The 70,553-nt window shown below is 43.4% G+C and overlaps 8 protein-coding genes across 8 annotated transcripts; 5 read left to right on the top strand and 3 right to left on the bottom strand.

Moving 5' to 3' along the window:
• The first annotated feature begins 26,179 nt into the window (after window positions 1–26,179).
• LOC126567787 (toll-like receptor Tollo) lies at window positions 26,180–30,615 on the top strand. The gene has a single exon (XM_050224086.1). It carries the CDS (start codon window positions 26,453–26,455, stop codon window positions 30,473–30,475), a length of 4,023 nt encoding a protein of 1,340 aa, XP_050080043.1. The 5' UTR covers window positions 26,180–26,452; the 3' UTR covers window positions 30,476–30,615.
• Window positions 30,616–40,284: 9,669 nt separating this feature from the next.
• Window positions 40,285–40,954, top strand: LOC126567703 (uncharacterized). Its single transcript, XM_050223918.1, has 2 exons — window positions 40,285–40,710; window positions 40,775–40,954. The coding sequence occupies exons 1-2, from the start codon at window positions 40,285–40,287 to the stop codon at window positions 40,952–40,954; spliced, it is 606 nt and encodes a 201-aa protein (XP_050079875.1).
• A 218-nt stretch (window positions 40,955–41,172) lies between these two features.
• On the bottom strand, window positions 41,173–42,450 carry LOC126567702 (uncharacterized). Its single transcript, XM_050223917.1, has 2 exons — window positions 42,434–42,450; window positions 41,173–42,373 (listed from the first exon to the last, which is right to left on the bottom strand). The coding sequence occupies exons 1-2, from the start codon at window positions 42,448–42,450 to the stop codon at window positions 41,173–41,175; spliced, it is 1,218 nt and encodes a 405-aa protein (XP_050079874.1).
• A 706-nt stretch (window positions 42,451–43,156) lies between these two features.
• LOC126567701 (uncharacterized) lies at window positions 43,157–48,167 on the top strand. The gene is made up of 7 exons (XM_050223916.1): window positions 43,157–43,599; window positions 43,661–43,895; window positions 44,060–44,954; window positions 45,033–45,382; window positions 46,386–46,552; window positions 46,622–47,745; window positions 47,820–48,167. The coding sequence occupies exons 1-7, from the start codon at window positions 43,448–43,450 to the stop codon at window positions 48,164–48,166; spliced, it is 3,270 nt and encodes a 1,089-aa protein (XP_050079873.1). The 5' UTR covers window positions 43,157–43,447; the 3' UTR covers window position 48,167.
• A 65-nt stretch (window positions 48,168–48,232) lies between these two features.
• Window positions 48,233–49,904, bottom strand: LOC126568170 (major facilitator superfamily domain-containing protein 8-like). Its single transcript, XM_050224605.1, has 3 exons — window positions 49,681–49,904; window positions 48,955–49,604; window positions 48,233–48,878 (listed from the first exon to the last, which is right to left on the bottom strand). Exons 1-3 carry the CDS (start codon window positions 49,861–49,863, stop codon window positions 48,233–48,235), a joined length of 1,479 nt encoding a protein of 492 aa, XP_050080562.1. The 5' UTR covers window positions 49,864–49,904.
• A 715-nt stretch (window positions 49,905–50,619) lies between these two features.
• LOC126568058 (major facilitator superfamily domain-containing protein 8-like) lies at window positions 50,620–53,138 on the bottom strand. Its single transcript, XM_050224466.1, has 5 exons — window positions 53,128–53,138; window positions 52,455–52,665; window positions 51,721–52,379; window positions 50,934–51,650; window positions 50,620–50,854 (listed from the first exon to the last, which is right to left on the bottom strand). Exons 2-5 carry the CDS (start codon window positions 52,635–52,637, stop codon window positions 50,689–50,691), a joined length of 1,725 nt encoding a protein of 574 aa, XP_050080423.1. The 5' UTR covers window positions 52,638–52,665; window positions 53,128–53,138; the 3' UTR covers window positions 50,620–50,688.
• A 694-nt stretch (window positions 53,139–53,832) lies between these two features.
• Window positions 53,833–54,455, top strand: LOC126568574 (small nuclear ribonucleoprotein Sm D3). Its single transcript, XM_050225072.1, has one exon. The coding sequence runs from the start codon at window positions 53,930–53,932 to the stop codon at window positions 54,359–54,361; it is 432 nt and encodes a 143-aa protein (XP_050081029.1). The 5' UTR covers window positions 53,833–53,929; the 3' UTR covers window positions 54,362–54,455.
• Window positions 54,456–55,048: 593 nt separating this feature from the next.
• On the top strand, window positions 55,049–56,729 carry LOC126568704 (nitrilase and fragile histidine triad fusion protein NitFhit). The gene is made up of 4 exons (XM_050225222.1): window positions 55,049–55,308; window positions 55,365–55,739; window positions 55,803–56,310; window positions 56,380–56,729. Exons 1-4 carry the CDS (start codon window positions 55,117–55,119, stop codon window positions 56,727–56,729), a joined length of 1,425 nt encoding a protein of 474 aa, XP_050081179.1. The 5' UTR covers window positions 55,049–55,116.
• Window positions 56,730–70,553: the final 13,824 nt, after the last annotated feature.

The raw sequence follows: 70,553 nt of genomic DNA, 5'->3' as shown, positions 1-70,553 counted from the left end.
GGAAAGCTTTGGAAAAGCCATTGCGCGTTGGGAAGACTCTTCCGCCACGAATAACGGTTGCATGCAATCAGCTCTCGATTCTGGTGGAACACACAGTCGCACATAGTATATCCCACACGTAGACCCTTTCTCCGCGTTTGGCAAGGAAATGGAACACCCACACGCCGACCCGTGACAGACTCAGCCCTATCTGTTTCCGTTTCTTTCACATGCAAATAGTTCGATTAACGGAACAATAGCCGGGGCCAATCGTTGTCGCTCGCTTCTCCTTTTCGGTAGTTCATTTCGGAGGGATATATCGCAATCATTCTTTGCCTTTTGGTGCGGTTCTGTTCAATCCTTCCCCTATCATTTCAATAGTGACACTGTGATACACACCGTGAGGTAAGAACGCGGGAATATATTTAGACTTTTATAAGCTCGAATTGCGGTAAGAAATTTATGAGACTGTTAGGGAAGAAACATTGAGGTTTGATTTAAAAATTGCCCCATAAAAGTTTAGTAAATACATTTTTTACAATTTATTACTGTACATACATGCTTTTGATATGAAATTTGAAACTAAACTTCCAATGAAAGTTGCATGGAAAACCCTAAAATGTGATAATTCATGAAACCTCCACTGTCACAATCATAAAACACTTGCTGGAACGACATTCATGTAAGCGCCTGCAGAGTATGCAATCTGCATGGCACCTTCGTTTATTCGTTTAGACGCGCCTGGAGAGCGGATGCCTATCTTTCGTTCCCCTTAGCTTATGCAAGTGTGCGGAGTCGTTTGTCGGGAGTTATGCAATGCGCGATACATTCACTTCGTTCACATAATTAATTTCTATTTACTTCTTTGTTAAGCTGTGAAATTGTAGATTTGTTTGTGAATATGTATCGTTTTTGACGATAGACACATTGCAGGATTTGATAGCTTTGCAATAAATAATACACAAGGAATGCCAATCAGATATTAGCAGGATTTTCAATCGATCCAAACGCATTCAATATAAATTTAGTCAATAGACCATTGCTCAACACCCAGTTACCTTCATGTGCATGTGCATGTGCATCTATGTATGGTTATCCGCACTCCAACGTGCCAACATTCACAGTTTCCGAGCTAATTTACATCACGTACCGGATGTACACTCGTGGATTAGCAGGTCATGCAAAATAGAATGACTTCCAATGCATTGCGCAAACAATAACCAGGTCCCCGATTTATAGTTATCTGATGCTGATAAACATGATGATGTTGATGATGATGGTGGTGGCGGTGCGAGTGCAATTACTAGAAAATTGAATCGATTCCACATTGAGCAACCTCCAATGCTGTTTCCTCCAATTTTCCAATACAAAGCCCAATTTCTGATTTTATGACAGGATCTTGCTGCTCAATCCTGGCTGAAACTGTAATTCATGGTCTGATTGCAGATTACCTCCAATCGTGTGGAATTTGATAAATATCCGAAATGTGTCAACTTGAGCTGAAATTAAATCGAAAAGTGTCTAGAACAGCACAGCCCAACCAATAGCTTCAAATAAAACTAAATTGGATACGTTTTTCGTATTTTCTCATACGAAACCCCTTGCGATGATGTATCCACAAACCAACATGGGGCTTAACCAACCAAACGCTGATAATTTTACCTTTGTATTAATAATGAGCACGAGAATAAGGGTATATGGTGAACAAATTAGGTGCCCCATTCAGGCACGACAACAAAATAGAAGAAACTACGAATCAAGCACGCAAGTTAGCAGCAAGAGCCTGCGAGTAATTGCCAAATAATTAAAAGCAATTAAATTATGATAAACTCCTCACCATTCGGTCCTAACCTAAGCAAATCAGCTTTCCTCAGCATCGAAACACTCGTCACGGTGGCACCCTTTGTTTACTGTACGCGCTGCTTATCACTCAGAATACTTTAGCATTTCCTTCTATTTTGCCCGTTCATTAGTATTCAATGTTGCGCCTTCAAAAGACATGTCTTCCAGTACTGCCACTACTAGGGTAAGAGGATGCGATTATTCCCTGCATGGACAGAAGCAGCAGCGAAACGAAGAAAGTGTCTATAAACAAACGAGATTACGTTGGATTCGTCCTTCTTTCTCCAAATCATCGCATTCTCCGCCGTAGACACGTGCTTAATCAACAGCCATCTTTATCTTTGAATGGGAGAAAGTGGTAGCTGCAAACCAGCAGCAAGGAGAGGTGATAATAATCTCCGTAAATGAGTATATGTAAACAGGCAGTAGCGAGGGAAGCAATCGTTGGCGGAAGAAGGATTGCGAATGAATTGGAGATTTATGTTTAGCTTTAGGTAAATAGAAACAACATTGAAATTTCGGTGACAAACATGGTGCCGTTTTGTGAACGGATGTCCAATGAGCTGAAATTTACCACAAGTACAAGTACAAATTTACCAAACATCAACTGTGATGGTGAAGTTATGATGTGTGATGTTCTAAATGGGCATATCCTCTTCGTCGTCAACCTTCCATGAATAGTGAGAATAGCCAAAAAATTTCATAATTCGTCTACCATCTTGTTCACGCAACTTTTTGAAGAAAACTTTGTCCAAAAACAGTAAAAGTAAATCTGTTCCGTACCATATTCTATTCCATTAGTTACATTCCGCTCCTAAGGCTAGTCACCAGGCCTGTTTGTCGAGCCTTTAAATTATGTTTATGTGAGGCATGTTTTGCACGACGGCTGTCGGCAGGACATTGTTCCCAGAACGTGTCCATTCCGTCAGATTGCTCCGAGCGACCGGGACAACTTTTGTTTCCGTAACCCAAGCTGCCAAGTCGATCCATAAATACCAGCCTTGCCGTACTGTCCCGAGATCCGTTTTGCAATCCGGGACGTCAGAAATGACCTTACAATGGAGCCTAAACTTTATGGTGTAATCATTCAGCAGCCTCCAACCCTGGCTGTACGTTGCACGCGTTGTACACGAAACCTTTTTTGAGTTTCGGTTTGTGGCAGTTTACAGTTTTGTAAAGATGATGAATAATAAAGCTCGTGGTAGGGAACGTTTACTTTCGCTACAAAAGCCGCAGCGCAACTAACCGAAATGAAATACTGCATAATTGATAACGTTCGTCTTCCGTAATAAGTTGGTTGGCTCACAAATGTTTTTTTTGTGGAAATTGGTCGTGTGGTTTTTATGTCTGGGACAGTAAATATCTTGCAAATGTAAGAACCACAGGACATTGGGCATTCAATTGTTGGTTGTAGTCAAAAACTCAAACAAGGCTTGCTCAGAGCGATCGAACTCTTTAACTGCACGTTGTCTGATAGACAAGACCGTGACCGTTACTCGATAGATACAAGTTTATCCTGTACAGAACGTTTTCCTTAAACACTCATTGCTGCGATGCTCCTTCCGCGTGACACATGCGTCGTATGCTCATCGTGTGATAGCACGGTGGCAACGGTTCGCAACAATCACTGAACAATTCGAACTCGGGAAGATGACTTCTCTAAGCGAGTGAATCGACCTGGGGCGGCTCGGCGGGAACTGTCCGTTGGACGACAAAAAGTGCCGCCAAGTTGTCAACGTAGCAGAAAAGTCGATCAGCCGATTGCCGAAGACTTCTCTACCATAAATCGACTTCCGCTGTTTCATACTGCAGTCCAGCCACCAGACTTTCCGATCCCGACCCTATTCCCGTGTCTTCCATCGCTGGCTTTGGACTGATGTACGTGCGGGCTACATTTTTGTGCCCGGTAGGGTACATACATGGCGATTTTTTCGCTTCTGTCCCATAAAAGATACCATTACTCGCCAATGCCGTCGGTCACTCGGATTCATATTGTCGGGAGAGTCACCGACGGCGGCTCACCGTTGCTCTGTTTCCCCTGCCTCTCCACCGGAATGACTGTAATCAATCTGTCATTTCGCGAATTACCTTCATAAGTTTTGCTGCTCCCTGCCGGGGGGTATCCGTAGCGAGGGGATGACAAAAGTGTCACTGTGTGCTCTCAAAGGCCTCCACCGAACACCTGCTGCCAATGTTGCAGCGACGAGGACGCTACGCACTGCTCCGAGGAATCAAGAGGAACAGTTAAACATAGCACCATACAGATAAGTTCAAGAGCAAACTCAGAGGGATGTTTCACAACGGCGTGGAAATATTTTTTAAGATCTGTGGCTACATCGGCAGCACCAAGTCAACTGCTGCACTTGAACGTCGGAATGTTAGTTCGGAAATGTTTCCTGCTAGAAGCTAAATGCGCGAAACGGCCGTAGTTGCGCTCAGACTGACGCTTCTTAGCTAACAGCAAATAATAGTAATGTGCTGCTGTTATGTTTACAGCTGTCGCCGGAACCATAAGCTTTTTGTTCGTTTGTCTTGCATCGTCTAGGATCTGATAAGTTTTAATACGCTAGCGATGCTTCACTGCAAAGAATGAGCAAGGTGAAAAAACGTACCCGCAGAACAAGTAATTGCTCTCGTATTACAAACATATTTTATAAAATACTCGTTTCTTTCGTCTGTCACAATGCCCGTAGTTCGTAGACAACTATCCTGCTCAAGAAAAAAGACAAAACATATCCAACTGAAAGAACTAGAACGGAGAATTTTATGTTTACTTATTGCAAGCAGCAAAGGTACCGATTTTTTGTGCTTGTCACTTTGTTTATTTGTTAACGTATCAGCGAAGATTTTTTCGTTGTAAATTCGCTCTATCCAAACACTTGGAAATCGTCATCAAAGAAACATACAAATAAGGAAATGTACTATTTTGATTACAAGATAGACGCCAAGTTTCTGCTACTGCTTTTTCTTATTATTTTGACTTGCGGTAAGTTTTGCTTGTTTATGAAAAACACCGTAAACATAAATAGTAAAACCGAACGAAAATATTGATCAATAAATAAAGTCAGCACAGCAACTGCACAGTAGGTAGCTCTAGAATTTTATCGATCATTCGACCCTACCGTAGATGGAGCCGTGTATGATATAGACGACGGCCTACCTACATCTTGGCTTAGCTGCTCAACTCATCCAGGTCTCCTCTTACGTGACGCACCGGATTTCCATCATCGGTTTATGTGTTTATTCGTCTGATTTTATCTTTCCCATTCCCATATCGCCCGTTCCGTCGAATACTTTTACTCGAACGATGCGAGGTGTAGGATGCATTGCCAGGTCTCGGTCACTACTTGGTCAATCACCATCATCATCATCCTCATCGTTTCTATCGGCCATCACAGCCATCATAAAGCGCAACAGTGCAAACTTGCTGCTGCTGCTGCTTCTACTCCAACATCTGGCGGCATTGCTCTGGGCAAACAAAACATCAACAATGTCATGGAATGGTACAATATCGACCGAACAGAAGCCAGTAAAAATCTGTTCGATAAAATATTACTTCCAGAACTTTGTCCTACAGCTAAAAGGATGAGGGTAAAGGGAACGGGGGCAAAAGGGGTTTCGCTAACTCAGTGAGACACACGTCCGCTAATACTTTCCGTACCAAAACAACCGATTCGTGGGGCAATCACTTAGAATCTTTGGACAAAGTCTGCTTCTTATCTTTGTGCGAATATGGTGTTGATAATGAGGAAAGTTTTCTAGCCGATCCATGTTGCACAACACGGATAGGGTAACACATGTACGAGCCAATCCAATAGCTTGTGAAAGATAAAACTCTGTCTCAACCGTTGAGCAAAACATAGCCAAGCTAAGCGGACGTTGGAAACCGATCCTTCAACGGGTTTTTCGTCACGCTTAGCTCGCGAAGAAAATTGATACTTTAAAAAGTTTGTATAAGCTTTAAAACTTAAGAAAGCTAGTAACCATTAGCTACATGAAAAATCGTTTTCCTCATGCATAAAAGACAAAAGAAAACCCTCCAAAATGTTTGTACAAATGCGCCCTTGGCTCTGCACCTCACGATTGCCTTTGTTTCTCAACGACAACGTTTCTCGTAAACGACAGAAGTAAAAACAAAAAAAAAAAACCACACATACACACATCCAAGAGAATATGGTCCAAACGCACCAAAGCAATCAGAAACAATTACCGTTTCGGTCGAAATTTTCGAATAATCGTTCGCTACTCGCACTGACGAAACGCTTTCCTTCGTGCGTGCGTGTGTGCTGCAACTTTGCCCGCGAACCGTAAGGTTACCGAAGAGATTTTTGGTATTTGGAGGATTTTGCCCATTTTCAGGCGCACAGCCATTTTGAATGTCAAACCGTGCCGGAAAGGCGCACAACTTTAGTTGCGTATCGTTTTCTTGCTCTTGTTGCGAGAAATCCACCGAAAGCTGCGTCGCGAGAGGTGGACGTCGTTGCATCTTGGCATGCTCGTAAGAATATGTAATTGTTTTTGACATCTACAAATTATTTTAATTGCTGAATCAACAGTGCCAAAGTTCGCCCCGCAAGCGTTTATGTAAAGTGGAGATAAATCGAACGCATCGCATTTCAACAGCTGATCAACGACGGTTCGCTGCAACCAGTTAATCAGCCAGCAATGTGTTTTACGGCGAATGGGAATGTGTGTGCCATGCTATAGCTGTTGTTAACCTACACGTTTTTCATTCGCGTCCAATTGCATAGGAAATAAAAATCGAAAAAAGCTCGGACAAATGAGAGGAATATTAGTAAATCGTCAAATGGAGCGGATTGGTTAAGGAGCAATCGGAATTTAGCATGATTTATTCGCCCTTTTTTGTAAACAATCTCCTCGGTGGAATATAATAAGAAAAAATCCATTCTAGAGCGCAATCAACTTTGTCTCCGGCATGGCCTTTATCCCTTGGAAAAGGCTCAGCGTTGACGAGATTGCAATTGTGACACAAATTAGCGTACTTCTGCTTCAAGGGCTTGGCGGATAATTGGATGGTTCATGCAAAACTCGAATCCAGTACTTCATGCCCTAATCCCCACAATCGTGATTCACCACCAACCGTCAACGAACAGCATTGGACAGTTTCAATCAAGAATGCTCAGACAGGCGTAAACCCGAAATTGCCAAAACTGTGACGCCAGCCTAAGATGAGGATGACGATGCGACGACCATCAGCGTACTTCACGACCTTACACGAAGCAAAACTAAAGGGACAATTCCGTCTACCCACGTGCATCTTTATTCGATGTGACTTTAGCTTTTTTTTTTTTTTTGTTCTCTCGCTCGCTGTACTTTCTTTGCAGCACTCATCGTCGTCGAGCTTGTGGCCGCGCTAAAGCTTCTCGGCGTAACGCAACATGATACGTTAAGTGACCGGATGGTAACGGCGAGCCTGCGACTGCATGCAAGGAGCAAAGTTCTGTCTTGGGCTGACCATATTGGCAAAGGCGTTGCGCTTGCACGGCGGTATCTGTGAGGTATGCGAACGATAGCGCAATGAAAACGGATTGCTCACTTCTGTTTACGTCTTGTCGATTTAGATAAAAGTAGGTCACTGTGAAATTCTATACACGAGATTTCTCCCGAGGTCTTTTGGGGGAGACTTTTTTTGACGGCCCTCAGTGCCTGTCCGCTGTTACTCTTTACGCAACGCAACCTTGCACTCGCAACCGTCGCGACCTGGGCGCGATCCGAGCGAGAGTAGCTAGAGCGAACGGACATGCTTCGCTTTAACTGGGTGTACAAGACGAGTGCATAAAATATTCGTCCGGACATGGCCGCTACCGGCAGTTTTTGAAGCTATTCACCTCCATTCAGCCACATACACAAACAGACGAGCACGCTGTGGGCTTCTTCCATTGCATCTTCTTTTGACTGCAGTTGAGGTTTCTCTTCCTTCAGCTTCGCTTGATCTCTTGTCCACGGATCCACGGACTCCTGCCCCAAGTCTGCCTTGGGAGAGAAATTTGAACGAGCTCCAAAACGATCCGATCGGCTTTGTTATGTCAAGACCCCGAGGTACATGTACCACGCCGGGCACGTTTCAGCGTAAACACACAGGAGAAACTTCCGCCACCGCGAACTTCTTGCAGCAATGGGCCCTCACACACCCTTCGAACGGTACCAGTGTCTGGCCAAGTAAGGCGATCAACCCAGGAGCACACAGTGTGCCATCGGTGAAAGGCGGGGCCATTGGTGGGTTGAAGTACGGAAATGCGAAACACGCTTCTGACAGAGTCATTTGTCATCCCTTCCCCTGCCAGCGGGGGCGAGGGCCGATCTTCTTCTGGTAGTCAGTCACTCGGCAACTCTCGCCCGGGCACTGGCACTGGCAGGCACAAGATGAACCGTCACGGTATCTCGTGACTTAAATTCCTTGCCTCAATCATAACTGTCAGCCGCTGAGAAATTCGAATACATTCATGTCAAATGGCTCCGGATCGACGGTTGCACGCACTTTGTCCATCGATCCATCCGATCCATCCAAAGGGTGCTATCTGCAAGTCCGAATGTATTGGGAATTACTAACGAATTAATTCTCTTCATCATCATCCGACGCTCTGACAATCTCGTTCGCCGTAGCGCCATTTTAAGTGTGCAGATATCATGATTCATCGTGCATCTGTTGCCGGGCTACCGGGTCGTTCCGTAGGCTTGCCCCCCTCCGACTGGATGGATTCATTATTTTCAGGTTGATGTTAATGTGAGCAATTCGCTTGCCTATCGGCGTCGTCGGCAGGAGCGTTACGGTGGAATTAATTTTATCGCTAATTACCGCATAAATGATGAAAGATAGCGTACATAATCGTCGATCGTTGACTTATCTATTTCCGTCCGATAACCCTCCGTTCGATCATGGTTCGCGTGAAGTGAGTACTTTAACACCTTCATTTAAACAAAATGTATCATACTACTGCCCGCTTGCCGTTGATTGAGGATTATCGTCCAGAGACACAAAGGGATTAACCGAGGAAACAAGATAAGAATAGTTTAAGTCAGCGCATTAAATAATATTTATCTACCTTGTCCATAATCCAATACTTGGTAGGAAAACATGGAGACACAATGAGTATTACAAATCAAGCAGGAAAGGTTTTTGTGTCCACCGATTTCGTCCGGACAATTTAACAAGCGAAAGACAAAAAACCCAGCATGCAACTACCTGCATTTGAATAAAACTGTCATTTGTTTAATTAAACTTTCAACATTATGCAAATGCACCTGTGTGCTGATAAAGCCCAGCTGAGAAAAGACGAAATTATTGATTGAAATGCGAGACGGTTCACACATGCGGCCGTATACTTGGCGCGGTCAATCAGTCTTTCGAATGAGGTTCTAATTATTCGAAATGATCCAGCCACAGAGCGAGTGCCCGGGTTGGTTGGTCACATCCGAGGCGTAATAACACCATAGAAGGCGTCAGACAAGAAACTGATCGCTCACATTATATTGCCAATTAACTGCGGCCGTTTTGCAGCAAAACCAACCCCATTCGCTCACCATGGACGGAAGCGTAGAAGACACGAATCCATGAGCGGGAACGAAGCACATACAAAAAAAAAAAGCAAATCAAACAGAGCCCGCATTCCCGCAAGATGTCGCAGCAGCAAGAGCAGCAGCACCGCCGGCATTACTACGATCCGTTGTGATTGTATTTATGGTACTCGGGTAATATAGAACCGCTCGGGCACGGTATGCAACAGCAACCGAACCGTTGATGTCCCGGGTTTTGATGCAACATTTTACGGCAGCTGCAGCTTATTTTGCGAAAAGAGAAAATAAACTTACGAAATTTACGCGAAAATCATTCACTCAGACTCAATTCGCTGGCCGCTGTTGCCTGGCTGCAAGATTGCTGGTTGGTTGGTTTGCCCGGATGGTTTCGAGTGCCTCTCGACTTGTTTGCCATGTCAAAAGATCGATTGTAATATTTCAAATGAATTGCTGCAATCCACACTCGGTCGCAAGATGTCTGCCGATGTGATGGGGATTTAAAGAACTTATTTTATTGTTACGATCAGATTTAATTAAATTTTATATCGAATATCAAGCGTTTAGAATAATTTATGTTTTTTTTTTGTTTTCCGAAACTGCCCGATAGCTTCTCCAATAAAATGAAGTACAGAGCAGTTTTGAAAGACTTGTAGACAACTTTAACAATGTTACCCTGCGAACTGACGAACGAAGGAACGTGGGTTTTCTATAGTTGTTTACAAGGCAATGTTCTAGAAGCAACTCTTTTGCTTAATATCTTTGTTACTTACCGTGTCCACTTGATTACATGTACTCACACCTTAAGAATACCTTCAAGCAAGCTTCAGGCAGCTAGGAAAAAAACATCTAGAAATTGAGCTTTTGTGCATTGCAATCACGACAGATAAAAAGTCGTCTGCCAAAGTCTTCTAGTGGAGAAAAGAAAACTTTGCCCTGATTTTGTTCGCTAGTAGTTTTGTGTTGCTTTTAAGCACACATTTTGATTCCATTAGCGATAATTGATGTTCTGTTTCAAAAGGAAAATATTTATTGAAATTGTTAGCCCTTTACACACCAGGCACGTATATACGTACAATGGATGGCCACTATGCATCCCGCAAAATCGAGCGAAAACCGAAAGCAAAGAATCGATACGGTACCAAGCGTAATAATAGTACCTAATGACATAGACCAATACGAAACTAATGAGCAACTCATGTTTTTCATTTTTTATATCAAATTCTCACACGATTTACTCCGGTTGGCATAATTTTACAGTCGTGCCGAGAGCACCAATTCTGTCGCCTGTTAGCCGAACCCGTAGGTCACGCTTTTTGGAGGTAGGGAAAATAGGGCTGCACTGTGAGAAGCATGCAGTCTTTGGCATGCATTCTTTAATGGGTGAGCTTGCATTCAATGAAATGAGAGCGCGTCCCTCAGTGCAAAAATGGAGCTTATTGACTCGACGACAGTGCATAGCGTGGCTCGATCGCTTAAAGCTATGTAATGAGATAGAATGTCATCCACTTAAACCCGGGCACACTAGCACACATCAAAATGGTGCAGAACTGTGTGGCTGTGTGGCTAAGTGGAAATTGATATCGCTGTAACATAGGAAAAGAATGCCACCAGAAGGTAAATAACGAAAGCCACCCAAACACAGCTTCACCGGCGATGCGGTTGTGTGAAAAGAGCGTTCCTTAACTAAACGAAATTTGTAACAAATAGCTGGCAACACAGCTGCTGCATGCATTGTTTCGCGCTTTCAATAAAACTTATCTTCATCTTACACCCGATCGCGATCTGTTTGCTGAACAAATAGTGAGGAAAAACGGGTGAATAATTTACTGAAATCGGCAACACTTTAATTATGTCGAAAAACACACACCGCACCGAGGACAGGTTCGCGTACGCATTGCGAATTTTTCCTTTATCGCATCAATTACACTCACACACACACACACACACACACACACACACACACACACACACACACACACACACACACACACACACACACACACACACACACACACACACACACACACACACACACACACACACACACACACACACACACACACACACACACACACACACACACACACACACACACACACACACACACACACACACACACACACACACATGCATTCTCGTCTGGCCAGGAAAGTAAAACTTTGTTTTCGTTAATTGTATTAATGATGTGCCGAAATTTGATTAGCGGCACGTTTGAACGAAACCAAACAAATTCTTTCTCGAGCCCGAGCGCGACCAGACCGCGGTTGTTCGTGTTAGGCCAGCCACATTTGCATGCAGCTGGTGCTTGTGTGTGCAGCGCAAAGTGGTTGGGAAGATTCTTTTTAATGGGTTGCAGTTAATTATGAAATAAAGAATGCTTCCACAGTCCGCATCCGACTTTCGCACACACACACGCACGTACGCATGCGGACTTGTTTGAATATCCCGGGCCGGGCTTTCGCTACTCGCGTTTAATTGCTACCATTAATCCTGAGATGCAACCAATCGCTGAAGGAGCGGAGTTCGATGTCGGTAGCACTGCGAAAGGTGCGAATCGCGTCTGGTCTCCACATCGATTACGAAGGAATTTTCTGTTCAATTTGAAGAAAACCTTTTTCCCCGACGATCTTTCTGGTGATGGGTTCTGGTTGTACATAATCGTTAGGTATATTTATCATTGTTGTTATCAAGCGTAACACTAGATTTTAATGACAGGGTTTAGACATATTAAATAATTGATTTTTTTTTGTTGCACTGTCGGAATTGAAACCGTTAAATTAGAGCCTGTACAGCAATTGGGTTGATGTCCAAGATCGCATTTTCCGCACAAAGCTTGGCATATGTACAATTGCTGGATTTGCTAAGCTGTAATCTTGTGGCACATTACAATTATCAGCTCAGCACACTATAACAAGACTTACAAACCCATCCTGAATCAACTCTAATTTTCATGTCAAATTTTTCGCCGCGCACTATGTAGGGCGATCGGAGCGGCGTGGATTCGCCGAGAAGCCAAGTGTCTGTAATGCGAAATTGATCGTTAGATCTTGATCAAGCGAACCGGAACCGCGCTGTAAACATTTTTCCTGTGTGAAAAAAGAATAACCACATCGCATCGCGTACGGTTGCCACACCGAGCAGCCACTCACCAGGTTGCTCTTCCGTCCTACAGGCCACCAGAAGCTTCATTAACAATTCTTTCCACCAATTTTCGAGCAACATCTTTGTACGATCATTATCTGTGGCTATTTTCAAATAGTTTCAGTCTCTTTCTCTTTTCGTCTGCTGGTTGTGGTTGCTTTTTTTCCACGCGCCCCTTTCATCAACACTGTTGCCTAGTAGCGCTAGAGCTGAGGAGCTGCATTGATGCTATAGATAATCTTTCCCATAACTAATTTAAAATTGTTTCGCTAGAAAGGAGGTTAGAAATTGGGAATGCTTCTGTTCTTTTATTGCTGTAAAAAACAACAAGACTAATCCTGCAGCAGCATGTGTGTTAACCTAATTACACATGCAGTGTTGAAACCATCCATCAAGCTGCGACTGACAGAACCCAAAATGGTGAAACCGCATTGCTCCTGCGCGTCCATCTTGAAAGCTGTTTCTCCATTCTTATTACATGCGTGTTACATTAGATGTAAGGGTTACTTACAATCAATTTAACATATTTTGGAGCTCTGGTGTACAAAATTGGGAATTTTCTTCTTCGACGTTTCGGTTGTTTTTTGACAACTTTAGAGCATAACCAAAGAATCACGCTAATTAACCAACGCATTTAGCACACTTTCGTTCAGGATGCTATCCTTGCATGCGGTGTTTGATAATAATTTTAATTCGAGCAAATTTACCTTTCTTCATGTACATCTGGCATGGGTAGAGAGTGAGCTCTGTTAGGCCAAAACGACCACGAAAAAAAAACACGATGTGCTCTCCTTTTCAGGCGCATTTTCTCAGCGAATACCAGATCGCAGGGATTCGTGCGAAAACAATCCGTTCAAATGTATTTTTCTTGTAATATGTTAAACACCTTTCAGCTTGGAATTGCAAATCATTAAAAGGTATATTCCTTTTTTTTATTTCACTGGTGTTGTTGTGCCACAAGGCTCCCTAAATACCAACTGTCAGGACACGCAGAATGGTACAGTTTCTATAAAAGAGACGGTGTGTTGCAATAAACGCAATAAAGGAAACGCACACACAACACTTCATGAATAATGTAATTAACGATTAAGACTGGCTAAATAGTGGATATTTGTGGCATCGAGAAACGCTGGCTGGCTGCTGGATGGATGCATCGCTTTGCACACACCTTCGTCCTATTTGGGCGTATTGGGCGTGTTGATGATGTGCAGCAACGTTTTACTTCTGATGCCTTTTACAGGCGATTTTCACTCTCTTTCGAAACTGACCGTAGAGTTGACAGAACGCAATAGGTTGGAAATAATTTGCATTTACTTCACACGCACATTTTGTCAACTGTCTTTTTAGCTCGTTGAAGCAAACTTTACAATCAGTAGTCTAACTTAAAGGATTTCTATGATATTCTTTGCAAAATCTCCATGAGTTCAAATTATCTGCATTGGCACGTAAGGCGTACTTCACACTCATTCACCAGCAGCTCCAAAACGTTGTTCACAAACTACATGACCTAACTGTTTCTTTCATTAACATGATTTAGCAGCTGAAGCTCGAAACTGATATTTCAACTGTTGGTAATTTTCAACACATCTCAATTCATAGTTCCTAGCATAACTAGGCGAGCTTTAATGACATGGCACAACAGCATATGCCCTCCCCTGAGTGCCTCTTGTGTATCATGTGTAAAAATTATTCTTTGAAAGCAGCACAAGTTCGCACACACACACACACCCACACACACATCAGTCGTACCTCCTCCTATGTTCTCTCTCACCGTACAAACCTATCTATTCCACGTTTCAACGTCATAGTATTTCACGGCGGATCCCTCCGATCTTGGTACTGCTCGCGGCATCTCGCCTTCTTACTGGCTGTGTCTTTCACCTTGTCAGGATGTGTAATTTGGCCATTCTTGGCGGCGGTTTTGATTTAAATCCTTGTGCGTTTCGTTCTTTCAGCCCGAGCCTTCCGCACAAATAATTGAATGATAATGATACGCTGTCAGGTTGTTGATTTTACCTTCGCTAACGATTGCTTTGCCGACCGTTTCGTTGTTCTAATCATTCTTCTTCTTCAGCGATTCTGGTTTCGGTCTTTTACGCAGCATAGCGGTGAATGAGAGTTCGTGAGTCAGAACTAGAAAGAGGGAGAGAGAGAGAGAGAGAGGGAGAGAGATAGAGAGAGAGAGAGAGAGAGAAAGACAAAGAGAACACGAGACATAATTGCAGAAGGCGTAAGTGGCCGGCTCAGTGCCAATTCAAACATCACGATCCGGCCAAGGGCTGAATACGCGGTTAATTATCCACAACTACAGCTGAGTGAGATTCAATGTTAAATTTTAATTGTACGTACGAGAAACTTTACATACATTTAGCTACGGTTTTTATAACTATAAAAACCGTCCAGCACATTTGTATCAGTAACAAAGCATACGACAGCTTAGAATGATAGTAATTGTTTCAAGAATCCGCGATACACGGCTGAAGACAAAGCTTTCCACAACGTTCTTGAATGTCAACCTGTACCAACGATCTCAGCATGTCGTAACCTTTTTTACCATAAAATGCTTAGCAAACATTCCGTTCCCTTCGATCAGTACTTCTCATTACTTTCGGGCAAAGAAGCATTTTTGTGACGTCTGGTGTCACGTGATGTTTCTTTGATCGCGTTCCAACTACTACTGCTAATACTGCTACTACTGCTACGGCTGCCATATCTGCTGCTGCTGCTAGCACCAAGCTCGTCCGAATCGGTTCGTTTGTTGCATTTCTATCATGTTATCAACTTCTGATCAAAATGCCTCCGTATAATTATGCTGCTGAAAGAATCAGGGAAACCGGCCGGCCAGGATCATATTCAACCGGTAGTGGTGGGCTGACCAGAACCAGACCATACCGAGATGAATAACAACAGCAAGTAAATGCGCGTAAGCATTCCATTGAAATATTATTTGTTTTATGATTCCATTCTCGATCGTTAACAGACCCGCCGAGCGAACGATACGTGGCCTGACTGTTACATCGCCTTCTTAACTGGCTTGCCCTTACCACTTGTCTGTACGCGCGCGCGTGTGTGTATGTGTATGCTCGGGGTTTTTTTTTCCTTTACGCCGATGGCACACCAAGGGCTCTGCTCAATTATTCAATTCCTTTTGCGATCACGGCAGCACCCGGCCCGGCTTACCAGAGCCTGCCAGTGCGTGGATTCTGATCATACTGCCATTATCACAAGTTATATTTTTTGCAGGTTTATGGATGCATCGTAAAACTTGTTAACGGCTCGTATTTACATTCATCGTGTCTTCGGTACATGATACGTACAGATAGTTTTAAATTATTTCACCATTATTTTGCGAAAGTTTTCATACACACAACTGTATATCAATCATGCTTTTCCATAAGATTGCCATGTATTTTGTTAACTATTGCTTGCTTTACTTTTACCCGAACGTCGATAAACTGGTCGCGAAAGCCATATGCGTCATCTCCATCATCTTAATCATGATGGTGTGCCAATTCTGACAGGCTGCTCGTAATCTGTGTCAAAATTCCTGATAGGATCATGATTTGGCATGATTGGTTATGTGTAGTGAGAGATAATCAGTTTTTCCAACTCGACCACCGCCGCCACCATCGGCGAACGCATTGTCAAGAGCATAGTTCACCTCACTGGTGTTATACCTGCCGTGGGTCCGTGCACTCACAATCATAGAGCTGGACGCGCAGACTCCATTTTCAATAATCACGTTCGGTGTCTTCGAACAACGATCAACTGTCTACCGTTAAATGCTCTTCTCAAATCGCTACAAGAAACGAACGACCACGGCGCACTTCTGGAAGTGGAAGATATGGAAACACTCGTACGGAGGCTAGACAAGCTCACAGAAGTATAGAGAGAATTCTAAGTCATGCATGTCAATCTTCTGATCCATATCGGAGACATCGGAGATTTGGATGATTGAACACCCTAGCTATACAGTTGATACAGTGGTATGTATCATATTCTGATCCCGGTCTAATCGCGTTGACAGTTGAATGCTTTTGCAAAACTATACGATTGGCTCTTGGAAACCGAACTACCGACTACAATAAAATATGTAGATTTGAACACCACCAGCAATTCTTGATGCGAACCAAACAAAAAAAAACGTCTAGAGTTGTAATTGGTCGTTGCTCCAAAAAGTACGCACTGTTTACTCTATGCTAACACCTGAATCCAATCAACCAATCCAATATTCCTCCTCAGGCGTAACATCAAGCAACTGTCAAACGATGAAGCTGCTAATGGTAAAATTGTAGCTTCTTAATTGGCACATAAATTGCTATCGGTTGCGATTGATCAATTTCACAGTATAATTTACAAGTATGAATCATGTTGCCTGACTTTATTTCTGGCGTGTAGACGCGGCTAGTAGTTGGTAGTAGTAGTAGCTTACCTGCACACCCCTCATGTGCTAATCGTCCAGCTCACCGGCCAACAGGCTGCTGACAAAGGGTACATGTTGGGAGATATAATAAATAAATTATGTTCTACCGATACCGCCTTTCACGCGATAAACCGGTTCGGGTCAACTGACGCGACGTGATCACCTTACGATCATCAGCTCGGAGACCAACAAGTTCCGATCGAGCTCCGCCTCCGTCATTTTTCGTCGTTGTCGCAGTGGCATGCGTCGAAACAAGCTCAAGTTAATCATATTTTCGATTGGAAAAGCTGCCGAACGGACATCTAACTGTTCGTGTCTGATCCGCTGAACCTATACGCTCACAATTCCAACCGTAACGAATCCGATGATCCATAACGATGCGCGATCGAACCCCGTACAAGGCTGGACGCACTGCAGACTTTCGAGATGGCAATGTGTTTGTAGTTTAACAATTGGAAATAAAGCCATCTTTTAATATGGTCGATATCTCAATAACCATGCGCATGTCGCCACCGATACGGGTTTATGGCGTAGTAAATCAATCGCTAGTAATAAAATTCATTCGTCACTGCCAGTAAATCAATCAAATCCAGAGCATTGTAAAAACAAATATATTCGATCTTCTAAGCTTTTATTGCAATATTAAGTTAGACTTGTTTTCAATAAAAGCAAACAAAAATTAACAGGAGCCCTCTGCCAACAAGCAAACAACGTTTTGTGCTCGGTTCCGATAAGCTTCATCCGGTGCTGTTTCCAGTCGCGGCAAACATATCATTGTGACCCTTCTGTCGGCTTTAAATTCACCTTTTCCGCAAGTTTAATTTACCTGTACAAATTAAAGACACGAACAGAAACCGCATCGACCATTTCGCATACCATCTATGGACAACGTCGTCAGCAAACCGTCGGCAGCTCCGGGAGCCACCTAATGATTGTGACTTAAGAAAAAGCCCCGTCAAGAATCCACTTGTATCTGTCAACAGAAACAAAATTACACCTCTTTACTTGAAAGATGAGCAAAATAAACAACAGACCTGCAACAAACCATTGGGAGGCCCTTCTTCATGCTTTTTTGTTGCGCCTTTCTGTCGTTCTTGTTTCTTTTCCCTACGAAGTACAACTTATGGGGCAATCCTTTCGTCTGGCGTCTAGCATCCGCTCGTACCGCTCAAGTATTTATCTACACTTTTATCAATTTTCACCTTTGAACAAGACTACTACACCTTCAACGCATAGCACCCCGTCGTCGAGATCAATTTTCTCTGCTGCATGCCGTAATGGCGACGATATTTTGCAAATTGTCTCCCGTTTGGGAAGAGCTTTGTCGATACACCAAATGTACTGTGTATTGTGAGAAAATATATCTATTACTAGGCTTAGGCGTAGGAATTCTCTAGAACGTTTTATGCTGTCGCTGACTGAATCTATATAAAACGCCCGCCCGTTCAGCATTTGCAGTATTGACGGGATCATATTTCAAGAAAAGAGGACAATCAGGAAATCTCTGCTTTACCTCGAAGGCTAGCAACCGTGGTTTCAATGCGTACAGCGAGCACTCATTGAGCTGCGGCAGCCTCGGCCGTATTGGATCGTATCGATGCCGGCTTGCTTTGGCCCGCGCCGTGCAAAACCTACTAAATCGTTGACCCATGTTCACACTTGATACCTCGTTTGCTACTATTGCTTCCTCAAGGTTACCGTTCAAATCGAACAAGCAAGCATAATGCGTATCGGAATCTACACCACGGCAGACGATCTCGCAAAGCAAAAGAGCACGACGATCGCTTCTCCTTGTCACTTTGGCTAGAGGTCTAGACATGGTCGGGGATTGAAATCAAATCTTTTCGCAAATGGCCAGATAAAATTTCCTTTTGAATTAATTTTATTGATACTCGTGGTACAACTTCTCACTTACAATCATTGCTTAAACCCACGGCAGTGGAGCGGCAAGCTTAAATGCACAATAAAAGGCAAACATTTTGTGTTTTAGTTTCGCAACTAACGTCTTTGCTAGACAATCGGTCTTGTTGCTGATCGTTAAATACAGTTTGCATCTTTTTGTTTTGATTTGGAACATATTTCATTTGGAATCCTCTCATGCATGCCTTACAGGAATGGGTAATGGCTTATCCCAAACACCATTACCCTTGACTTTCACTTTGTCATACAATGCATTGCTACCAGGGTAAGTATCCGATCATAAACGAGAAACAACCCAGCACCTAGACAAAATAAAGCCTCCCGGTAAGGGAGGTGAAACATTTCTTGGAGCTGTCAATTCTTGGCACGTCATCGGTACAAGCTCCCGCAAAAGAGAGCGAGAGAATAGGGGACGACTACCAGCGACCATGTGACGATAATGACAATCGATAGTCACTTCTCTAGTTAATAATCAATTATGCGAAGCTTGTTACTGAGATACATCAGCTGTCAGTTTGCGGTACATGTTTCACGCGGTCAATCAGCGAATACCCGGCTGCCTAAGTAGTGCCGTACCACGGCAACCCCATAGGACTAGGCTTGCTCGACCATTGGGTAGAAATGATCCTTCGGAACCATCTGTCAATATAACCAAACACATGACTGCATTGTTAGATACACTTTTGATATTAATGCTCGGCTTTCTCGCGGTCTCAAACCCACGGCCACCAATTCTTGTCCGTTCGTACGATCGCACAATTTCTCAAACCATTGTTGTTCTGGGGGAGTTTTGCAGACGAAAAGATGAAATGGTTTCGCTCAGATGTGCATATACCAGACTCTACATGTTCTCGGTGTATGCACCGTTAGAAGCGAGCATAGATTTCTTTTTAGCATATTGGAATTGCATTACCATAGCTAATGCGATACAGTGAAGTGAACGATTCCCGGGGCTATGATGCTGTTGCATGTTGCTGGCATCACGTATACGACCGACCGGCTTTCAGTTGCACTTCTCGGCGAGACCCAGCCAGCCAGCACCCACAGCGTCGGTGTATCGTCGGTGGAAAATCAATAAATGAAAATGTGTGCTACTGGGACGCGCGCATTCGTGGTTGAAAAGAAATTAAAGCAGCAAAAAGCCAGAAGGATGCAGAAATCACCAAAAAGTGGGAGCAGTAATCCCGATAATGTTAAGCTTAAACCTCCACTTCATTCACGTATAGAAATCAATATGTTGCGATTTTCTTCACGATCATTATAGTTTTCTCACATAACGCTACCAGATGTACAAAAAAAAAAAATGTAGAAACGTTACGAATAAAGCTTTCAGTGGATCCAATAGTTATGCGCTAAGCTTCGAACGTATCATCAACATCAATCTGCTTAAGAAAAGAAATTGTTTACTGAGCAGCTTCTGTTTTGCACTGGGAGATTTTGGTTTTTTTTTCGCCTTATTGTTTACTCTGGCTACAGCACCGTCTATCACCGGCTAACGAATTGTGCGGCAGAGCCATCCACCGAACCATGGCGACCGTTGAACGAAAATTTACTGACGGAGACGCGATATGAAACGTCCCGAAAAGAAAACTGCCGCTAATTTTGCCTGTTAATGCGACATTTGGAATAGTAATTAAAAGAATTTACTATTTCATTCAAATTATTTAAATTCAAATCGCCTGTCGCGAAGAACCACGCTGGTTCTTTTTGGACCTCGTAAACTTTAGAATGCGCCCGTGAAGGAAGAAAGGAAAGATATGCCATTTATTTTATTCGGTCCCCTACCATCATTAACAGACAGGGCGGCTATTTATTACGCTCGACCATACAGTTAGAGCTCTACAATCTCTTGATTAGACCGTTCAACAGCATCGAAACTGGCCACCATTATAAACACGCTTACGGAGCAGGAATAAAAACTGTCTCACGGTGTTTGTGCTAGCGCGCCGGGCACTACGGAAAGGTTAACCAAAATCAAAATTCAAAGCGAAAGTCTCTTTCACGGAAGTGTGTAAGCGTGTGCATTGGTGAGCGCTGGTAGAGAAAAGTTTGGCAATAACTCTGCGGGGCAGTGGATGTTCTGTGCAACACTTTGTCATCGTTTTTCGTTTCGTGTCTCCCTTTACTATCTTAAGAGTGTAAAGATTATTACGCTATTCGTTAAACACTAAACGGCATTTGGTGGTCTCATATTCGGTTCCAATCAAGTGACCACAAGACACTCAACCTGCGCGTACTTTTACTTCGTACTTTGCATAACTATTCCGTTTAATATTCTTTTAATTTTGTGATCGTTCTTGGGCTTGGGTGATTATTTTTACTATCAATTTTTCGTTGCTCTTAGCGCACTGGGAGTGATCTAGCGCCGATAAGCGGTAATTTATAGCTAGGATCACCTAATTTTACGAGGGTTTGATCCTTCACAAACCATAACATTTCCAACCAGTACGGTCAGCGCAAACGCTACAAATCTTCCCATTTATGACCTGCCAAAGGAACTAGAACCGATCCAAAGCAAGAAGTACGCTGTACGAACGTGTGACCGAGCTAGACCCTTTACCACACCCGAAAACGAAAAAGAAACGATTCACCATAGCGTAAGGAAAGGAAGAAAAAGGTCAAGGATGAGAAACAATTCTTCCAAACCACTTTTAAAAATGACTATCTAATGAAATTCGGAACGAAAAAACCTTTTTTCCAACCTTCATCGAGGTTCTATGTTTGTGTTTTGGGTGGGTTTTCGGTACGTCAGGTGTCAATTGTCGGTGGAGATAAAAGATAAACAAAATTTCAAAATAATGACTCCGGCCCGTAGCGTTCTCAAGATAACAAAAGGTAGAAGCACATGACGAAAGGAAATGGAGGGATTTTCTGGTTGGTAGCGCTTCCTGGTAGCTGAGAACTCATGACGGTTGCCCACAAGTACCTCACACAAGTTTTACAAACCCATTCCAGCTGTTACCTTCGCAGCAGCAGAATGGGAAACTCTTATGAAAATGACCTACAGCGCATACGCTGAGCCGTAGAGTGAACAGTGCAGTTTACACAAATCCATAAAAAGATACCTAATTCATCACCATCACATAATGTTGTTGTGGTGCTATCGGCTTTGTGTGTGATTTTTATTTTAAGAGGCGATGAATTTTGGAACATTTCTTTCCCTGCCTGCATCCTTTGTTGGCCGCGTTTGTAGTCCGTGGCCGCTACAACGAAGGCCAATTAAAACATGAAGGAAATGGCCAACCAATAACTCTCAAAGCAAATGTTGCAATCGCCGTTTGCGGACCCAACCCTTCCTTCTCGTAAGAAGCGATGATTACGCTTTTATCACATTGCACGAGTGAGAAAACCTTCACATCTGATTGCAATGGCTCGTCATCACCGTAGCGAGATGAAGGGCGTTCGAAGCGAAGGAATCGCATGAAAGTTAAATTTACAAACTACGTCCTTCGGATCAACGGACGGTTCGGGCTGCAATCATTTTGCGAAACCGGTAGAAAACCTTCGATACGTTGAAAGCTCCAGAAGTTCTCGCCTTGTATTCCAAACATTCTTATCCCATCGCTGCCGCTATGTCCCGTGGGCAAGGAGGTGGAGATTCCTTGTTAACACAAAATATTCCTTCTTTCCTTTAGCCGCAAAACAAGTTTTTCGTTACTTAATTATAAAGGAAGCGAACAAGACGAAGAGGATCGAAAAGCGGCGGCACACTTCTTGAAGCGATACATCCGTACCACGTTACCCCGGTGGCTGCATGGCCATGGAGGGAACGATGATGGTAGTGGTGGTGGTAGTGGCCGTCTTCACCAACGCTGCGTGGTTACCGTCCAACATCTCCTGGTTAGCTTGTTTTAGCAATTGAAACGTGGTAAACGCTGCGCATAGCCAGCAGACAAACGCGTGATTGCCGAATAGATGTCGAAACGGACAGACGAGAGGCATATCTTGTTATAATATACGGAAAGTCCATTTCCCAGCCAGCGACTGCAGAATGGTCCGAGGCAGAAACAAACAATCTATAAATATGACGGCTTGATATTTACGGTTTTATTACACATTATTCAATCACTAATAAACCTGAAACATTTCTCAACGCATATCCTTTTCAGCACCTCTTATTTTATAATTCCACTCATGATTGGTTATCGACGATCGCTGGGCAGACATCGTAACGAAATCATTTAGTACGCCGTGCTTCCTTTATCGACTGTGGCCAACTGTAAACGGCCCATCGCTAATGATATTTATGGAGCGAGGCAAAAGCGATCGATTTTAGGCACACATGGCCAGGATAAACATTGGCTTCCTTGTGGAAAACCAATTTCAAACTTGACTAATTGTATGCTCTTTGAAGAGCCTATTCTTCGCCTATCTATCATTGAAACGGGATGTGAAGTAGAGCTTCTCAAAAATATGTCTCTCCATGGATGTTTGAGATGCATCCGCGAACGCAGCGCAATTGCATCCCCGACAAACCACAACTTTCCCGTAAGTCATAGCAGGAGGTCGATAGAACGAATGCATCTAACGTCTTTCTCGCTGCAGTTTCTGGCTCTACCGCAAAACATAACGAGCCAGAGTTGATACGAATATGAAACCATCGCACAAACAACGAGCCTACGCTGCCACTGCTGCTGCTGTCGTTGCCGTTGCTGCTGCTGCTGCTGCTGCTGCTCCGGAAACCACACTCGATCCTCTCCAGTTCGCCCATACTGACGGTCGGAGCAATTCCGACAGACCAACACGGTCCGGCGAACATCGAAAGGAGATAATTGATCCGGTTTCTTGCTGGTGAAGCAACACAAAAGCAGCAACCTGAACGTAACTCCGTGAACAGGAATTCATCGAGAGGCGTTTTTTTTCTGTTGATGTTGTTCCTTCTTTACGAATTGAGTGGAACACAGCAGAGAGAGAGAATGAAAAAAGCCTCTGTGTATGCATAAATATTAAAACGCACAACATATGTTCAGCGTATGCTGCCCTTACTGCTTACCTGTACCACCGGTACCTTTGTGTGAGTGGATCATGTTCAGAGAAAAAGTAAGTTTACCTTTACTGGCAAGATCGCTTCGCTTTTCCTAACCTACACTAGCGCGAACGAACGCTACAATTTTGAACCGTAGACAAGAAAGAGATCAAAATAGTCGTTTGACTTAACTGGTATGTAGTTACAAGCAAAGCGATCCTCTCTTCTTAACCTAGCTTAGTATGACCGGATTATGAAGGGCTTCGCGGGAGAGCTGAAAGTGCAATTGCATTTGCCATTTTAACCCTCACCCCGTGAACGTTGCTAGGGATATGGTGCAAACGAGAAACAGATTTCTTAATATTCATCTGTTTGTGGAACGGGCTTCGTCTTGCTAAAATTAAAAGTATTTATCACACCATGTCATACGATATGCTGCTATTTATATGCAGCAAATATGTTCCAAACAATTGAAGTACCATAATTTCTAGTAAAAGATGAAGCAGCTTGACAATAAACTGTCAACAACTTCAACCTGTCATCAGAGTTGGCCCATTTCATTGTGTACAAAAAAAAAAAAAACACGCAACGCCTTGCTTCATGTCATGCGGGTTCGTCGCCTAACGGAGAGTTGATGTCTTCTGTTACATTGAGCCCTCCTTGTGCACTTGTCGAGCAATCCTTTGTCAGCCTGTTTTTGGCGTCATTTTATAGAGGTTTGGACTAGGTTTATTATAAGTTTAAGCGTATTATCACTTTATTGATTAGACTGAATTGTTCTACCTTGTATTTGTGACTGTAATTACCACGGACTTCGGGCAATTTTTTTTATTCAATCTTTTATATTTGGCAAGGTTTAAATTTTGTTCAATAAGATCGAGCAAATGAGAGCACATTCATTCGCGCTAAAATTATTCTCCCCCAGATGGCCATAACTTCTGTTTGGCACGGGAGGTTTTAGCCTTCTGCCGTGAGGTGGAAAATCGATTAAAATTTCTCCTCGCCAAATTAGCTGCGTCTGATTCACGCGATCGATTGTGAGTGACCTGAAGCCCTCACACTTGCGGACCTTTGCCACCTAAAGTCACAACGGTACGTGTAAAAGATCGCACAACAATAAGCAGCATGAGGTAAACAAGAGCACACTTTTCTATCACCTTGAGGGCCATCCTGTGTGCGCGTGTGTGAATGTGTGGTGTAGCTTGTTCATTGCATTTGTTGGTTTCCGAAACTGCGGTCTATAGATACTGAGAGACTGCCCTGCGTACGTCTGGCAAGCTCTCTTCACACGATCGTGTCCAAGATCGAGCGAGTGGAGGGCAAAAAACTCGCGATATAAATTCCAACTTAAAAAGAGCTGCTCGCGGACTCTTGATCACGTTCCTACCGAATAAACGGCAGCCATGATTGCATCCGTCCCACGCGTCTGTGTAGTGGTGTGATCGGTCTAACCGTAGCGATCCTCCGATGCGTGCTTTCAGGTGAGCGAACGAGCTCAGCGAGAGTTCCTAAAGCCCCTCTCCACGGAAAGACACACGGAGAGACCCACTTTGGATGCAAGACGGCTCGGCAAAGTCGGATACGTGGAATTTCTCAGAACTGAATGGCTGGCTCAGTCTCTGAGTGGAATGCAAAGGGCGCATACACACCTTCGGTGGAGGGTTTTTCCTGTAGAAAACGCGAAACGTGGCGGAATTTGAGGTCACGAATCACTAATCATAAACGAATTAGAATCACATCACTCCAACGATTAAGTGCACTCTTCCTGTTTAGCAGCAGTGTGTGAGAAAAAGTTACCGTGATTGTGAAACTCCACAGTGTGCGGTGTTCTTTACTAAATTAAGATCCCACTCAAAATTACCGTCGGGAGGCAGTGTGGTTGTGATCATGTGAATGATATGAAAAAAAGTATTCTTACTGTGTCTTTTTTTTTCAATTGCAAAAATAAAATGACATCGCAATATGTGTAGAAGTGTTCGTGCATAGAGAGATGAATTGATGTTTTTGTGGCTGCTTTCTGGGCAATGGCGTGTGCGAGTGTAAAATGCCGTCGGTAAAAGCATGAACCTACGGCAAGTTTTTTTTCTATTCAATGTAGTGCAAGCGATACTACGCCTTGTGCACTCTTGCGATGTATGTTAAAATAAAAAGACCGTGTGATGTGAAGTGTTTTTTGTGATAAAACGATCGTTTTTGTGTGCAAAATATGTCAGCGCAAATATATAAATTTCAAGTTAAACCGGAGTAAAAAAAGATGGATTAAGTGAAGTGAAAAGTCGTTGATGCTTCCTAGATCCACAATGCAATATGCAATGTGAAAGCAAAAGCTTGTGTAAGGATCGATGTTGTGAACAACGCACTAAACCGTTTGTTAATCCTATTGAATGCGAAGTGCGAAAACGTGAATCGTAACCGATAAAGGGAAGATTAAAACAGTGCTTTAATTAAAAACATGGTTATCAAGAGTCAATCTTCATCTTATCGCGTCTAATGTGTTCCTGAAGAGTGGTGGCAAACGAATATCACACAATTTTATTGTCTGTGGTATCTCTGCACCTAACGGTGTGCCGTGAGGTGTGTGCGTGTGTGCTTGTATGTGATATTGTTTTTGGTGTGAACAGGCCGAAACCAAACAATACATCAAAATGCGCCCCTCACCGGCATTGTTGACGATGATGTTTGGCACCATTTTCGGTGTCTTTGGCGCCTCGCTTAGTAAATCGTTGGTAAACCAAGCGCCCGACGAGTGCCGGTGGGACGGGTACTCCGAGGACGATCTAACACTTCTGTGCCGGTTACGGACTATCAATAGTGAGCTCGAAAATACGAACTTTAGTGTGTTGCATCCTGAGAATACCGTCCGGCTGCGGTTGCAGTGCAATGATGGATTGTTCTTTCAAAGCAGCCTGAGCCCGGGTAGCTTCAAACAACTCACCAAACTACATTCCCTGTCGATTGAGTATTGCAAAATCGCGAACCTTAGTGAAGGATCCTTCCAAGGGTTGAAGCAGCTCACCAACCTGACGCTACGAACACACAACACAGATTGGTCCTCGATAAGTTTGGACATTGCGCCCCAAGTGTTCAACAGTGAGCTGTCTAAGCTGCAAAGGCTCGATCTTAGCGAGAACAACATGTGGAGTGTGCCGGATGGATTTATCTGTCCGCTGTCGCGACTTACCTATCTGAACCTCACTCACAATCGATTGCGTGACCTGTCCGTGTTCCATTTCAGCGCGTCATTGAGTACGCGACTGTCGAAGAAATGTGGCAGCTCCATCGTTACCCTCGATTTGTCACACAACACCATCGACAACCTGCCGCCTGCCATATTTTCCGGTCTCGGCAAGCTAACCGATTTGCGACTACATAGCAATGGGCTCAACTATATTGCCGACCGTGCATTCGAAGGGCTGGTATCTTTGTCACGGTTAGAAATTTCACTCAACCGTCTCACCAACCTTCCGCCTGAGCTATTTTCCGAGGCTAAACACATCAAAGAGATTTACTTGCAAAACAACAGTCTGAACGTGCTAGCGCCAGGGATTTTTAGCGACCTAAAGCAGCTTCTAATGTTGGATTTGTCAAACAACGAGCTTACATCGGAATGGATAAATCCTGCCACATTTCGAGGATTGACGAAGCTTATTTTGCTCGATCTTTCAAACAACAAAATTTCGAAGCTCGAGCCCACAATCTTTCGCGATCTGGCCAGCCTGCAGGTATTACGAATGCAGGAAAACTTCATCGAAAGCATAGCTGAAAACACGTTCCTTGAGCTCACCGCGTTACATACGGTGATTCTGTCTAATAATCGTCTGTCCACTGTCGATCATTTTACGTTCAGCGGATTGAAAAGCCTAACTCTACTCTCGCTCGACTACAATCGCATTTCACGCGTCGATCGTCAAGCGTTGCGGAATCACTCGACACTTCAGGAGCTGCATTTGAACGGCAATAAGCTGCTACAGGTTCCGGATGCACTGTACGACGTGCCATTGCTGCGGACTCTCGATCTCGGCGAGAACCACATCTCGAGCATCGATAACGCCAGTTTTCGTCACATGGCACATCTATACGGTTTGCGGCTTACCGAAAACAATATAGAAATCATCCGACGAGGCACGTTCGAGGCGATGAAGTCATTGCACATCCTCAATCTGTCCCAAAACCGGCTCAAAACGGTCGAACAATCATCGTTCGACAACAATACGAAGCTGCAAGCGATCCGGCTGGACGGAAACTATCTGACAGACATAGCCGGCCTGTTCACCAAGCTGCCGAATTTGCTGTGGCTGAACATCAGTGACAACCATCTGGAGGTGTTTGATTACGCGCTCATACCCACCGGGCTGCAGTGGCTAGATATTCACGCGAACAAAATCACCGAACTGGGCAACTATTTCGAGATTGAGTCACAACTCGCACTGAGCACGATCGACGCCAGCTCCAACCAGCTCACCGAGATCACCGGAAGTGCGATTCCCAACAGTGTGGAGCTGCTGTACCTCAACGACAACCTTATCTCGAAGGTGCAATCGTACACGTTCTTCAAGAAGCCCAACCTGACCCGGGTGGACCTATTCGGCAACAAGATCACCACACTCGATCCGAACGCGCTGCGGATATCGGCCGTGCCCGACGACCGGCCGCTGCCCGAGTTCTACATCGGCGGTAACCCCTACCAGTGCGATTGCAATCTGAACTGGTTGCAAAAAAGTAACATCGATTCACGAACGCAGCCCCGGTTAATGGATCTCGATAGCATCTACTGCAAACTGCTGTACAACCGTGGCCGTACATACGTGCCACTCGTCGAGGCAATGCCAAATCAATTTCTCTGCAAGTACGACACACACTGCTTCGCCCTTTGTCACTGTTGTGACTTTTACGCCTGCGATTGCAAGATGGAATGTCCAAAGCAGTGCACCTGCTACCACGACCAGAGCTGGAGTTCGAATGTGGTCGACTGCTCGCGGGCAGGCTACGATGATCGACTGCCCGATCAGATCCCAATGGATTCGACGCAGATTTATCTCGATGGCAACAATTTCCGGTCGCTGGGCAGCCACGCGTTCCTCGGCCGTAAACGGCTCAAAATCCTCTTCCTGAACGGGTCCAGCGTGGAAACGGTGAGCAATCGTACGTTTTACGGCCTGAAAGAGCTCGAAATTTTGCAGCTCGATCACAATCTGCTGACCGCGCTGAACGGGTTCGAGTTTGAGGGGCTCGACAGTCTGAAGGAGCTGTTTCTGCAGTACAATCGCATAACGCAGATCGCAAATCACACGTTCGATCATTTGCACGGGTTGAAGATCCTGCGACTAGATCACAATCGCATCGCTGAGTTTAACGTTTGGCATTTGCCGAAGCAGCTGAACGATATCAGGCTCGCGTTTAATCCCTGGTCCTGCGAATGTGATTACGTGACGCGATTCCAGGAGTATCTGAAGACGTACGATTTTGTTCGCGATCGGCACAAGATAAGATGCGCAGCGTACGTATCGAGCAATGCGACTGCCGGTATGCACAGCAACGGCACAGCATCCAACACGATCGCTAGCTTCGGTGAAGATGTGCTTCCCGATGGCAGTGGCACGACCACCGCCACCAGCACCGGTGACTTCCTGGTCTACTACGACAACAGTTCAACGCTGTGTACCGGGGCCATCCCACTCGAAAATGTGATCAACGGAAATTTGACCTCGCGAAAAACCATTCTCTCACCGCAGCCAATCGAGGGCTACATTCCGTTACTGGTAACCGGTCTTTTCGGGTTTTCTTTGGTGATTATTCTGACGCTGGTGCTGTTCGTGTTCCGTCAGGAAATGCGCGTCTGGTTTCACTCCAAGTTCGGTGTGCGCCTGTTCTACCGAAATGCCGATATCGACAAAAACGAACGCGACAAGCTGTTCGACGCGTTCATATCGTACAGCTCGAAGGATGAAGCGTTCGTGGCCGAGGAGCTGGCACCCATGCTCGAGAATGAAGACCCGTCCTATAAATTGTGCCTGCACTATCGGGACTTTCCCGTCGGTGCGTACATTGCTGATAACATCCTGCAGGCGGTGGAATCATCCCGACGTACTATTATGGTACTTTCGGAGAACTTTATCAAATCCGAATGGTGTCGCTTCGAGTTCAAGTCGGCACACCATCAGGTGTTGCGCGATAGACGTCGTCGTTTGATCGTTATTTTGCTGGGAGAAGTGCCTCAGAAGGATCTCGATCCCGACATTCGACTGTATCTGAAAACGAACACATACCTCCAGTGGGGTGATAAATTATTCTGGGAAAAGCTGCGGTTCGCCCTGCCCGATGTCCCCAACAACCAACGAAGACAGCATCAGCAGAACATCTCACTGACACACTCAAATGTTCGCAACAGCTATCAACTTACCCGTTTTGCGCCAAACAACCGCACAAATAATCAACTAGCTGCACAGCATCAAGATCCTCGATCGCAGCCACGCTCTCCCGAGTACCATTCGAGCACTGCGCAACCACTGCCGGGTCTTGCAAGCACCGAGATGCAGGCACAACAACTGCACAGTAGCCAGCAACAGCAACAACAGCCACAGCAGCATCAACCGCAGCCAACACAAGCGCAATTAAGAGCTTCTGCTCCGTTGAACACATCGCCCAGAACAGTTGGCATTCACATCTAAAAGCGGGATGCTTACTGTTTCTACAAATGTAAATAATATAAATAATACAATGATATTCGAAGTCGTCTTAGACGTGTCCGTTGAAATCCAGAGTTTATGCACGCAAATGAAATTGTGATATTAACACATGTAAGTTATTTGTAAACACACAATTGATTGAAATTGCAAAATATTGAATGTAGCTGTAAAAATCATGGTGCCTTCCGTTATGATGCTCAGTTTAAGAACCTTCTTATACCCATACAATAATGCAATAGAGCACGAAAGTCGTGCCATTCTTCTAAATACGTTAAACACCGAACGAAAGTACCAGTGCCATTGTTGAAAGATGGTATTGCTCTTTTCTAAGTATCTAACTAGCAAACATTGGTCATTTACTCACTATGGTTACAACTTTTATCCTTTATTTTCCTTCAAATTCAACGACAATCTTTTAAAAGCTACCGGAAAAATTTTTGACAACTTTACACGACACAAGTGTTTGATCATAGATATTATCCTGTGAGCAATAAGTGCACGACAGCAAACAGAGAAAATGTTAATATTTTGGATTATATTAACAAACTACACAAGAGAATATAATTTGTTTCGTTGACCGAAAACATTTTGTCAATGAAAAGATCGTAAGAAGTAGCGCGAAAACACAATAGGCTGTTATTTGCTCATAGATTTTATACTGTATCTAGTCAAAAGCACACAAGAAAAAAATGCACATAGCAAATGATACTAATCGATGATCGGGCCAATGTGCTTATTTAGACAACTTTGAGCAAATGCTCGAGCAAAAAAGATTCGACATCGATTTGTTTTAGAATAGATGCTATTAAAGCAAACCCTTTTCTTACTAGTAAACGTATGCAGATAAAGACTGATGAACAACTTAAACATTGAAGCAATAAAACAGTTGAAATATTTTAACTCCATCACTAGTATGCGTAGGACAAAATTCGAACCCTTGGTTATATTTCGTGAATTGGCTTTTAAAGCTGACTGCAAACATAAGCTTCATATTTTCCTACTTCTGTATTACTAATAGCAGCTGTATTCATCAAGTTATATAACATCAATATCTATCTTAAAGATCGGTTGGATTTGTTCTACGCTTCCTCATAGTATTAGCGATAAATGCAATAAAATTAGTACGAGTGATAGCTAATAAATTCTTTCCGTCCTAACTAAAAACGACAGTAGCAAGGCGTGGTTGATTCAAACCAAGTACTAGCGAATAACGTGTTTCAACTAATATTTGTCAATAGATCGTTTTGTCTATTCATAAAAGTATTTTGTTGGTAAAATTAATTAACATTTCACTTCCAGTTTTCAAAGGATTTCATAATCAAATGTTTCCTCCTCTGCTCGTAAATAAATTATTTTTTGGCGAAACGTTTCGCGCAGAACTGAGTAGGTGAAGTAATTGGAATTGAATCAATAAGATACCCTCCACTATGCTAAGCAAAACAGAACTGTCCCGAGATTGATGTATTGTTAGCAAAATGTAGTATATTCAATTGAAATAAACCACACACCCAGATGGTGTCTGTTTTTTAAAATGAAACACTATTCTTCGTTTGACTGCGCTCTGCTGCTTTATCTTACGTTGAGAAATAAAAAGTGTTGGTAAGTAATTATGATTACCCGAATTAATTCAAAGCGCCTGTAAAAATGACTTCGTATCAAAAGACTACAACGCCGCGCCAAGCAACGAACCCTTTCTTTGCGTGTGCGGATACGCGCGTGCTCTTTTATTTGAACTGTTGAAAATTCATATTTTCTTTATCACCCAAGAGCTATGTTCAGCAGGCCGAACTACAAATATAAAGGCATTATTTTATCTCTACGGAACGCGATTGAAATTTTCACATCGTTACATTTTTGTTCATTGATCGTCGAAGGAGATAGTGATCGTGTTTTCTCCACGCAGTGTAAAGAATCTTAATATGCGATTAATTTGATTTTATGCTCAACCTTGCTACCTTCAGCCGCTATTGTTAACAGTTTTATGTGTGCATCCAAAAGCATAAACGCATCCGTAAACATTACAAGCCACAATCACAAGCCTACTGCTTGTGCTGAGTCGATTGAAAGCAAAACATGTTGAAACTTTTGAGCTTTTTCGAATGCTCTTACTTCTTGCCATGTTTTCTTACCCTTCGCTACAAAGTAGCTCAAACATACAATTGAAACTGGAGATGAACGGAAATACAAAAAAAAAAAACAGCATCAACAAAAGCGTCTTCCCGTCATCGTTATCTGATCCACTGACGCGCGAGCGCTTAGCAATTTGATTCAGATTTGTATCGGAAATCATAGATTCAAACGAACCGAATCCTCCTTCGCTTTTTCTTCATTTATCGTGCTACCACATTGTGTAATTTTGTAAGATTGCCTTTCCAGTACGTTCAGTCAGCTTCGGCTGCTTCCACACAGAAGAACTATAGCAATGATTACATCGAATTAAAGGGTAGAATCATAATAGCCAAACGGATGACTGGGCCAGGCAAGATAGAAGAAACGGCACAGAAAGAAAAAAAAACTGTTCCGGATGTGCCACTTCCAACGCTAGAACTAATGAATCTAGCAAAGCATATAACAAATCATATTGCCTTAATAATAACCTTTTGCCAACCAGCACAACCATGCTCGAAAGTAGACACTGGCAACGAAAATAATGCTAGTTACTTGTCCTCGCTTGTGTTTCGAAATTTTCATAAGTGTAAATTACTTCAACAAGCTTTCTTTGCCTTAAATTTACTTTCGAAACATATGCACAACACTCAAAATAATACCTTCCCTTGATATATCTACCGACACATTCAAGTCCGGCCCCGCAGAGGAGACAAAACCCACATCCTATCGAATTTGAATTTGTACTAAACCAAACACCACCAGCAAGCGAAGATCGAAAGGTCCAGCCTCGCCGGCACGCTCATAATTTATTCTAATTAAATAGTACTGTCCACATAAATTTCAACTTCATTTCGGGGCCGGACCGCTGCGGTCAGCTGTGTGTGTGTGTTGTGATCGATCCTAGCTCAATCTCGTTCAACAAGGTGTGGATCTTATTCGTCAGACGTGTAGCGTTCCATTTCACCAATTCTCCTGCCGGTCATTCTAAAAACCAAATAAATTGTTTCAAACCGTGAAAAATACGTAGGTTTCACCTTTTATGCGAGTCTAACGATGCGTGGCCTCGGCGTGGACTCGTTATTCCCAGCGAGGGAGCACTCCTCATCCAAGGGAGTCTGTATTTTAACTTGAGGCCGTTGTTTTGCTTTATTTTGTTGGTTATTCCGATTCTGTAGCACCTTCCCCGGCCCGAGACATAAATTGCTACATTAGCAAGCGGCATAAAAACGGGGTGAAAGATCTTAGAGGGTACCGTTTTTATTGTTATATTATTTTAATTTGGTTCACAAACTACAGAACTTCTACCTCGGCTGGCGAGATCGGCACACGTTTACGCCCGGTGTGTCCGGGTGGGGGGACCAGCATCTAATTCCTTCATCTGCGACGGGAATGATAATTTTAGCTCTTTGGCGGAAATGGCATGCGGGAATGGCACGTGGAATTCATTTGATTTAATTCATCACTATTATGAAAATGTTACTCTCAAGTGGTCAACCGTCTCGGAAAAAAACCATCAAACGATTCTCTTGCCGAGTGACCTCGTACTTCCGGTCTACCGGCCCGGATCATGCATGGTTCCGATTCGGTAAATGCTTTGATCTTGCCGTAGATGCTTGCGTTAGTCGTCGCTAGCACGCATCTTCCGTATTTATCCTTCGGAATTGACAGTGCGTTCTAAAGTGGAGAACACCACACCTGCCAGATAAATATTCGTTTTCTATTTTAAATATATAACATTTCCTTTTTATAATCTTTCATCCTGCTGGTTCACCTCTCTTTCTTTCTTTCTCCCTACGTTCGATTCAGGTAGCACTCGTTTCATGATAATTAATTCACTGTTAATAGTGTTATGCTTTTCTTTGTTCGCGTCCCACACATTAGGGTTATATCTACACGCATAGTTTGAAATTTCTTTAGCGCCATTTCTACGCCGCTTGAGCGTGGACTTGCGCCTCGAGCACACATAAAATGGAAAACATACCACGGCGTTAACGGAAGTGTTCGCACCTTTCAAAAGCACTCATCCCGAACGGGGTATGTTTAATTGATGTTTGTTAAATTAATTTTTGACTCGCTGCCTATGCGATTGTTCGGTAGTTGCAATTGTTTACATTAAACGACGATAGAAACGAGTTTGTGGCTTTTCCGTTGATTGGTAAAAGTTATGTAAATATAAAAAGTAAACTATTGAAAAAGAAAATGGTGATTTGACCAACCACCTGCTGTAAGCTGTAGTCGGGAGTAGGACAGGACATTCTCTCGCGGCGTTCACTGTCTATGGCACTAAATTAAAGATTATTGTGATATCACTTCCCACAGTGGTGACTTCCCAAACAAAAGAGAAAGACATTACGAAGCTTAACATGCTTATGGCACACAACAAATTAGGTAACTGTAATCCTTCACGTCTTCGCTTACCCCTTCCCACCGTTCCGCAGACCACCGCCCAAATCTGGCCCATGAACACGAACAACACAGAACTTGATCGTCATTGGTTTTTAATTGATTTTCCTCCAAAAGCTTGTTTAGCACGAGGTTGCTGTACAGCTCTTGATTCATCGGTTTTATCAAATTCACCACCACATTACTAGTTATCCAAAACGGGCAACTCATCGATCTACACACAATCTCAGACACACATAGAGCGACAGAGAAAGATCTCGTTTGATCAACAATGTTCATTGAGCTGAGTCTTCTTTTCCATTTTAACGTACAAGAATTATGCTTAAATCAATCTAGATAGGAATAAATTCGAACAAGCGCGCGATGCCCAAATATGCATAGAGCCATGAAACCCCGGGCGAAATGGTCCTGGTTCGGTCGAGCAGATAAAAAAGAACAAATCATTTGTCGATAATAAATTATTTTCCATCGTTAGGATGGAAGCCTCGAAGAACGCTTTTCAAATATGTTCGATCGCTTTTTGTTGTTGTTGTGCCTCGCTCGCTCCGCTTCACTAATTCCTTGGCTCTTCCCCCATTTTCTTTCTTATCGTTTTCGTGCCTCTGCTACTTCATTATACCGATTTCCTCTGTCGAACAGCGCCGCTGTCTGCTAAATTGTTTTCTATATTAACCCAATTCAGTCATCTTGACATACCGATGACTAGATCTGCCTCCGAGATTCCTTCACCCGGGTAGATGACTACCCGCCCAACGACTAAGCTTCATTCCTTACCGTTCAGAAGTTGACGGCATATTTGAGCCGAGTTTTAGGCGACAAAACGCTTTTCAATCACCGCGAACACGAGACGCTGTTGCTCCACTCTGACTCGGCCTTCTTACTTCATTTTTTTGTACCTGTCATGCCCTTTTCAAACGACTCAAAGCCTTCCCTCCCCCCCCACACATACACACGCACACACATATATATCTACGTAATTGATTAGCTGATTGAATGCTCAGCATAGCATCTTTATCGTTTAATTGATTCTCTCAACCCCCGTTAAGGAAGTGGCGATGTACGCGCATTTGGGTGGATGATAAATGAAAATTACCCGCTACCCGCTAACGATCGGTTCAACTTTGAACTTCTGCTTCGAAAGGTTAAACGGGTTTCGGGGAGCAATAATGCTAAAAATTGCATGAAAATTGTACACGGTTGCGGTGTCAAATAGAACCTGAATCCCTGGCGGGGCAGAAAGAGCTGGAGGGTACGGTTGTGTGGGCCCGTGAAAACCATAGATAAATAAATAAAATTCCACAAACTCTCCAAAGCTACGCTTATAATAAATCTTGTGCTCTGTTAATTTGAAAATGATAGCCTTACATGCCGTCATTTATCGAAAGGGTCTTCTGCTATCATGCAAGTCACGAGATATTCGTTTTTTTTCGGGCGCTGCTCGTACGCTACGCAGAGGAAACCCAGAGACCCAAGGACCCAGCGGACCCGTCTCGTACACCGTTCGCACACTATGTTGCAGGTGAAGCTGGAAAGCGATTTATAAGCGCCTGGGCTTGGGGCAGCCGCTATGGACCAATTTAAAATGATGCCAAGATGTAAGAGGAAGCGGGATCACGATACGACGCAATGACGGTCTTCGTCGCGATCGCCGAGGATCGATTTCACGGGAAACAGTACAGCAACACGGCAAACGCGATGAAGAAAAGCGGAACCGGTTTCTTGTCATCAGCGGGCAGGATTTGATGAAAGATAGTTGATCGTTTCTTTACCGTCTGCACGATGGTTTCATCATTTCGAAGCGCGATGTAAAATATAAATATTTATAATCATCTCCAGTAACATGCAAAAGGTTCGGAACACCGTCCGTTCGGACGGTTGATTTTCCGGCTCATCAGATTGGTTAGAATTTCACGGAATGACAGCCAAATTTATCTAACCAGAAAAGTGTGCCTTCGAATGCTTTCGTCTGTCTTATTAGTTTGTAATTAACAGTCATATGTTGTTGTTTTATTCGTATCCTACCGATACTACCCATACTGCCAATGCATTTCACAAACGATCCCACAATCGATCGGTCCGGTAGCGGGGACTCGATCGATCTACCGATCGTGGACACAAACTTCAGCAAGAATCACGCCTCTGCAATTCAAGACCAATAACTAGCTGGCTGCATAAAACATTAATTCGCAAGCGATCTTTCCTTCTTGTTTTTTTATGAATAACGCTGCGAATGGAACCTCAAAACCATTCAAACAGAGCCCGACGCCGGCTGACATAAACACCGAAGTTGGTGGAAGCTGTAACACCAACAAAGACAACGACTCCGCTCACACAGCGCGTCTGGGCTCGGCGAAAAACGGGCGAAAGCAAGTATGCTGATGCTTGATGCAAATCCCTGATCATACCAACGAGATTACGACTACCTCCCGACCTAGAGGGATCGATAGCTTCTTCTTATCGCACAGGGAGCTAGTACGTACGTACATGAATGTGTTTTTTCTGTGTTGTATTTATTGTTTGAGGCTTTGATTTGTAGCTGGTTGTTTCTTCGCATTACTCACCCACCGCTGCCCGTCGCGTCCTCACCCGTGTGCCGGGTGTACCACCGCTGTCGGAACAAATAACATTGTCCCCTAACTTCTACTGTCCACCCACTGGCAGCGGACGAAGTGTGCATGTCGGCAGCTTCAACGGCAACAGCTGAGGGGACAGAAGTCAGAAGTTGGTTTTGCTGGCTGTCGTTTCGATCAAAGACTCGCTGCTGCTTCCCTCTGGTCCACGTGATCGCTCCAAATGCCCACCAGAATTCGTCGTCGTCGTCGTCGTCGTCGTCGTTGCCCTTTGTCAGGCGACAACGACAACGAGCGCGATTTTATCTGCGAGTGAAGACATCTTACAGTGTCGCCTGCAACAACTACACCATAAGTTGTCGCTTTCGGTGAGACAATGGTTCAAGAAGCTTTGGGGGTTTCCGGTACGATCGCCGCAATTGCCCGACCACTTCGCATTACTTATATTTGGCTTACGCTTCGATATAGGTTGCGCGTGCTTTTCGCGCGACTTTTGCACCCTGACCAACGGTCAGAGCAGTTGAACCAGCATGGTAATAACAATATTGTTTTCCTTCCAACCAACGACTATAACTTCCATTTTACTTGTTGTCTTTGCTAAGTGTTTTCCGTTGCTTTATGGGATTAGCCTAACCTTACCAACGCTCATTCGGGAATGGGAAACAAAGACTGCCCATTCGCTTGGTCTACGATTCTTTGATAGGATTTATTTATTGCTCGATCTTGTATAGTTAGCTCAGCTAATGAGGGCTTGCTGCTGCAGATGTTTTAAACCCACGAAGAATACTGTATTAAGCTGTACGTCGTTATGACGTTACTAGTCCGTTAGCTGTGCTGTCTGCTTTTCCGCTTTGAACAATTTCTTCTTTTTTGCATAAAAAAAGTCAACCATCGTTTGTAAAACATAAATCTTCACAAATGAATGGTTCGGAGAAAAGGTTTGCACCAATCATTTATATTACCAACACCATCTTGATCCTTGGAAGGTGTTACTGGGGGAAACAGCACACAGCAATTCATGACAATGGATTCGAACGACAAAAAATAAACATACACAATTTAACGTTTAAGGGCTGTTGGAAAACATTTGAATAATACAAATTCCTTCCTTGCCGGGTATTTATTTTCGAATAATATCGCTGCCGCACGATGGATCGCTGCTAAACAAACGACTGCCGGAATGTTGCCAACATTTACATCATGTTTTCGTCTTCTTTTCCTGATTCCTTGTGTCGTAGCTCTTTTCTTATTTCAGTCAAGTTTCCCGTTGATTTGAAATATTTGCCAATGTTTCTCTGTCACCGGACAAACGGGTGCCCTCAATTCGCGTACGCATTGATTATTTTCCCTGCATACACGTCCTACCAAAATTTCGATAATTTTATCCTTTCTGCATTCTGATGATTGGTTGCAGTCGACTAGTGGCCCTCGCCTCGCCAGTAGCTCGCATTAATGCATTACATGCACTTTTGTTTCCATAAAATAGCCCACTTCGATTTGCACCACCATGCACCGTGCTGGCCGGTATAGGCTTAACCGGGGTCCGAAAGAAATAATTCGGCAAAAATTTAAATAATTCGTCGTCAAACCCTCGCTCGCCTAACTTCGGTTCCTTCGAGAGTCATCTGTTGCTGCAAGTCGTTATTCTGTTGTCCAAAAAACAATGTTCCGTTTTTCTTCCCATGATTGGATTTATGGTAACGAGGTCAGGAATTTGCTTGCGGTAACAGATTACAATATTCGTTTGCAATAAAAGAGAAATGCAAATTGTGACTGTTTGTACATATCGTTTTTTGTTTTTTTTTTTTTGTACGCTCTGTTTTCTCGTTTAAGGGAATGGTGGCCCAAACTGCTATAAACCATCCGGACGGCAACATCCGGAAGATAGTGGGGGGCTTCACCTTACCATTTTCTTCGCGTAACAAGTTCATAAATTTTGAAACTCGCTACTCTGGGGATGGTGTAAAGCATTGTAACCAAACACACGTGCAATCGAACCTTTTTTTTCCAAACACTAAGGAATACATTTTATTTTCTGAAATTAACTAAACATTTAACTCCACCTGGTAGAACCGTGATCAACCGATCGATTTACCATGCTTAATACCAATCACACGTGAAAACTCCGGAAGCAAAACCAATTTGAAGCTGTATTGAATAGCCATTATTTGGAAACACTTAAAGGTAGGCTGAGATATGACACCTGCTTCCTAATGCACCTGTCAACGAACTACTGACACAATTCGTCGATCATTTACAGCCCAGCCGATGCAATTGGCCACACATAATCCGAAACAAACTACGTACTCATGTCTGGCATTTTGTTGGGCAAAGTGATAAATAATTAAAACGTATTTTTGACTCACAACCGTAAAAGTGGTGCTTTTACGATTGGGTTGCACTGCAGTTCTTTGTTCGTAGACTCATTTTCATTTCCATATCCACAAATGTTTCGTCTATCGCTACGGATTGGAACATTACATGGTAAATCGTGAAGCAAAACTGGTGGCCGCGCACGCGCTGTGTATTCCATACATTAGTGAAAAGAGGATCATTAAAAAATCATTTCTAAACAATTACGAATAATGAAAAATACCATCGTTTACTTTGCTAGGTGGGTAGAAAACTTATCTAGTTTCAGTGAAATCATTTGCCAAGCTGATACTATAAAACAACCAACACCGCTAACAGTTTATTACATCGCTTGAAATGGAAGCGTTAAAACCATTTTGCAAGGTGTCGAGTTGCTTAATGGTTGGCGTTGTTTTAGCATCACTATTCAAAAATCTTCCTACTAGCTGCACCGCTGATTCGTCGTATTCTTTAAAAATTAAAAAGTATGATTGCATAGACACGCCATACAAAGAATCAACGCTTTACTCCTGCAAAAGTATACCACGGCGAAACGCACCGACGATGGTCAAAGTGTCGATAAACATTCCCAAAATTTACGATAACGTTGTGGTGAAAGTTTTTCTGTTCTACAAATTTAGTACCTATCAACCGTTCCTGATCTCCATAGAAGGTAACGGCTGTGAGTTTATTCGGCATCCACCGCAGATGAGTGTCGAAAAGTACGTTTACGATATAATCAATGAAACACTACCAGAGCTGCTGGTGCCTTGTCCTACTGGTGTGAGTAATCTAAGAATCGCTTGTGTTTCCAATTTAATTCTGAACTCGTTTTTGATTGATCTAGAATCGCACCTACAATCTGTGCTGGTACCTTCAAGAACGACACGCACCGAAAAACATACCACCGGGAGAGTACAAGCTGCAATTTAAGCTAGTGGCACAGCCCGATATTACCTTGTTTGGGATGGATGTGTACATCTCAGTGCGCAATACAGGTCTGGTGCCGTCCTTTGTAACTCAGTGATTAGTGTAAAAGGTAGGCGGAGTTGAAAACAAATAATACACAGTTAATTGTTCTAAAGTACTTACTACAATAAATGTTAGATAAGGGAGATTCTTAAAATATAACTGAGGTGATGGAAAAAAAACGCAAACTAGCGAAAAAAGGAGATTAATTTTATTTTATTAACTTCTGTTTTTTTAGAAGGATAAAAGTTACAATATGTTCTACAATTCACCATATTAGCATTCCGTGTACGGACCTAAGACTGGAACCGTGGAGCGTCTTTTCATATGAGCCAACTCTTCGCAATTCAGCGGATTGTTGATTAAGTTCAAGTAGTCAAGATCCTCCGGCAAGCTGCTCATATTCAATTCCTTCACATAATTGTCACACAGATAGATTGCTTTCATCGAGACGAAAGGTCTCAAGTAGACGTCTGTTATGTTATTATTTGAAACGAACAGCTCAGTCAACCTGATCGGTGCCTCATCATCGGAAGCCATCAAATTAATCAATCGGTTTTTCGATAGATCTAGTGAATTAAGATTGTTCATCAAACGGAAGGTGCTGAAATTTAAATTCACAATGTTGTTTCTTGGAAAATGGAGCGAAAGCAGCGTTGCAAAATAGTCCGTACAGTTGGGCGTGCTGAGCTCTTCCTCCGTTTTCTCTTGCTTAATGTAGTACTCACGCCACGAACAGAATCCAGAATCTTCACCCTCGTCTTGCTTTGGTGCATGCAAAATACTCGGAACATGCATGTACAAATCGGTCAGTTTGTTGTTTTCCAGATTCATAGTCTTCAGCTTGCTCATCAGTGCCACGATGCCAAGGTCTAGTTTGGTGAGCAGATTATCGGAAAGAAATATTTCTTCCAAATGTTGGCAACACAACACCCCCGGTGAGATCGTTACCGATTCAATTTTGTTGCTCACCAGATATAGCAGGGAAACGGAGGAGTTTTCGAGCACGTCGAAGCTAAAGTTGGTCAGCTGGGAGTGAGTTACCCAGAGTATATCTAGCGCGGACAGTTTCGATACCGTGGGCGAAACCACTTGCAGCGACGTGTAGTCTGCTCGGAAATCTTGCAAGCTAAGGTTTTCTTCAAAAGTCACATCCCTAACTTCCATTTCTATCAGATGCACTACGCTGGGACTCATCTTGGCAGGAAAAATTATCTGCGTAACATTCGAGTGGTTTATCAGAATCTTCCAGGGTGTAATGATGGAGAGTGGTTTGGTTAGATCGAGCACTAGTATAGTGGCCTTACTGAATATCAGCTCTTCTGTGCTGTTTGTCAGAAAAGCATAGTCCTGTGTGTCACTTTGATCGGTGAGATTAATGATCGTGCATGACACATTCCCGTCAACGTATGCAAAATTCGATGCGCTCGTTTCATGCGGCACAAACGATTGTATTACACTCAGTAGTAGAACAACACTAAAGCAAAAATTCTCGTTTAATTTAGAAGCAGCCACACAAAGCTTGACTCATATTTACCTTCTTAATTCAAGCATCTTTTAGGAAATAATCTCCACTAGAGAAGATCACACACGAAACACACTCTTTAGGCAAGTGGACGGACATTTTATATCCATCGACATTTTTATAACCGATTCCAACCTTCTAGCGATAGCGTTAACCCATTACTTACTGTACGCCGACCAAACGGCAATTCACACATTATATTCAAATTTACATTCTAATTGAATGATATTCCAGGAATATTAAACATCTATTTAATACGCTTTTAAGTGAACCTTTCCATTAAATCGAAAGGTGGCATGGAGCTATAAACTGAAAAAATATATTTGCCCAAATTAATTCGTTGGATGATTAATCAAAAACTGTACCACTTGTCGTTTGGCACATTTTTTTTCTGTGTAGGTCAGGATGGACCGCACATGACCATTTGCCAGATGTAATGCGAACCTATTTTGTCGCACATTATACATTGCAAAAACGTCGAAAATGGTTTATCCAATTACTATCTTCGTTTCGCTGTGGTTCAGTCAAAATCATCACTGAACTGCGATCAGTATAAGATATTTGCTCTGGTGCAGTTCATTGCATTAAAAGTGCATAATTTACGCCAGATGGTGTGTATGCCTACTCGCGCAACTTAAGTGTCATCAAGCGCGTAACAACGCTTCTCACAAATTCTCGCCTCACCATGTCGGTGGGATATACATACGGAAGATGTGTATGTATGCTTCATAAAACAGTGCGCTAAAAATAAAAACCCACTGCAGGAACATAAGCAGGGCCCGTTGTGTGGAAATTTGACTTCCCTTTTTTCTGCTGAGCATAACGCACACACAGAGTGCGCCTGCCGATACGCATTATGCGTGTTGGTGAACATTTCATCTCACCACGTCCATAATCAGCGATAAAACGAATGACAAAAGAAGAGCGATTGCTCCGAAACAGCGATGCTTCCTCGTTGGCAGTGGAGTAGAACAGTCTGAGATTAGATTTCGTAGCGGCATCACACGGTTTCTGTAGTGCAACAAAATGACACAACTAGCGCTAGACGATGTGCTCATCGAGATTGGCACGTTTGGTAGATTCCAGCTTCGGCAGTTTCTGCTCATGATATTGCCACTCGTGTTTAACGCATTCTCCAACTTGTCTTACGTGTTTACTGCAGCCGATCTTAAGTACAGGTGAGTCCGTTCATCACATACATTGGCTAGATCACTAATCACTCAAATGAGTTGTTTCTAGATGCTACATTCCCGAGTGCGAGAACCAAAACGATACAGTGTACCTCACCGAGTGGCTACATGCAGCAGTTCCGTTCGTGCGCAACCAACCGGCCGGGTGTGAACGGTACGAACCGTTTGTAAACATCACCGGCGACTATTTACAATGCCAAGCGTCCGATTTCAACGAGTCCGCTATCACGCGATGTTTCGACTTTGTGTATGAAGATAAAGCCGCTACCACGATTGTGAATGAAGTGAGTGATCCACGGCTTTACGGCCAATGCGGAACAGCTGATAGAACGTATGATGTGAGATGAGCAGCTTTCATTGGCTGAAAACATATCTCGTCGACAGCGGTTATAATGTTTATTGCGAAACGACACTAAAACGCCTCTTTTTCGTAATTTTTTTTTTGTAGTTCAACCTGACCTGCGATGAAAACACGTGGAAGATAACTTTTGTCGGAACATTGCACAGCATCGCACAGGGACTAGCACTTTTGCTCGGAGGGTTATTTTCGGATCGATACGGGCGTAAGCGGGCCCTGCTGCTCTGCATTGGGCTGGGCTCGACCCTAGGGATCATTCGATCGTTCTCAGTGAACTATGAGATGTTTTTAGTGTTCGAATTCTTGGAACCGTTGCTCGGTTCCACGATGTACACGACGGCGTTCATCCTAGGTCAGGAGCTCGTTGGTCCCAAGCATCGCGTCTTTGCCAAAAGCTTGTGCCTGGTAGTGTTCGCACTGGGAGAAGCCGCCATGGGTGTTATTGCAATGTTCATACACAACTGGCGCTACTATCTGTTGGCCTTGTTTGTGCCGGGACTAGTGTCGCTTTCGTTCCTATGGATAACGGCCGAAAGTGTTCGCTGGTTGCTGTCGAAGGGTCGCAACAAGGAAGCGATCGACATACTGCTGAAAGCAGCTACAACAAATCGGAAAACACTGTCGGAGAATACGCTCAAGTACTTTGCCACCAATGACTATCAATGCGAATCACCGCAGGTGCCAGTGAATCCAACCTTCTTTGCACAGCTGGCCGAAGTTTTCAAATTTAAACGACTGACCATACGGCTAGCTATCTGCTCGTTCTGTTGGTTCACTAACGTGATGGTGTACTATGGTCTCACTTTGAATTCGGTCACATTAGCGGGAGACAAGAACGTTAACTTTATCTTGATAACGCTGGTCGAAATACCGAGCGCAGTCAGCATGAACTTCATCTTGAATCGATTTCCACGACGGATGGCACAGTTTGTGTCGTTAGCGTTGTGTGGCGTTCTGTGCTTAGTAACACTAGCTATTCCAGAAGGTAAAGCCCAATTCTTTACACGAAATGATCTTCTCTCGATCAATTGAAGATTCCTTCTCTTTTTTTACAAAATTGCAGATGAAAGCTGGATCCACACGGCAATGTTCCTCTTCAGCAAAATGGCCATTTCCTTCTCTTTCGGGGTACTGTACATCTACACCGCGGAGATCTTTCCCACCAATCTACGGCAAAGCCTTCTGTCCATGTGTTCCATGATTGGTCGGTTAGGATCAATCGTTGCACCACAAATGCCCTTGCTGACAAAAGTTTGGAAACCACTACCGATGACGCTGTTTGGTTCTATTGCGTTACTTTCAGCGTTTACGATTCTAGAATTTCCTGAGACTGGCAATGTCCGGCTGCCAAACACAGCCAGTGAGGCAGAAAATCTTAAGCAAAACAGTTTTGATAGTGATCGTTCTGAAAACGAATAAAATATTCTGCATTCGGTTAGGATAAGTGTATTCCGTTTTACCACATTACTTCACCCGAAAGAATGGACAAGAAGAGCAGACTACTTCCTCTGATAGACAATCAATCAGCGTTCCTCGCAATGTAATAAGATAACATGCCGGTGATGTGGAACCACTGCCAAATCATCAGCCACTGGTAGATCTCTGCCCTTTCCAGTTCGAGGCGGACAAATGAAAGACACGACCCCTACTCCTTACTTGATATACCGGTTGGTTTACTTAAGTGACCATGGACCCTCACCTCTACAACACCTATGCGAAAATGACAACCAGTGCAGTAACACACACGCACGGTTAAACAAACGTTTAAAGTCCACCGAGGGGTTCACCTCATATTTGTAAAGATTAAACATTATCAAACGCAACGAGTGGGATTGGCGGGAGAGTGGCAGCTGATAATCATTCAAATGATTTGCTCTCTTCGCTTTTATCTCTAACTGATTTGCAATCACATACTATTTGCTTTAGTTACAGGAACATCATCGCCGCTTGAAAAACATTGCCACACCTCACACGAATACTCGGTCCCGGGTTGCTCAGACGCTGGTGGCCACTTTCGGTCGTCTCCTTAAGAGTGGCGTAAAGTGAAATCAATCAAATTCAATTAACGTATTTCCGATAATAAAACAATATTAACTTATTCCAATCGGCGTGTTTTGGCGACGCTTCTCGCGTTCTCAGCGCCACGGAGCACGCGCAGTAGTAGCGACAGAGTAGCGTACGGAGCCAGGCCGTCAGTTGTCAGATACCAGTCGAAAATAACTTTCATTCATGTGAGGAAATATTCACTGGCCGTCGTAGTACTCCGGTCATAATACGCCGCCTCCCGTAATCCGCGTGTTGCTTTTCTTGCGTAGTAGCGTACAATCTACAGCGTAACGCGTGGAAATTGTTTTATAACGTGACGGCAGTGCCGGGTGAAACAAAAAACAGTGTAATCGGTCGTGTTTAATCGTTCGTAATGCCACAATCCGAAGACGACGTAGACTTGGACGAAGTGCTGCAAGAGATCGGTCAGTTTGGACTGTTTCAAATGAAACAGTATGGGCTGATGGTACTGCCGATCATATTCAATGCTCTGTTCACACTGAGTTACATCTTCACGGCCGGCAATCTTGAGTACAGGTTAGCCGAGGCCCATGAAATATAACTCCCCTCCGGAAAGCTAAACCGTGTTTTTTTTATCGCTTGCAGATGTTTAGTGCCAGAGTGTGAACTTCCCACAACTGCTGTTTATAATCCCGACTGGTTGAATGGGTCGATGCCATTCCATGTTGATGCACGATGTCAACGGTTACAATACCACACGAACGACACCGATCCTTTTCAGATCGAGGAGTGTAGTAGCGAGGACTTCAATCCTTCCGACATCGTTGCGTGTGATAGATTCGTGTTCAAAAGCGATGAAACTACGATAGTGCGAGACTTTAACGTAACATGTGCGCAAAATGATTGGAAGCTAACGTTGGTAGGCACCGTAAACAACGTGGGCCAGTTTGTAGCCCTACCAATTGCCGGCTATCTGTCTGATCGATTCGGTCGAAAGTGGATCCTTCTAGTGAGCGTTGCCGGGAGTGCAGTCTTCGGACTGCTTCGATCTTTCGCTATCAATTACGAAATGTTCATAGCGATGGAATTCCTCGATCCGGTCATTGGTTCCACCATGTACACAACCGCATTTATACTGGCGCTTGAACTCGTTGGTCCGAAAATGCGCGTCACCGGTAATAACATTATTTCCTGTGCCTTTTCATTCGGCGAAGCGCTGCTTGGTTTGCTGGCCATGTACTTCCGCGACTGGCGCACACTGTTGCGCATTTTGTACATTCCTGGCCTGCTAGTGCTTCCGCTGCTGTACACAACCGCGGAAAGTGTGAGGTGGTTGTTGTCAAAAAATAGAAAAGATGAAGCGTTTCAAATTTTAAAACAAGCAGCCACCGTAAATGGGAAAACGTTGTCCCAAGTGGCGCTGGCTAAGTTCAACTCTACCGACATTAAGAATAATTCAAGCAGCTCGTTAGAAAGTAAAACTTACACGCATCTGCTTCGCGAGGCCCTGCAAAATCCAGGCCTAGTGTTGCGTGTCATCAACTGTTCGTTTTGTTGGCTCACAAACACAATGGTCTACTTTGGCCTAAGTCTCAATTCTGTATCGCTCTCGGGGAACAAATATCTGAACTTCATTCTCGTCTCCCTGATCGAGCTGCCCGGATTCTTTTTGATGCAACTGATCCTGGATCGTGTAGGACGCAAGAAAACACTTTTTACAACACTCGTGTTAAGCGGTTTATTCTGCATCATATCCGCATTTATTGAGGGTATTGGTAAGTGAAGGATTTAACCTCAATTCGCCACTTTGAATCTTTTTTATAATTTATATTCGACTTTCCAGATGCACCTGCCCTCAACCTAACGCTCTTTCTGCTCAGCAAACTTACAATTACGATGTCATTCGGTACGCTGTACATATATACGGTGGAGATCTTTCCCACCAACCTTCGCCAAAGCCTACTCTCGACATGCTCCATGTTTGGACGGATCGGTTCGATGATTGCACCGCAGACACCGCTGTTGGCTAAATTTTGGACACCGCTTCCGATGGTTTTGTTTGGCGCTCTCGGTATTACCTCGGGCATAGCGGCGCTTAAGTTTCCCGAAACGCTGAACAACGAACTGCCCAACACGCTCGAGGAAGCCATGAACATGCAAGGACCCGACATTCCCGCAACTGACCGGTGATACTGATACTGAGTTTCTTTTTTTTATAATAAATATAGCTAATTTTGTAAATGTAACTTGTACCAATCATTCCAGAGCTGTCATTTGTTGCATTTCTGATGTTTGGTTTGATTTTTTCGTTGTTCTTAAATGACTTTTGTAACACCACATCCACACGAGTATCAGGCCCGAAATGGAAGCGCCCAGTCCAAACAACCAGTACGTTCCAAAACGAACGTACACCACGACCGATGCCGGTCCTAGAATGCGTGTTAGACCACCGATGCTTGTGTACAGCGCCATCCAGTTACCCTGGGGACGCGTGCCGAGCAGTTTGGAAAGAATTGTTTGACTAATAGCTATTCCTACCGAAAACGAAATACACAGCATTGTGTATGAAACGGTTAATTGATATTGATTGATCGGAGGAATAAAATTGCACCACTCCTGTTCGATGGGGCAACCACCTGCGGTGCTTCTGTTGTTGCTGGACGAATCAAACATAGGAATGGTTTTGCTTCCAACCGGTATCATTACCACTTGACTGATAAAAAGCGGCAGTATGGCAAAGAATAGAAACACATTGTGTTCTTGAAATCGTTTGCATAGTTGGGGCAACAGCAAAAACACTGCACAAGAGCATAATGTGCCGCCTGTGAGTAAGATGCCTAGGTAGTAAAGAGATTCCTCGTGACTCCACCCAAACTGATCTAGCGATATCGGTGAAAGGGCCCTAAAATGAAAGAAGATAACAAATTGAATGAGTACTTATTACACAACGATGTTTAACGATGCCCATATACACATACGTTTGAACAGATACGTAGAAAAACATCAACACACTGTAACCGATCATAACTGTCCAGATGGAGAACATCTTTAAAGGCTCGTACGTATCCGTTGCCTTGCTGTAGCCGGTCGTTTTCATCGCTTCTTGTGCGGCAATAGTACGATGAACGAAGCAGGATGGATTTAGCAGTACGATGTAAACTACTCCACCGATTGCGCAAATCCAGCCGGCCATGGTGTACATGTTAATCCGCAAACCGTACCACATAAATCCATCCTTTCCGAGTGTTGATAGTGCTGCCTGGATGATGGGACCGACTGCAAGCCCAAACGTCTGAGCCAGCGAGCTCATCGAGATGGCTCCCGTGCGTTCGGACAGCTTAGTGGCCGTCGAAATGTACGCTCGACTAAGCGTATTAATTGACGTTGATACGCCAAAGACAAATCTCGAGAGAAGTATAACGTACTTTCGATAGGGTACGGGGAAAAGCTCTACCACGCTGTACAGTGCATTACCGAACACAAACAGAGCCGTTAGTAGGACAAATGGCACTCGAATCGATGATAATCGGTTGGAGCACCAGCCGATCAGTGGACTAAAAATTAGCTGGCCAGTCGGAGGAGCGGCAAACACGACACTCAAGAAAGCCTTCCCCACCGTCGGATCCATCTGGACGAAGGGAACGAAAAATGATATAATTACCCAAGGGCAAGCACCAGAAGCAGCATGTTTACTGTTTTCTTACATCCTGTAGGTAAGGCCAGAGTCCCGTCGTCACCACACCGAACGATAAAAACATCAGAAACCCGCTCACATACACTAATCTTATCGTGATCCATCGTTGTCGATATTCAATATCACTTTCCAGCTCGGTTAAACGGTCTTTTTCGCTTTGCTCTACGCGCAACCACTGCCCGATCGATGCCATGGTCGTGAGCCACCAAAATGGAATGAGCACTCGGTCAACTATCTATCTAACCTTTTGGCTGGGCGATCCAAAAAACGTAGAAAGCGTGCACCTACACGATTCCGTTGCGGTTTACACAAACTTGTTCTTCCGGCCTTAGAACTAGCGGTCATATTTTGCAATCAATTGCACAAGAGAAAGCACTCACTATTATGATTTAAGGGCAGGATAAACATTAATTGACAGCAGCACTCCCCACGCCACAACGCTGATAAATCAAATATTGCATTCCCACTATCGAGCACCCGCGGAGCAATGGCGCACATGCGTTCGCGCGATAGGTTTAATCGACACTAAGTCAAGAACCAGTTTTGCTTAGAAGCGTCAGAAGTCTCATCGGTATGGCAAATGCAACAGTGCCCGCTAAGCGCTAGTACTTGTTTTGGTCATTATTTGTCCTTCAGTTTGCCACCTTCCTGCTGTGTTACTTATCAGCGGACCGGGATTATTGCGCGCGCGCACACACACGTTGCCAGCACTGATAATCGCAGCAAATCAATACACCAGAGGCATTAGACGAAGAATAGCAAAATATTTCGGAATGACAGGCCACAAAGTGATTGATAAGAGAGCTTGATGAGATCGGGGTTTTTTATGCAAATTCGTTTCATTCACTACTGCTTCGGTCACAATTTGCTTCCTCCTGATTACACTTTTTGCTTATCGATGAGGGAAAATATCACAACAAAAACACACCACCGCCTGTAAAACCGCTGAAATATAGTATATGTAAAGTGAGCAAACAGTTTGGTTATGCCAATTATGCAACATGCTAAGCGAGAAGGATCAGCTGTCTCCGACAACGTGGCCGGCTTTAGAATTGCCGTTCAACTGATCTGTTACTTCATCGGCTGTCTTTTTTGGTTCTGCTGCTTGGTCCTGCTTTGCCACCACCGCAATCAATTCTTCCCCCCTACAATTAACATCGTACGGGATAGGAACTAATCTTTGTCTGGATAGGAAGAGATGAAATAATGCTTACTTATACTTTATATGAACTCTGAGACGGAATGTTGACTAATGAAACGTACCTCATCTGCCACAACCACAGCATTGTAGCGGCCATCATTACAGCCGTGCTGCCAAAAGTCCAGTAGAGTCCATATTTAGTGTAGATGGTGGATAAAAACACTGGACCTAATGCTCTCGATAAACAGCCTGAGCCAGTCATTATGCCCATCCATGTGCCTTGAGGACGTGGTCCAAGAACTTTGGAAAATATAGTTGTAATAAGCGTAACTCCAATCGGATATCCGATCGCCGTGAAAGCGTATCCTACAAGGAATTGAGTAATAGTCATGCCCCGCGTAGTTTTACACCATTCCTGCGTTGGGGGACATCCAAGCAAATCCTTAGCGTCACCAATAGCGATTGGTTCGAGTGTGGTAATAGGTCCGCCATAGTCAAAGTCCACTCTGGTCAAATTCGACCGCACGTCTGTAAAGTTGGACCCATATACGTACGGCGACGTATCCTCCATTCGCATTGCCGCTAGCGTTTCATTTTCTGGAAGGGCCATCTTTGGTGGTGTGTCGCTCATCGGGATGTAAACGGCGCGTCCCAGTACCATGAGGAAAAATCCACCCCATATGAGCACTTGCCGCTCCGGTATCCTCTTGCATAATGGATCAATCATGAGAAACACGGCACTAGCCAATATGGCTCCCACGGCCATAATCCACGCCATGTAGTACAGTGCTTCACCCTTCGTCCATGCGAACATATCCATCGTCAACGGCGTAGCCAGTCTGTTGCAACAGTTAAAAGAGTAAACATTAGCCAAGGTGCTTCACTTACAACCTCATTCGAATTACATACGTTTCGAGAAATACAAAGTTGAATACCAGTATGAAAAATGCACATATTAACGTCCAGGCAGATAAATAATCGGGCTTCATCGATTTCCAAGTTTCTTTCTCTGACTGCATTCCTTGCTGCATCATGGCTTCGCGGGCAGCGATTCGCTTTTCTTTGAACACGAAGGGTAAGAACAGGCAAAAGTTCAAGATGCCCATAAGCACGTTAATCCATCCGGTCGCTGTGTACATATTGAGGTGCAATTTGTTCTTCATCAGTGGCAATCCATCTTCACCGAACATGGTAACGGCTCCTTGCAGCACAGGGCCAACGATGAATCCGAGCGTTTGTGCGAGCGATACCATCGATACGGCACCAGTGCGCTCTTTCACCTTGGTGGCCGCCGACAGATATGAACGGCACACGGCCACGCTCGACGAGCTGACACCGATAAGGAATCTGGAGTAAAGCATCCAATACTTTTGATGAGTTGGAAACAGTTCGAGACAGGCGTAGATTCCGCTGGCAATGGAGAAAAGTGCCAGCGAGCAGAGCAGAGGCAAACGGATCGATCCTAACCGATTGCCCCACCAACCCACGAGAGGGCTAAAGATCATTTGCCCGACCGGATTCGCACCTACTATCCATCCCAAGAACTCCTTTCCGGCGTGAGGATCTAGCTAGTTTGTTAAAATTGGATCAGTATGGGTAATGTCGCTTAACTCAGCCCTGTTCCCATCCTCCCGATACCTTACCTTGTCCAAATATGGCCACACACCTGTTAGAATAATACTAAATCCTAACGACATTAGAAACATTGTGTAGTAAATAATGCGCACCGACGTCCAGCGTTCGGTGTACTCAGTCTCCGTTTCGAGTCCATCGTCCAGATCATTCTTGGTAGGTTTTTTGAGCAAACAGTTCTTTAATCGCTCCATTGCTGATAATATCCCTCACTGCACTGTTCTATCACGGACGAGAAGAATACTTTGGTTATTTAAACGTTTAAACATTGCACGATCTCGATCATTCATTCTCAATTAAACTACTGTTGGGCTTTAAGTTACATCCAACACACTACGTGTATCATCTGCTGCCACATGCAATCCATATCATGTAGACAGGAAGCGAAGCCCTTTGTTTAACGGGATCTTGAGCAGGGCATGGTACACACTACAAATAGATATCAACTATAAATAGTTGCTTCTTCTATCAACGGAGTGTTGTGCATGTATGGGCAACAAGTTACAAGTTTGAAGATTTTTTGAAGGATATTCAGTTATCGTTAGACGTAAATTACTTTAAACAAACCACAAGGATGAATTGGCATTAAAGCCTACAGCACAGGAGCCCTTATTCTACACAAATTTAATATAGGGTTGAACACATAATGGATAGAAACCAATGGCTTAAGCACAAGCCACTTACCTTAAGTCGCGCGTTCCAGTCGAGAAGCTACAAGCCGTCAGGTCGTGCGTATTCCGTTTTGCTCACCGCAACTTCCACTGCTGCTCAATCGAAAGCATAAGCCAGCAGCAACACACTGGCAGACCCAAAATTACATAAAACGGAAGATGGCTTCTATTCACAACATTAAATCAGACACTTTGAGCCGTTATCTAATCGCGACGGAGATAACCCTGCATGTTGCCGGAGTCAACGGACGGCGAGTCTTACAACATTCCACACAAGTTCAGCGCATTGTTTACGCCTTTAGGTCAATGTTATTAAAATTACAAATTAAACAGCAAATTGTGGATTGTTTGTTTTTTGTTAGCTGCGATCGTTTTGACAACAGTGTCAATTTCGAGCACAATTCGATCAGCTTTCTCATCTCAACAATTTATCGAGCAAAGGTGCTTCTCACTCTTTCTAGTAGATCTTTCTCACTATGTGACTTTGCTGAGCTAAACTGAAAGAGCTTTTATAATTTATAATTTTATTTAATTTAAATTGCTTCCTGAAATTTATGTTCTTAATTTTTAAAGGATAATATCTGTTTTACGTTCCGAAAAGCTCGATTTATTTGAGACTCGACTGTTGTGAACTTTTTCCCAGATTTCAACCCGAGGTTGAAGAGCGACACAGCCTGTCAATCGTTCAACAGCGGCTCATAAACACGAACACATGAGCAGCTGTCAAATTGTTTGCCGCTCTACGCGCAGAACATCAACAAGCTTTGCAAAGTGAACATTTCAGCGTGAAATACTACTATTTTTGCATTAAAAGCATGTCTATTGGAGTACCGATTAAAGTGCTGCACGAAGCGGAAGGCCATGTGGTAACTTGCGAGACCATCACGGGCGAGGTGTACCGCGGTAAGCTGATCGAAGCCGAGGACAACATGAACTGCCAAATGACGCAGATCACCGTCACCTACCGGGATGGACGCGTCGGAAATTTGGAGAATGTGTACATTCGTGGCTCGAAAATCCGGTTCCTCATCCTGCCGGACATGCTGAAAAATGCGCCCATGTTCAAGAAACAGGGCGCCAAAACGGGAACGGCCGGGCGAGGCAAATCGGCCATACTGCGAGCACAAGCCGCTCGGGGCAGAGGTCGTGGTGCCGGCGGCGGTGGAGGAGGTGGAAGAGGTGGCAACAAAGGAGGATGGCAAGGACAAGGACAGCAATCTTCCGGCCGTGGACGCGGAGGATTGTAGGAAAGTTCGTCTACAAGTGCTACTATTTAGTTTGTAAGAATTCATTTTAGGGCGCCGAGCGAAAAAAATGCTCTAAACAATAATTACTTACGTTCGGAATAAGAACAGTTTGCGAATTACACGACAGCATGAGAGATCTCTGCGGATGGTTCGAACTTGCTATACACGAAAACGAAAAAGAAACGTGTAGAACTACAGCCCCTATAAGATAACTCAGTAGAATTGTAAAATGTCATGAAATGGAATGAATATAATCGAAGCCAAGTGAAGCGTAATAGAGGTTTTAAATTCTGTTAATATTCTATTGAAAGATGTCTTCATGAACTCTATAATCTCGAGCAATAGTCCGTACAGTAACCGGCTTCAGGTGAAAATCTATACCGGTGTTTTAATGCTAGCAATCACAGGGCCAGTTCGAAAAAAACAGTGTTTGCAAATCCACTCTCCAAAACGAATTGGGAATCTTGTGGTAACAAATATTCATAATTGTTTTGGAGATATTTCATAAAAGTTATTACAAAAGTTATGTATAAAATTGCAACAATCAATTTGATTATACTTGGCGTCAGAATCACCAACGAAAATCGGAAAAGACACATGCGCCGTAGAACAGAACAACCGTCAAAATTCGTATAACATTCATAACGTAAACAATCGTCACGACAACAAGACCAACTGATAAGCGGAACACGTAAATTATCATACTGAAATAATCCTCTTTCGCGTAATCTTTGTTGGCATTCGAGACAAATTATATGTATTCTTTGCTGGGCAAACGAACCGCCCAAGTACTGGGGCAATCATTAAGATACAGAAATATTCGTACGATGGCCACCAGAACTCCAGCCCGTATAGCGGTTGCGCAAATGCGCTCCACAAACGACAAGCAACACAACTTCGCACAGATCCAAACCATCACGGAAAGGGCCAAGACAAAAGATGTTCAGGTTGGTATATTCACCCACATCTTCTTCGCCTCTTCACCTCGACGCGTGCCGTTTAGTTCATCTTCTTCCCAGAGTGTTGCGATTTCGTTGGGACACATCGGGAAGAAACGTTGAAACTGTCCGAACCACTGACTGGCCCAACCGTGGAACAGTACCGGAAGCTGGCTAGAGAGCAAAATGTTTGGCTTTCGTTCGGAGGAATTCACGAGAGCATTGTCGAGGAGACGACTTCCGGTCAGCAGGTGAACAAAATCTACAACACACACATACTGATCAATAATTTCGGAGAGCTGGTGGCAAGCTATCGGAAATTGCACATGTTTAATGTGGTGACGCACGAATTTAAATTTCGGGAATCGGAAACAGTTCGTTCTGGACCGGCATTGGTCCCACCGGTCGACACTCCAATCGGACGGATCGGACTACAGATCGTAAGTGATTCGGACGAGTGTTTCTCCTGTCACAATTATCTTATCTTCAGTCATTCTTCTCAGTGCTACGATATGCGGTTTGCAGAGGCCAGTACTATCTTAAGGAAACAAGGGGCAGAAATTCTCACCTATCCGTCCGCGTTTGCTGTGTCGACGGGTCGTGCTCACTGGGAAGTTTTGCTTCGAGCTAGAGCAATCGAAAATCAATGCTTTGTAATTGCCGCTGCACAAATTGGGTTCCACAATAAGAAGCGCGAGAGCTATGGCCATGCGCTAGTCGTCAACCCCTGGGGAACCATCCTGGGTGAAGCTAGCAATCAGGACCTGGACGTCGTTGTCGCTGAGTTAGACTTTGGCAAGCTGGAAAGCGTACGAGCCAACATGCCTTGCTTCGAACACCGGAGGGACGATGTTTACAGCTTGTCTACACGTGCCGGCCTGCCTTACACTAGCAGTACAATTAGCGCCGAGAAGTACACGTTTGGAGGCATACCCATTCAGCCGGAAACTATTTTCTACGTTTCTGAGCATTGCTTCGCTTTCACCAACATCCGCTGCGTTGTACCAGGGCGTAAGATCGATATAAATTCGCACATTTTCTGAACATATGTTAATTGCTTGAGTTATCTCTTCTTATTAGATGTTCTCGTGTCAACCAAACGTCCTGCGGCTCGTCTACCGGATCTAAACCCGGCGGAAATATCCGACTTCTTCCAGACTGTGTGCAAGGTACAGAAGGTAGCAGAACGGCTGTACGACGCCACTTCATCCACCGTGACGGTGCAGGATGGGCCAGATGCAGGCCAGACTGTTTTCCATGTACATTTTCATGTAATGCCACGCCATGTGGGTGATTTCCCAGAGAATGATCAAATCTATGGTGAGTTGAACCGTCACGACAAGGAACCGGAACGGCCTCGGCGGTCGATAGCAGAAATGGCTGCAGAAGCAGCACGGTTTCGTGAAGCAATGTCCAGGATGGGATTATGAGTGTGATTAGATATATGTAGAGGAATATTGAATATATTCAAAATAAATATTATTATCTATTATCGATAAACCATTCCATCCATTTATCCAAAAGGATATCCATTTTATTCTAAAGCGGGTTATGATCATTGTAATTAACATAAATATTCACCGAAACAATCAACTTTTCTTAAGCTCTTAAGAAAAAAGGCCCCCGCCCTGAAAGCGTTCTCGGTGTGGTGTAAAATTAGTCCAATCAAGACAAACGCCCAAATTACGGCAATTATGGACAAATTATTCATATTGAAAGAGGTATTCTTCTTTCGATCATGACGAATCAGTTATCTCTAAATTGAAGGATAACAAAAGAGTAGATTAATTTATGTTTTCAAGTCCGAACCTGCAAACCGAAGCTTTGCGTACGTTTGAGGGTTCGCATTAATCATTGTTTACCCAAAAGTTTTATGCTTCAGCACCGTGCGGCCAAATCTTTTGCCGCCGGTTATTGATATCGATTGGGAAAGGATCGAAACAAAGAAGTTTCTGGAGCGCTGCAATTACGTCCGATTTTTCCCTAAGCACAAGTCAGCTTATTTCCTATTCCGATGGTGTTCGAACGGCTAACGAGAACTTTTCCTTGACCCACTATACCTAACGTGCCACGTGAGCGTGGGCGCGTGTGTGTTCCTAGTATGGTAAAAAATATTTTTATATGACTGGAAGATTAACGCACCGCATGAAGTGAGCGTTTTATCTTCGGGAAGGTCTCCATCGAAAGCCACGAGTTGAATAATGAATGATTTTCGAGATTTGGCATTGCTGGTTTGTTGTCCGTATCTGCCATCTTGGGAAAAACCGTCGAAGGTTTGAAAGAATCCTTCCCGGTATCGAATTGATTTGAATGGTTGGAAGTCTGATGTTCGTTCAGTAAGCAAACAAGTTTGATAAAGCATGAGAGGTTTATGCGGTTAATTTGAGCAAATCTTAATTTACGAATGATAGTCCATACCACCTTTCTCACTCATGGTTCATTTACATTAACAAAGGATTGATGAGAGGAAACGCTGCTCATATGTACACCATGTTTGTTATCCCAACAAACAGGATGTGCTTTCCCTCGATGGAGCATGTGGACATGTCTTATCTTATCAACGAAAGGTACCGTGGGTTAGGTTAGTTTGGCATTGCGTCATGCATGCGCCAGGAATGACAACAACTGTGCACTGGTGGAAGATTGAAGTCAAGTGAGCGTACCAAAATAAACAATTACGAAAAGTTTACCTCTTCCCGGCGATAGATGATCTAACCAGCGGTTTGGGAACAACACAAAATGGACCGGAAGCGAACATAAACGAACGGATGAATGTATCCGAAGCTTACATGTGCTATGAAACGGAAATTCAGTCGCCAGACTTGAGATCCTAAAGTATCCCGGAACGGTAAAGTGTGGACGTAAACATACTTCGACGATATCTTACGACAGATAACAACCACGACGGATCCACCCCGTCTTTACCAGTTTGGGTGGGTATGTTTACGGTCAATGTTGGTCTTAAATTTAATAAAATTACACCAGACACAGCTCTGCAGACTGTCCCGCACTCTGTACCTCACTTTTTCCGCAATGTGCCGGAAGATGAACTATTGAAGATTCGTCGCTACACATCAGCTGTCTTTCAGGCGGTTTGCTCGTTTCTTTGACGCAATGTCCGTACGGTAACGGGTGATATGTTGGCCTCTCACAAGGAATTATAATCCGCAGAGACCTTTTCAGGGATTCTGCGGTTATTGGGTGAAATCATTATCACTCTAAAAGGCTGCGCTGGACCGGAACGAGCATTAAAAAATGGGCTTTTGTGTCGGTAAAATTCGTCTTTCATTTAGCAGAACAAAGACAACGATGATTAGGTTACGCATACTCGTAATTAAAACGTCATCTAGATGATATTTACGGGCGTCTGGCCGTCGGTAGGTTCGGTCCAGCATTACTGCACTTTCCGGTAGGTTCCGGTGGATTTCATAAACAACTTAATAACAGTCGCCGTACGGGCCATACCGCAACCTCGTGATGATGAAAGCTCGTTGCCCAGCCACTTAGCACTGCCGTCGAACCGTTTCGCCCTTGGGTTAGTTTAATAACCATAAATTTACCTCCCAAAATCCACCAGCAACTCCGATAACAAATCTTTGGCCAACAGCAGCAGCAGCAGCGTCATTGCTGGGCCTGATGCCGAGTGTGGATAGCGTCGAAAAATCTCACTGGAGGACTTCCAGGCAACAGTGCGTTCCTTGAACCCAGCGTACCGGTGCCTAATCTGATTCGGGCAATATGAAACCCGAATGCGGAAGAATTATGACCCGGGTCAGGTGAGAGCTTTCACTCGCCACCGGTATTGCCACACCGAGGAGACAGGAGATAAACAATGGCTATCGCTTTACAATCGAGGGATAATGTGATAAACGACGGGGCTGGCTTTCGGACCGGAGGTCAATACGCAAAAGCCACATGTGCTCGTTCGGCCGGCCGAGCGTGAGTTGGAATTGCTGGCCTGCTGAAAGGCTGATACATTGGACGGATCCCATCGGATACATAATGGCTTGCGTCATCCTGGTACTACCAGGATGGTGGTGTTTTGGTGGTCTAATATTTCATCGCAAAAAACACACTTTTGTGGCAAAACGAGGATGCCTGGACTGAGAGCTTGAAGAAGTTTTTTTTTCCAAGTACATTTCACATTTGCCAACAGTATACTTCGAACACGTCCTGGAAAAGCTTTCACCGAGATTAAGAAAAACGCACTCCTTCATTTTCAACCGACTCTTGACATCCATTGTTATCGGTGAGAACAGTCGGTTCTCTAGTGTTGATGACACGGTTCGCTACTGAGCAACAAAACACCACTTCCGTTGATACACCAGGACTTGAAACGGTTCTTAGTTAAACTTTACTTAATATGTGCCATTGTTTGTTTTTGCTTCTCGCTGAAAATCAGCTTTTATGTCGCTCAACGTGTCCCAGGCGTGAAAGTTAAAAGTTGAGAGAGGAGTAAAGAGTCCCACGCATAATCGCCACCTTTTCTTGGCCTTGGCTGTTTGTCGGAGTTAATTTAATATCGTTCAGTAAGTGTGTTGTCTCGGTTAATATTACACTTTCAAATAATTTACTACTATAATCGGATTGTAAACATGATGCAAGTAAATTCGCTTAGAGAGGGCCTCGGGCGTATGTGGCCCCTATTGATGAGTTTTTATATGTTTACGACAAAACTTTTTCCTGCTAGAATGTATCCCAAAGTATGCCTATAGAACTTTAAACATTCGGTTAATTCAACCCATTTTCAATGGATGAGATTGAAGTTTAGATAAACCACTTTCGAACCTTTTCTCTAGCTGAGAAGATTTGGTACCATATGAAAAGAATTATTCCCATTAAAATAACAATTATGTCCACATGTATTTATTCTTCCTCGCTTACCTTTAATCGCTCCATGATAGATGCATTTACCAAGCCCTGTTGATGATGGCAAGCACATTTGTCTTACGCTCAGGTCCTTAGCTGAGCTGAGTAGGAGTAATTGAATTTAATTGTGGATTTTACAGGATGATAGACGATCCTTACGATCCTTGATGGGTACGGGACCACTGAAGAAAATGTCACTGAAAATAATGATACAGGCACACAAACGAAGCGAAGAAAAGAGTTACGGATAATTGTAAACATTTTATGCACTTCGTAAGCCTCCTGCACCACTAAGACACAGCGTGTGCCTTGCAAGACTGTGTGGTGTAATTGAATGTAATGAAATAATTAATTCACCGTACTTGCCTTTCTGCAATCAATTAGTGTGTGGGAAGGAGATCGAATTGATCGCAAAATGGGATCAATTGTGTTCGATTATGCAGGCAATCAGGAATTAATATTAAAAAATGGGGAAATGAGATAGTTTAATTTGAGTTGCTTTCAAGGTTTTTTGCATGAACATTCAATTTCAATGAAAAGAAGTTCTAATAATGCGTGTCCCATGACAGTTATTCAATTTGATAAACGTACATAAAATTAACAAAACATAAATAACAGAATGAAAATGAATGGAGAAAGTATTTTACGTACAAAGTTTAGGCCCGTATTTCAACAGCAAAGCAGCTCCGGTTGAATGTATAATTAGATTATCAAACAAATAATTCATCCAACCGATGGCATAACGATTCACCTTGGTTAGGTTAAGTTGGGTCCACGAACCATCAATTAAATACAGTTGAACTTGAGGCTTTGATAGCCACCATTACTTTATGAAAAATAGACCAAAATAGATTTGCTTTGAACAAGACTACACACAAAAGTTTCCACTGAACAACGACCGAATGGATTGAACCGGAGGTTTACTGTTGGCAGTCGGCAACAACAGGGCGGCGTATAATGAGTTCACAGTAATTTCCAACGAGTGGCAAATAATTTCTCCGTCCATTTTAATTGAATCGAACAATTACATGTGATAGCAGTTAAACGTGGATAATGGAGCACTGGGGAAGGTTTAAAAGCTGGAAGCAAATAGAGACAAGCGGATGCTCTAACGCACTGCAAGCAAACGGATGGAAAACTACTGGCTATCCGTTAAGCATGGCTGATACTGGGGGATGGGGATACTTTCTTGAAGATACCATGAGAATGTGTCGAATCATGCAGTCGAAGAAATAGTCTTGTTGTAAATAATGTTTGAAACTGATTCGGAAAATTCGGTGTTTGGATATTCGTTCATTTAAAGTAATTCGTAGCACAAAAACGAACAGAGAAGTGCAATAAACTTTCCTTCAGAATAGACATTGCGTCCAGAACATAGGCACTTGTTGAATAAACCAAACCAAGATAGGAAACATTTGATTTCGTTAATCGATTTGTGTTCCTCGACATGAGATATTGCATTCTGTTTGCTGTGCGATTATTTGTTTCCCGTTCGGTCCAATCGTTGAATAATCAGATGCTGAATATTTATTACAGCAAATGCTAATTTGGCAAGCTAACCTACTTTCGGTTGGTTATTTCCACCGTAATCTATAAAACTTTTTGCTTTATAATTCATCGAACGTGCAATTGCTCACGGCTATCAGCAACGTTTTGCATTTATTTATTTTTATTTGATTTGTTTGTTAATGCTAATAACAATAGCTTTAAGCTTCATTGTCGTTATGGTTGCAAGGAGTCATGTTGTAAAAGCTCTCCACCATCGAGCCCAGAATTTGAGCTTTACATTTGCTAAAACGTTGAAACGGAAAATAGTAGTAGCTAGCAAAGTTCGGCAAACATCTGACTGGGAAAAATAAACCCACCCTCTCCAGGATATCCCATCCACACAAAAATACCATCAATCACCAATCGACCCAATGACCAACGGCTCTTTTGCTCGCTGGAGCAGTATTTGTTTGAAGAATGTTTCACTTTCAATCGCATCCGTCGATCCTAATGGTTTTTGGGATGCTTTTTTCACATCCCCATTGAAGAATATACTCTTCCACTTCTGGCACTTCCGTCAACGTTCGGTTCCTTGCTGAAGTTGGTCTGGATTGTGAAAATAGCATCAGCACCACTACCCTTAGTGAGCAAATATTTGTCCAGGATCTATCCAGAATCCCATGCCATGCGGACATTTGAATGCTGTAAATTCATACAAATTTGCAAATACCTACAACATAAATTGCCTGCGATAAATATTTGCGTGACTATTGAGCAGTTTCACATTTTCGATCACTTATCGAATTCAATTTTAGGTGTGTAATTTATTCAATGATTGTAGAAATTTCCATACACGTTTCCAGCTGAATTGAGTGGAATTTAAACAAGTTATTTGCAATCGTTTTAAAGGTGCTATAAATGGAAGCTTAATAGTGGAATTAAAATAGTTGGAAACAAATTTACATTCACTTCAGCAAAAAGCATTATTTTTTAAGGTCACAACCTCAGTTATAATTAACACAATACAAAAAGCGCTAGAAATGTCATTAGAAGCAATTTCTGCTTTCCACAATGTGAAAGTTATTGGTCGCATGAACAAATATCGTTCCAGTTTCTCGCTGCTAGTAAACTACGTACTACGGGTACGAGTGACCAATAATTCGTAAAAACTAAAGTTGGGGAAATCGTTGAAATGCATAACATCCACCAGTTCAACGAAGGATTTTATAACGCGTCGATGGTATGGACGCTAGCTGCACGGATCGAGAGTCATTCACAACTGAAAACCATCCTCAGACCAGTTACAACACACATACACCACAGAAATGCAATCGACCGGAAGTCGGTGGCTAATCGTGGGAGTGAAAATCGACCATGTTCCTGGTGAAATGCATAACGAACGATATTCTATACGGCTGCAACCCTTTGAAACGCTCATGTACTTTCGCTGACCTCCATCGGATTCAAGTGTATTGTTAGCGTAACGGTTCACTTTGGTAGGCATTTTAACTTTCATGGGAAATTGTTTTCAACTATGATTGTATTTCAATTATGCACTTTTGAAGCATCCGACTGGCATTTGATATGAAATGTGCACCTTTTGGATAGATATCATGCGTGCTGGAGAACATATAATAAATGAGTGGTCAATGTTTCAATTTTTATACAAAACAAAGCTTTATAAATGCTATCCATCTGATGGGTTTTAGGTGAAACTGTAAAAGCACTACTGTTGATCATAAATTGATCAAAAAGTTCTTGAAACTGAGTGAATTGTTTTTGCAAATAAAACATTGCATTCCTCAGAGAATGCCAAGCCGTTGCGTTAACTCTTTTTCATTTAAATAGTATTAAATTTTGTCGACCTTTATACGCTACAATATTACAGCAACTTACAGCTGTAGTGTAAAAGATTGTACCTGTAATATAAATAATTTTAGCTTTGTTTTTAACATCATCTATTTCTAACTGGGTATGAATGGGTCTTGTCGAACATAAATCACAACAAATCTACTTCTCGATGAATAAGTGTAGTAAACGTATCATTTGCAACAGATGGTAAAGCATTCAACTCCAACTTCCAGCAATTGAATCATTGCATCGTTTCAACCAAACTTTCGTCCGTCGTAAATCCGTGCCAAACTTTTCATTGCCATTCCAAAAAAACTTGATCAATTGTTCGCTGTCATCTTTTTTGGTGGGGTTCGGGTTTTGGGGCTTGCTTATACCACTTTCAAGCTAACATATTTTGTACCCCAAAAATTGCCAATATGTTTGCCCAAGTTACTTCACCGTGCGCGTTTATGAAGAAAGTTGTTTAATTCCGCGACAGCGAATGGAGGCGCATGGTTGTTTGTACTTTGACGATGATGTTCGGAAAAACTTTCCCAGCGCAAAAAGACGAGATATATTGGCAGTTTATTTCCGCATCGCTGACAAGAGCCACTTCTGTTATGATATTATGACACTCGGCACAGGAACAACATTGCACAGGGCATTGTGGGCAACAGCATACCTTTCATCGTGTTACATTTTAGCTTCACTTTAATCTTCATCACTCTTTACTCACAGCCCTGTCCTTGACTGATTCGCAGTACACACATGCAGTATGTGTGTGTGTGCGCTTCCCACACGCATCTACCTACGCCGGTTTGCATGTAAATAAAAACATGCGCCCGTTATCTGTAAGCTAGCTGTAAATGTATTGCTTTGTACCATATGCATGTAAAGACTATCAGTGTACCGATTGCCTTTCGCCAGGCGTGCAGATTCTACCGAGTCAACCGGTACGCACGGGGTGAAGGGTCGTTGTCAATGATGCTGGGATGATGTAGCCGCCGACACGCTGGCGTCTTGGCGTAAAGCATTTTGGAGAGATTGCCTCTTCTTCACGCGCATAGCTTATACGAACCATTAGTGGAAGCCACAGGAGCGAGCGAACAGTGTAGAGGGAAAACGGGATAAAAACGAATATTTTTTTAACTGTTGTCAGGATTGTCTGTGCTATCTTCGGCGACGGGAGCACGTGTCGGGTAGATGTTCATAGCATACTAGGAAGCTTTTCTTATTTACACGGTCACGGTTTGCTGTTATTTGCTGCTCGCTTCTTTCGTTGGACTCATCATAGTCGCAGTGCAATGCAACAACGTTGTGGAGCTACAACAACGGCAACATCATCTTGTGGCGCCCTTTTGAATACATCCACCCGCTTACCCTCGTTTCAGTTTTCGTCGCTGTGCAGAAGGAGAACACTTGTTGAATGTTTTTATCCGCACCATCAACAGCTGGCCTTAATGCCTTCTGTTTACTAAACGAACAAGAGCAGCCTTCTCATGGAAGAGACCCTTTTTCGAACTAAACTCTCTCTCTCCTGCTCTGTTGTAGAAGCAACAATTTTGGTTTGCAACGATCTCTGACGGCTCTCTTTAACAGGGATGACACAGTTTTCAGTACTATCTGTTCATTGCAAAAAAGTATTTTTACTATAACAATTTTTTATTTTACTTTTATCTAATGCAAAACCTTGTGTTTTCTTTTTTTTTTCTAGGAAATTGAGTATTACTGAGGAAGGATGCATAGACACAAATTGCACAGTGAGACGTAAACCCTGCATCTTCTCTCATGCTCACAGTTTTGATACGGGAGACCAAACACTGAGAGACCTGGTAGTCCCTATCAGCTCATATCAGCGACGAAGATGTCAGTTACGTTTCGGTGTGGACTGCGTAAGGTCGTGCTGCAGTTCCTACAGATCGTACGGTACGTTACGGAATCCATCGTAGCTCACGTTGTTCGTGTTCGTGTTCTACGTTTGAATGTTAACGGAAAGTGGCAAGCAATTTCAATGTGAATGTGAATAATGGTGTTTATTAAATGAAATTAAATATATTAAAGTGAACTGGTTCAGTGTTTGTTCAGTGGAAAATTCACATATTTACGAGTGGCTGATAATACGTAGTGAGTTTTAAAACCGTGATATTGGCAAACAAAATAGTGTCCAAATAGTCCAATCAGACTGCATCAGCAAAGTTGTTGTCGGTCAGCAAATTGTTCTTGAATAGAAGTGCGACATAAACTCCAAAACAGGCAAATAATATCAACCACTTTTTGCCAACAAAAATACCCACAAACATCGCGATTCGCTGTTGCTGTCCCTTTGGCACTGGTTCGTTGGGAAAGGTAAGTAAATAAGTCGTGGTGGGTTTATTCTGTGGGATTTAAGGGTTTAGCATCCGTCCGCCGTGCCAGCATCCAAACAAGTAGTCCCTAGTGTTTACCCCGTAGGCACTTTCTGCTGAGAGAAGCTGAGCAGTCCCAACCGACATTGTGCCCAACTTTGTCGCCTTGTGTCCATCTGCTTAGAATTTTTTACAACCAGTGCAAGCAGTGCAACGACAAACTCCCGGTCTCATATCATGCTGCACTGAGAACCTCCCAACCTATGGCAAAAGAAAAGACATAACTGACACACTCTGGAATTTATTTGATAGGGTAAAAAAAGCTTTGTTATTTACCTCTTGCCTTCGTCACTGCTGCGGTCAAACGCAAGGCAACACATTTCGCACCGGCCAAGACCAAGTTATTGTATTCAAAATCAGTTCATTTTAGGGGTGAGATCTTCCCAAAGGACGAGAAGTTGCGGAATGATGTGAGTTTAAAACTGACTCACTCGTGCTAGTTTGCGTCACAATGTTTACCCTGCTGAGTGGGTCCTGTGAAAACATTTTAATGAACTTTGAAATAAATAATTCGATTAGGTATACGGCTAACGTGTTCTGCAGAAACAAATACATCTGGCACATTTGTAGCGTCTGGATTAAGTCATTAGCAAATGGTGGTTGGGTTGAGTTTCACCTAGTATGGGAAATAAAGTACCTCTTGTCCCACCATTTCGTTTATTGTTTCGGTTGATTAGGGTGCAAAATTACTTTGCGTTTTGTGTTTGCTTTCACCGTAATAAAGTAAAACCGTTTCTTTTAATGCTCAACGAAAAAACAAAACCATCTCGTACAGACGACTCGCTGCACTTTAGTGCAGATGAGGCACAAGACCTAATACAAAAGCATAACTGTGCCCCTCAATCATTTCAACACGATAAACATGTGAAACGGTGCGTCTCCAGCAACGTCTGGGCGTATATCCGTTTGACAACAAAAGACGACAGAAATTGCAAAAACAAACGCAAAACGGTGCACGGTTGAAACCGGAAAAATTTTTTCCCAACAATCCGTTCCTTAAGAGAGTGCCGTTCCGGTTGTGCAGGTGCACGTGTATTGTTAGCAACAAACCAAGGCAGCGCTTTTGCTTTTCTTTCACAACCACGTCCACCGGATTGGGGCCCTCGGGTAGTCCCGGGTGAAGGAAAAGTCAAACTACAACATGATGATGTATTGTTCCGCTTCTATTTCCGCTTAACAACAGCGGTATCGGCCGGCGAAAGCGTGAGTTCAATTAAAGTACATCATCATCATCAAGCACAGAATCTGAAACAGAGCCACCAGTTCGGAGAGTTGGCGTCCCAAGACTTGTGATGCGTGGTTTAGCCCAGCTAAAGTTTCCCTTCCCCTTCCCACCATCACCCTTATTTACACAGGGCGTGGAGGTAGAGGGCGGTAGAGCGGGAGAAGATGCCACAGAAAAGGATGCGAAAAAAATTGTGGAAGTTGAGGCATCCTCTAGTTTCCTCTATGTTCTTCGTCCGGAGCACTTGCCAGCAAGTCAACTCATGACCACCCGTTGAGAGTGGCATATGTTGACGACGTGCGCTTAATTGAAATTGATTTTTCTTCGCCGCTCCAGTAAAATACGATCGCTTAATGCCCTCACACATCGCTGGCGTGTGAGTTTGTGGTTGTGTGCCGTTATGTACGCACTTTTAATGATGATAAAGTCATCATGGTGATGGTGGCTGTTGGTTGATGTTTGCGTACCAATACTATTGGCCAATAATAGCGAAAATTGTATAGATTAGATCCCGTTGCAGAAGGACACGACCACCCTACAAACGCACAATATGGCAGACAAACAGAAGGTGGTGTAAATTTGTTTTTCTTATTGCCTCCTTTCCCGATTAGTAGTACTTCGGTAAAAATGGACGACATTCGTTTGAACTTTCAATGGTTTCACTTTTTTACTGATAGGGGGATTTCCGGTTTTCCAACGAGTTTTTCCGATCCGGCGGCTGAGTCAGCGCGTCAAGGTTAATGGATTTCAAAGTATGTTTGAAGAGTAATCATCACCAACACCGATGCAACCGTATCGAATCAAGCACGGAACTTTTTTTCTTTTTGCTATCTCTCCTATGTGTCTGTATGGGTTGAGATTGGCGCAAACGACCTTGGTGTAATGGGTTTTCCGATATGTTTGTGGGTAAAAGTAAGAGTGAGGAGTTGAGAAAAAAATTAATGGATAAACATGTTGATTGAGTCATTTGAAAACAAACTCACATTATTTTTATGAAGTTTAGATCAACAACACATTATTGCGATTTGTTCAACATCATTACCAACATATGGTTTAGTCAAAATTGTCAGCAAAATGCATCGCCAACAAATGGTTAAAAAATGGTAGCAATTCGCTCGATATTTTGCAGTTGATGTCTCAAATTAATCTACTACTTACTTAGAACTACATTAATCGAATGCTTTACGACGGGCATAAAGCTACGCGATTTATTTTTTCCGTTAATATCATTTGATCTTTTAAAAACACACTGCAAACACGAATTACGTGCCCTGCTTTTCGAACCCTCAGCTCGAAATCTCAATTATTTCTGCTACACTCAGCAAATTGGCTTTCGATACAATTCTTATTTGCTGCTGCGCTCCTAGAGCAAGGCCCATTCAGCGTCATTTTTACGAGTGCAATATTGATCTGTCGATGCGAACCTCCTGGTCCAACCGCAGAATCACGAGAATAAACATTTCTATATACAATCCTTCCATGGTAGGGGGAGGGGGGGGAGCGCAGTTTTGACAAAGTGACTGAGGTGAGGTGCAGTACAAAACGAGAAAGTAAAGTGTACAAAAACATGTACTAGCAGCCGAACCGCTTTCGTAACTTCAACCGCGATAAGTCCTAGTCCAAAGCACCGGTTGGGGTAGCAGGACCAGCAGCACAACACGTCCCGGATCGAGCGAAACTTGATTTGATAGAGTGTTGCAATCAATTTAATTTTCCCTAATTGAGTACATGTGTCACCGTTTGCCGGCACCCAGCCCAATAATTGATAGAAGAAGATTCCGTTCAATTCCACGTCACCATTATACGCTCAGCTCGTATCTGATGGCCCTTGTTATATGCCGGGCGGTGCACTTGGGGTGGTCCATATCTCGTGTCTAGCGTGCACTGTCATTGCATTGCACAAAGAAATGGGTGCATCGAGCAACTAAGCGGTACCGAAATCGCAACGTGCATCCGTGCAATCGAGAGCTCTTCAAACGGTCCGGTCCGGTTAGTATGGCTAGTCTAGCATTCTCTGGGCTAGCTCGCTACATCCGTTCGGTGTAACAAATTCAATTGTAGCAAACAATAAACTGAAGATGGGCACCGCATTGTGAAGATAAATTATACGCTACGCTCTTTGCTTTAGCACACGCTTGTGTGTGTGTGTGTGCTGTGTGGTTCTTCGGCGCGCATCAAATGCGGCGGGCGGATTCTTTCTGCTTCACCAAATTGAGCTGCATTGATTCGAGGAAAACCCACACCGGCATATGATCGGAATCTGCGAGGGCATGTGCAGGCGGACAGGAAAGAGTAAGGGGCAATGATAAAAAAATCAATAGAAAGTTGTCAATAAAGGCAAACAAACCGCTTCAACTTTCGGCTTATCTCAGGCTTTCGCTGAGAGATGCAAGCCTGTTGGAAGGAAAAAGTCTGCCGATGCAAAACAGTCTTCGTGGAAAACTGCTTCAGTAAACAGTAATGCCGAGTATATTACACGGTTTTGTTATGAAAAAGTTATGAACTCAGCATGTAAAGTTGTGTACCAAAACTGTACTTCATGGAGAGAAAACGACCAAGCCTCGACTCTCGAACCGATGAAATCAAAGGTGCTTTCTTCTTTACCGAAAATTAATTATTGAAAATTAATAAACAATATTTATCTTCCTTTTTGGTGTGCTGGTGGACAATAAGGTAGAGAGCATTTGATAGCATCCTCGTAACATGCTCGATTATCCAACCTTTGGCTAAATTGATTTACATCATATAAACAACCCGTTCGGGGTCAGTGTGTTTGCTAAGAGCCACACACGAATGGGCGGAAATGTACAAGAAATTGAGGCACACTTACATAAACACCGTGCTAGCTCTAGCATAGAGGCAGATGTATGTGGCACAAGCAATGCCCTTTTCCGAACGTCGTCTAGCATTACGCAGATGAACCGACGCGCTATCTAGGGCGACGGTAGGATCACACTCCCAAGAAACCACAGGAACGGAGGAAATGAGATTTCATATGAAGCGTATCTGCTACGGTGAACGTCTGTCTTCGACAGCGCCGAGAGCCGGTTGCATGGAGTCTCGAAGAAAAACGGGAATGACTCGACTGCATTGTGTGTTGATCGCTAAACTCTCTATTGCTCAAGTTCCTTTTCTTTCAATGCTATCAATGGCAAAACGGGAACTGCTGTAGTAGTGTCGTGTGTTTCTAACGGAAGTAATATGATCTTGCTTGCATCTGAAAGTCAAAGTAATGGTATCATAAGTGAAGATTTCCTTCCAAAGTTACCGGTTTCTAGACATGTCTTGTATATGTTTTAACCGAGGCTTCAAAGTGGTAATTGAAAGTGAAAAATGTTTGACGGTTAAATATGAAAAGCGATGTCTTTTTATGTAACGAGATTTTTGTCTAATTATGGATAACCAGCAAAACACCGCAAGACGACTGTGTGTGA

Source organism: Anopheles maculipalpis, chromosome 2RL (assembly GCF_943734695.1).
Source record: "Anopheles maculipalpis chromosome 2RL, idAnoMacuDA_375_x, whole genome shotgun sequence".
Classification (NCBI taxonomy): Eukaryota; Metazoa; Arthropoda; class Insecta; order Diptera; family Culicidae; genus Anopheles; species Anopheles maculipalpis.
This window is presented reverse-complemented; position numbering and strand designations above follow the sequence as displayed.

What these genes read in the sequence shown, in the direction of transcription:
- LOC126567787 (XM_050224086.1), top strand. Translation starts at nt 26,453, where the DNA reads ATGCGCCCCTCACCGGCATTGTTGACGATGATGTTTGGCACCATTTTC.
- LOC126567703 (XM_050223918.1), top strand. Translation starts at nt 40,285, where the DNA reads ATGGAAGCGTTAAAACCATTTTGCAAGGTGTCGAGTTGCTTAATGGTT. An exon ending in TGGTGCCTTGTCCTACTGGT is followed by an intron (nt 40,711 to 40,774) that starts GTGAGTAATCTA and finishes TGATTGATCTAG; the next exon opens with AATCGCACCTACAATCTGTG.
- LOC126567701 (XM_050223916.1), top strand. Translation starts at nt 43,448, where the DNA reads ATGACACAACTAGCGCTAGACGATGTGCTCATCGAGATTGGCACGTTT. An exon ending in GCAGCCGATCTTAAGTACAG is followed by an intron (nt 43,600 to 43,660) that starts GTGAGTCCGTTC and finishes AGTTGTTTCTAG; the next exon opens with ATGCTACATTCCCGAGTGCG. An exon ending in ATAGTGATCGTTCTGAAAAC is followed by an intron (nt 45,383 to 46,385) that starts GAATAAAATATT and finishes GTTTAATCGTTC; the next exon opens with GTAATGCCACAATCCGAAGA.
- LOC126568170 (XM_050224605.1), bottom strand. Translation starts at nt 49,863, where the DNA reads ATGGCATCGATCGGGCAGTGGTTGCGCGTAGAGCAAAGCGAAAAAGAC. An exon ending in TCTGGCCTTACCTACAGGAT is followed by an intron (nt 49,605 to 49,680) that starts GTAAGAAAACAG and finishes CCCTTCGTCCAG; the next exon opens with ATGGATCCGACGGTGGGGAA. An exon ending in TTCTACGTATCTGTTCAAAC is followed by an intron (nt 48,879 to 48,954) that starts GTATGTGTATAT and finishes CTTTCATTTTAG; the next exon opens with GGCCCTTTCACCGATATCGC.
- LOC126568058 (XM_050224466.1), bottom strand. Translation starts at nt 52,637, where the DNA reads ATGGAGCGATTAAAGAACTGTTTGCTCAAAAAACCTACCAAGAATGAT. An exon ending in TGTGGCCATATTTGGACAAG is followed by an intron (nt 52,380 to 52,454) that starts GTAAGGTATCGG and finishes TTAACAAACTAG; the next exon opens with CTAGATCCTCACGCCGGAAA. An exon ending in CTGTGGTTGTGGCAGATGAG is followed by an intron (nt 50,855 to 50,933) that starts GTACGTTTCATT and finishes CTTCCTATCCAG; the next exon opens with ACAAAGATTAGTTCCTATCC.
- LOC126568574 (XM_050225072.1), top strand. Translation starts at nt 53,930, where the DNA reads ATGTCTATTGGAGTACCGATTAAAGTGCTGCACGAAGCGGAAGGCCAT.
- LOC126568704 (XM_050225222.1), top strand. Translation starts at nt 55,117, where the DNA reads ATGTATTCTTTGCTGGGCAAACGAACCGCCCAAGTACTGGGGCAATCA. An exon ending in GACGGATCGGACTACAGATC is followed by an intron (nt 55,740 to 55,802) that starts GTAAGTGATTCG and finishes CATTCTTCTCAG; the next exon opens with TGCTACGATATGCGGTTTGC. An exon ending in CCGCTGCGTTGTACCAGGGC is followed by an intron (nt 56,311 to 56,379) that starts GTAAGATCGATA and finishes TCTTCTTATTAG; the next exon opens with ATGTTCTCGTGTCAACCAAA.